The following is a 72089-nucleotide window of genomic DNA, read 5'->3' as shown; positions in this document are numbered from 1 at the left end:
AATTATTTAGGAGTCTCTGTGACAGTCAGTTTATCAGCAGAGTATTGGCACCCTGGCAGTGAAGCACCACGCAATCTGAAATTTGGCTGGGGTATTTGATATTGTTCTTTTCAAGACCTTACACTCTTTCTTCTGCTTTTTACCTTATGCAATAGTTTTGTCCAAATGCTCCCATTTATTTTTCCTTTATGTAATTTGTCAGTGGTTTTGAAAATACTCATTATTTGCTGTGTGTAATGATTAAGAAATAGATCAAGTTACATTATTGTCCTTATTTCACAGATAAATAAATAAAATTCAGACTCAAAGATCACCAAAGACATTATGTGCATTTTCATATATTTCATATTTTCATGCGTATTTTCATATAAAGCAAAATCTAGAACTGAAGAATAGTGGACTGGATGAAAAAATGCCACGGAAGACCAGTATAGCTGCACAAACAGGCCAACTGCATACTTGGAGTAGTCTGAGATGACTAGTTCTATGTAAAATTCCTTTTTTTTCTTTATAATACCTACATTTATACATTTGCAATGGCGTTCCTCTCAGCACAGTTAGTTTACTAGTTTCAATCATGCCTGCTGAGGTGATTTTTTCCAGGTTTTTCTGTTCTTTGTCATGTTAAAAATACTTTTGAGATTCACTTCTGGGATAAATTGTGATAGATATATATATAGAGAAAGAGAGATTTATTTATTTATTCACAAACTCCTTTTCCATATGTGAGACATGAGAATATCAAAGGTAATTTTAAAAGTTACTTACAGATTATGCCATGGACAAACAGAAAAACTGTTTGGTTCTTCCCATACCCAAGAACTTTTCATACCTTTGGGGCATGGTTGTGAAAAGAGAATGTTTATGGATGTAATGTTGCAGACTTGAGCTTTAAATCTTTAATTGTGAACTGCTAAGTCAAACTGAGAAGTTGCCTCTAGGTCCTTGCCTGGTTTTAATTGCAGAGTTTTTTTCTGTGGTTGTCCTATTCTAACCATGTCTGCTTTTCCACTCTGAGCATTTCTACTGGTTGTTTGAGTGGGGTGAGAAACTAGATATGCTTTGTTCCGAGTCTAATTTAATGTGGTTATGTTTCTGGAGTTTCATGAAATTCAAAAACAAAATATGCAAACTCCTGAACCTGGGATGAGCTAACTCACTGCAGTGGTGTAGTCTGGAGGCTGAAAAGCCTTAATAGCAGCTCTGATGAAAAAGACTGGGGTCTTGGTTGACAATATGCTCTACATGAGCCAGCAGAGTGCCCTGGCATGAAAAAAGGCCAACAGCATCCTGTACTGAATTAATAAGAATCCTGCTACTGATTATTCCCCTCTACATGGCATTTATTACACTTGTAATAAATGTAAACCTGTATCCAGTTTTGTACCACCAACTACATGAAAGATGAAGATAAACCTTGTCAAGTGTATGTGGAAAGATGCTGCTGAGAGTCAGGAGCTGGAGCAACTGACCCATAAGGAACACCAAGAGGATTTGGGCTTGATTAGCTTGGAGAAGAAATGCGTTAGGAAGGACCTAACAGAAATTATTGAGGGGTTGGAAGAAGGAGACAAGATTTTAATTGGGGGGAAAAAATGTAAACTGGAACAGGGAAGGTCCTATCTGGATTCAAGGACAAAAGAAAAAGAATCTCTGAAGATAATTAAACATTTAATTAGGTTACCAGGAAAAGTCATTGAAACCATTTCCTGGAAGGTTTTCAAGACCCAGCTGGACAAAGCCCTGAACAATGTGGTCTGAATTCAGTGTTAAATCTGCCCTGAGCAGCAGATTGGGCTAAAGACCTCCCAAGGCCATTTCCATCTTGGATGTTTCTCTATTTAAACACCACTAACAAATTTGGAGTAAGTTAGGGAACAGGAAACACATTTCTCTTTAAATAATTGAAGAAAACATTGATTTCTCCATTTTAAAAAGCCTGCTTTGGTAAAAGTCAAAATAGCATGACCTGAGAGCCAAGAAAGAGAGTTTTATAAAGATGAGAGGAAGATAAACTAGCAAGAAATTGCTAGGTTTTAGAGCATCATCCTGATACCCAAGTGCAGTCTCAGAACTGTAGCTAATGTGGTCCCTCTGAAACGTGTTCAGTGTAGTAGAAGCACTAGCTGATTTTTTGCTGTTGCTTTCATGATTTGTGCCTTTGCTGCTTTTTTAATTTGGTGGGTATTGTCAATCTAAGAGACCTCCTTTCAGTAAGAGCCCACAGTCAGCTTTCTGTCCTTGAGGATAGGTTCATTCTGGTAGTTGGCTGCTTCAGAGGTTCCTCCACCCTGCTCTCCCTCTGTCATCCACAACAGAAACATATGGGGTAGATTTCCCTGCACAGCTTTAGTACAGATGTCCACAGTGCACACTTCCATGTCTGAGCTGGTCAACCTCCATGAATGTGCCTCATAATCAGTGGAAATACAAAATCTTGAGATCTATACACACCTGTTTTAGACTTCTATGTTAGAAGGCACCTAATCACAGTGCATTTGCCAGAGGGAAAATCCCCATGATATTTGAATTGTGCTCATATTGGAACAGGGGTTTTCAACCCACCTGGAATATAAAAGCATGGTCAGTTGTGCTGTGGCATCCACATAGTACTCTTACGCAATTCATGGCTACTGGCAACCTAAGTTAGAATTAAATCTACATGCAAGAGAAGGGGAAAGTATTTGTGAGCCACCAGCATTCCCTCACAGTTTCCAGGTCCCACTGATGATGGGCCCTGCCCACTACCTCTGCAGCAACACTACACTGCAGACCTCGCTCAGCCTTTGTTCTAGTTCATGCTCTTATGACAAACAATAGACATTCTTTTCAGCAAGTTTCCATTGATCTTTGCTATATAATTTGTGTTGGATTTTCGTGACATAATTAAATATTGTAATTATATTCTTTCCATTTTTATTAATTTATTTGAATTTGTCTTCCTTGCAACATGAGCAACTTAACTCAGCCATTGGCAGACACTCCTTTTCATTCCAGTCTCACCACTGAAATCTTAAAAATACAAGTGAAAGCTGGGTAATTCTCCTTTTGTCTTCACCCTCCAAGAAACTCCGCACTGTGTAATTTGTATGCACCTCTCAAATGACAAGCTATGAAAACATTTCTCAGTTTAAAAGTAAGAATGTCCCTCCATGTTTCTCCTATGGTCCACCCTGTAAACTTTTTTGGAAAAGATTTTCACTCTTGTCCCTCGTGTGTTCTTCCCCTAAAAAAAATAGCCATTATAAAAAAAAAATTCTGTTTTACAGAGCATCAATAATACTCTTAGGCCAGCATTAGTATTATTCTTATATATTATTTTGAGTAACTGCAGATAAAAAAAGGATTTTCCATCAAATAGGAAAATCATAACAGAAAAGGAATTTTAATTGGTTTTTTTAACCATTAGGAAACTTTAAAAACCTTTAAAAAACTTTTAAACTTTTAAAAACCATTAGGAGACTTTCTGGATTAAAGTACATGCATTCAAAAAATGGGCTTTCAGAAGATATACGATCGCATTTCCAAAAGAAAAAGACTGCTGAAGGTGACAGCATGGCAAAAAGGAGAAAGTTACATTTCCTTGCAGTGAAACCTAGATTTTGCTCTTTTTTGTTGGAATGAAAGAAAAGGAGTGAAAGTAGTCCCAAATACTTGGGTAAAGAAGACAAATACAAGACCTCCATGCTTTCTAATGCTCTACATTTCCCCATATATTTAGGGATCACATGTTTTTCCCAAACATATTTGTTGTGTTTGGGCAACGCTCCTTGCAGAATACAGAGGAATTTGCAGTCAGACAGTCAAAGACATCTCACTTTCCAGAAGAAGCCATACTCCTCAGTATCTGCTATTGGTCTCAGAACAACAGGATCTCCCAAGAGGGTGGCTGAGAACAAGAGTCTGGCCTAGTCTAGCTTAGCCTAGACAGAGTGTCTTCCTCCCTAGCCATATAAAGTTAAGAAATGTGACTACCACTTAACCTGAACATGTCGGTCTCTCTGTGAGTTGGCTCCAGTTTGTAGGGTGCAAGCTGAGAGAGAAAGTTCATTAATTTCCTTTTCATCATGGAAATGCAACATGGTAGAAGCTGAGCAGAACCACAGGGTTGTTGCAACCCACACCCCACCACAAACCACGCTTCCTGACACATTGCACCAAAATCTTTCAGACAAATACCAGTTACAAGATTTTACATATATATGCAACAATAACATGTTTCTCATTCAATCAAGGAAAAAAATAAGTCACTGGAACCTCTAACGTCATTCTCTGTGCAGTGTCACCATCATAAATAACAAAGAACTGTCAGGTTACACATGTCTACTGAGACACCTCACTAACTCAAGCAAAAGGCTATCCTTTATTCTGAAAAAAAACCCCATATGTGGGAATGTACCACAGCTGGAAGCTATTATGTAGACCTTGGAAATGATTGTCAGGAGGCTGTAAGTTAAACAGGTGTATGGTGATGGCTAGGGCATATAATAGATTCATTAAGGTCAGCTTCAGTATCAGAAAGAGTTTAGTGTTTCAGGTATCTACTAGATCTTTGGGCTTCAAATCTGTTAAGTTGGGTTTGGGGCTTTTTTTGAGATCTAATATTATCTGTTTTGATGTACATGTTAAAGAAGAATGCAGATATAATGAGATCTTCTAAAGATGTGACTGGAAAGATATCTAAAGAGACTAACATCAGCTGATGGGAGCCAATCTCCTAGGGTGTCTTTATCTGGTACCTCCCATCCGGATCCCATCTGGCTTCTCTAGATGGTGATTTAGAGTAGACTTAATCCATATGTTTGCAGTCATTGCTGTTCCTCTCCAGTGCCTAAAGCAGTGGCTTTAGGAAGACCAACTGCTTTAGGCTAGGCATCGCCTGAGTGAATACTCCTACAGAGGAAAATTTTTGAGTTTTCCCCACTGGCCTCAAGGCCAGCTCATCCACATCTTATAAAGATTGTACAAGATGGAAAAGGAACTCTTATAGGAAATTCTTTCCACCAAGTCACTAGCAGATACTTCTGCTTGAAGTTTGAGCCTTAGCAATTGGAAAAAGATTCTGGAAGAAAAAAAGATGTGGGTGTAATCATCATCAGTCATAGGATAGATCATATTAAGATTGATCATTAGTAACTAGTATATAAAAAAAGAGAGGCAAATTTGACTCAAGGAGAAGTAAGACAACATATTTTTAGAGAGACTAGTTGTACAGGCCCATGTGTAGGACCACATCTGTAACATAATGGTACATCTCTGTTCAGGAATTCTGAACTCCTGCTAGAATAGATGCAGAAAAGGGCAACTAGATCTGGCAAATGAAGAAACTCAAAATAATTTCTTTGTTCCTTCCAAAAGAAAAAAGACCAAGCTGAGATATGATTTCCCTGCAGGCATACTTGAGAGCGAGAGAGACAGAAAGAGAGAGAGAGAGAGAGAAGCAGCATTTGGGGCAATGCTGACAAAAGAACACTTGATCAGAAGTTGCCAACTTTAAGTTCAGGCTAGTTAAATCAGAGTTTCTCCAAAGGAGTGAGTTTCAAAGGCAGGCTTGAGAAAGAAAAATGGCAAAATTCCTTAGTAATTTTAATGCATATATAAGCAGGATATTATGATGTGGCTGCCTTCAGGAGAGGAGGACAGCACTTGATGACTCAGTCCTTTGTTTCTGTCTGTCTCCTATTAATCCTTGGCTTTAAAAAAGCAACAGCAAGAAAACACTGTAGCTAGAAGCTAATCTGAAGCTAATTTTTTTTTTTTTTTTGCATCAATTATGTGGGCTATAAATGTAACAACAAAATAGAAAAAGGTTATGCTTGGTCAGGCTAAAAATATATTCCACACTAAAAGCTAACTGTTACTCACTGTGAGCCATACTGTGATAATTTACCGTTTTTAGTGGCCATGGAGATAAAGAAAAGCAAGACCTGGGATACCTGTCAGCATTTCAAGTTATTCCCATGTATTTTTACGTGTTTTCCATCTCCACCTTCGCAACTCAAAGTGAAATTGTTTTCAGTTACGTAATGCTAAATTCATCCTGCTTCTCAGATGTGAATTGTAGAAACAGGAGATCATAGCAAGCCATAAAGTTTTTGTTTGCTTTGGGTTTGATAAATACTATTATTCAAGTTTTCCGAATATAATAAATATATGAATTGACACATAATACTGAATATAATAAATATCTGGAGGGACTGCAGTGAATGAGCTCAGCTTTAGGGGAATGGCTGAACACCACCAAAGGGGTTAGTGCAGGCACCTCAGGCTGCAGCTCTATGAAACACTAAATTGGTGTTTCCGCCCGGTTACAAACCCAACCCGCTACAGCTGCTCAGGTGAGCAGTTCTGCATTGTGATGGCCAAAGCTGAAGCCTTTCTGTTGCTAAAGCAGCATGGTCTGCTCAGTGGATGAGGAATTATCTGAGCCCCTTTCTAGCAACTGGCTGCTGGAGATAAACATTACTGCACCATGAAAGAAGTCCACATCAGAAGAGAGGCTTGTCCAGCTTCTTCAGGAGAAGCCTGCCTGGACACTTGCCAGAGACCTCAATCCCATATTCTCTGATCCAGTAGAGACACTCGAGAACATGCCTAACTTTAAGCATATGTGTGGCCCTATGGACATCAATGGGGTTGCTAATGTGCCTAAAGTTAAATATGTATCGAGTGCTGTGCTGGAATGGGACCAAGGACTCAAAAACTTGCAGGATCAAGGTTTGGCCGGAGAACAGAGAGTATAACAGGAGACAAAAGCTGAGAGATACTGAGTTGCTCTCATGCCCTCTCGCGTCAGCCCTCCAAGGAAGCAAGTCCTGGAATAAATCACTTCATATACCAAAAGTTAAAGGAATACCTGTGCAGAAAGCCAAAACTCTGAAAGATACTGTAAACACTCATTTTGCAGCACACAATGTCTTTTGCTTTTTAGATGGCATTACATTCTAAAGCAGATACAGTGATGTCGCTGCAGGAAAACATTGCAAAAACATTGCAGCAACAGGATTTCTTTCAACAGAGGCCTGGTTGACTCACTCTCACAGCTGCAGCAAAGTAGTCCAATGTGTTTCTGGAGAGCATTCTTGCTTGTGAAGTCTTTATTGGGACACTCTGACTGCAGGGAAATGCAGCCGCTTTTCATTTCTTGTGGCAGTCAGAAAGTTTCATTGAATATTTCTGAGCTCTCAGTCTCTTCCAAAACACATGCTGAATTTCCTGGCTCTCTTCCTTAAAATCTGGTCTGGGTTTCTACCCCTGTCACCTCTCAAATTACTTTATGAGCAGATATATTAAAAAAAAAGAAAAAAAAGACAACGAAAAAAATCATGCTGACTTTTTCAAAATTAATTTTCATCTGTTTTTTCAAATTTTTTGCATTTTTATGTGCACCCATTTTTATGTTTGAATTATCTGTATTCTGAACTTATCACTGGAATACAGCAAAGTTGAAACAGGAAGATTTGTCCTTTTGCTATTAGTGATGCAACACTGCCAACTAGAGGCACTGTTAATGATCAAATTTTTGTCGTGTGGACCACATGGATAAACTTAAATGGGTTGCATACCTATAAATACTAAAAGATCATATTTACACTAGAGAAATCCCACCCAAGTCCTTCAACTACAGCCTTACTTACATATAATTTCCTTTAGATTCTGATGCTTCAGTATGTCATTTATTGAATCCAAGCACCACATTGCATCATCCAGCAACTCAAATATAATCAAGTCAGATTTGAGTTCCTCAAAGAGTTAATGAGCCATTTTAACAGCTTTTGGAAATACACCTCTACAAGACACTGTGAGTATTTAAAAAAATTTAAAAATTATAGCTTTGAGGGCAAAATAAATTCTAGATCTTTCCTCAACTCATTATATCAATAAGACTTCATAATTTATTGGAATAAAGAAATCTTGGTCTATTCAGGTGGTCTATCACACAATTTCTCTATAGGTTTTCAGCTCTGTAAGGTGACATACACTTTGAGGAAGGTGTTTGTTCACAGCTGAACCAGCAAGATTGAAAAGAGAGAAAACATGTCCTTGTCCAGAAAGGCTCAGCTACTGCCTGTCCCATGTGGCTCCCTGAGGTGTCTGTGGTTGTTAATTCACTGCATGAGAGGGGCCAGTGCAGAGCTGTCGGTGTTTGTGCACCATGCACAGAGCGGGGCTGCCTGGGCCCCACGGTGCTGCCCCTGCCCTGTTCCCTGCCATGCCCATGATGGTAAGGCACAGCAGCCCACAGCTGCCCACAATGCAGCAAGAGGGAGCTGGAACGGAGAAGGGCAGGGACCTTCTGCAGGTCCTCATGCCAGCCAAGGTCCAAGGAAAGACCCACAGGTGTGGAGTGTGCTGTACCCTCCTCTGGGCTGGCAGTGTATGTGCCCTGGGGTGCAGCAGCAGCTTGGGAGGCCAGAGGGGCTTCCCAGGCTACCTCTGGCATGGCTAGAACCACACTGTGAGAGAAAGGTCCACTAGTAGAAGGGCAAGTCCTTCCTGCCAGGGCTCTCACAGCATTAAATAAACAGTCCAGAACAGTTTGTACTTTTGGACTGAAGGAAGGAGCCAACAACATCTAGTGCTGGTTTCCTTTTTTTTACCAAAACACATTTATTCTGTAAATCTCAGCAAAATTCATGAAAAATAATAAATTACATTTTTTTCCTTTACAGTCTTCAAAGCTTTGTATCTATAAAAAGTTCTGGGAAATCCAAGAAGCCTAGAGGGCAGGAAAATAATCTCGTTGGGACATGGGAGCCAATAGACAGTAGTGACTCATGGAGGCACAGAACTGCAGAGCAGCTGAGAGAGAGGTTTCAATGAAGCCTGGAACCAAGTTTTCCAGGGGTTATACCACAGGGCAATTTAAGAATGGAGGGGCCAGTTTCCAAAAAATGCAGAGAAAACCTTGGAGTGGTTGGAGGTGACAGTACTGGAATAAGTTGAAGGCTTAAAAGTGAAAGCATGGACATTGGCCTGGGAAGCAGAGAATAATGTTTGCAGCCCGTACAAACCACTGTAAAAACTAATTCAATAAATGCTTTTCCAGTTATATTATTAGGCTTATGTTCCATAACAATGTCTTTACAGGACTACAAGGCTAAAAAAGTGCAATGGTCGAGTGAAAGCAAACAACTGGCGTACAGGTAACACCGGAGTAATTTGTTCACTTGAGCAGTACCTAGAGCTCAGCTTTTAGAGAAGGGGGTGGGGGGAAAACACATCTGTTGTGTATCAGCCTGTAATATCAGAAGAACTACTTCCACAGTTATGACTATTTTGAAAGACATACACACAGAAACAAACCAACCTGTCATATCTAGATTTCTTTAAATGACTTTATTGAAATGATCCAGAAATTGATTTTTGGCTGTCAGTCAAGACCTAAGCCCAATGGACATTTGCAGGGTTTTTCCACTTATTCCTTTTACTGTTTGGCAGCAAAAGCTAATGCTCAGCAGTCTAAGCACCAAGAGTAGTTCTCTGCTCTGGTACCATGTGCTGCTTAAATGTGCGCTGAGGTCCAGACTCATTCCACACCAAATACCTTTGTTTGAGCCAGAAGTACCTCCCGTCCATGAAAATATGTGTTCTGTGAAGCTTTCTCATACTGTTTAGTGTAAAATTTTTTTGGCATTTGTGGTGGTGCATGTCCCCCCTCCAGGCCACTCTATGACCTCTCTGTGTGATCTCCTAATTAATTTTGTATTGATTTGCAGAAGGACATTGATCACATGTAAAAGTCTTTGGCAGAATTGCTATTAGAGGTTGCAGGAATGATGCTGAATTGCAGCTGTCACAGGAGCTGTGATCTCAACCCTTGCTCACACAGATGCTAAGGCAGAGTTGGACAGAGTAAGAACTTCATCAGCAACCTCATTTGTGCAGCATTCTGTAAAGTAAAATTTCAAAGTCTGTTTCACTTTTCATAAATGGGCTACACATATGAATACATACCTAAATCTGCGGCTGTATGACTCACGCAAAAGCAGCAGCTTGAGATTCCAAGTGCCAGTTATTCTGCAACATCTTTCTCTCTCTAGAAGTCTGTCCTCTTCGCATACTTTACTGCTGCCTTTTTCTGCCCTATTTTTAGGTAGAAAATTATTATATTTATTACATTTCCTAAGTTTGACTTAGATATAACTGTGTATACACAGTTAACCCATAGCTGTATCTCCAAAATTAATCTTTAGAGTGGAGGAGGAAAATGGAAAGACTTTCCACCACCATTACCCTGGAGACTAGGTTGGCCAGGTTCAATGAGTGAGAGCACACTAGTTCAATCTCTGCTCTACACTGCAGAGATTCAATATCTGGCTGGTAACTGCTGCTGCACAGGTCAGTGGTTTGACTGCCAGGCAGCACAGACTGTGCCTGAGATGGAGCTCTGGCTTCACACTTGGTTCATGTGTGGATGCTGAACACATGCAGAAGAAATAAAGGACAGGCAGCTGGTAAGATCCACTTAGAAGACAGTGACTGAGTAGGAGAAGTAGGAGAAGACTGAGTAGGAATACTGAAGACATCCAGCTTGGTTTTATAAATCACTACAGTCATTTCCTTTCAGTATTAAACCTCGACAAGGTCTTTTTGACCAGGGCTGCCAATCTCTCTTTGGCAAAACTGACAAAGGCTGAAATTCTGACCTACAAATATAGAGACAAATTGCTGAACATGATCCTGCAAAAGGGAACTCGCGGGTAGCTCAGCACTAATTTTAGTCTGTTTGATTGAATGTCTACCCCTTTACGCCTTACAATAATAAACCTGTGCCGTGAGAAACACAATACCTCAGTGTGGAAGAATAAATATCTCAAAATTACTTCAGTAATTTTGGAAAAAATCTATGTTTCTAATTGTAAGAAGTGTAACCATACCATCCATATAAACAAATACATGGGAAAAGAACCAAAAGAGGGTTAGTTCTGATTCCTCTGCAAAATCTATCCAAGGAGGAGGAAAAGGGTGATCCGTTTCATTCCTTCTTTCTGCAAAGGTGATGAATAAAAGACTTTTCTTGTATTTATCAAGTTCAGTAAAATTATATCAAGCATCATGTCCAAAAACCCAGACATTTTTAAACTACAACTCCCTGTAGCAATAATCAGGCAGTTTAAACCATATTCTTTAAATAAATAATTTTATTTCCCTCTCAAAAAAAGAGTTTGTTTTATTTTCTAATTACACTTCTCTACACAGAGTAACCCTTGTGTCTTCCTATTAGGTTCATTCCTATCTTCAAGCACCAGTGAACTCTGCCATTCTCTGGGAACAAAAGCACCTACAGTTCCAGCTTTCATTGGTGGTTTCTTTTTTCACTGGACATAAGCCAGACTCACACTGTTTGAGGGGGGAAGTAGCAGACACACATAAGCCACTATTTATTTCCAATGCTCATACAAGACACCTGATACAAGCCAAGATGAAGAGAAATGCAAGGATTCAGTGTATAAGCATGGGAACTCACAAGAGAGACAGATGGAGGCATGACAGAAAAGGAAGGGGGAGGGTGGAAACACATTAATTTGATTTGCAGCTCAAAGGTTCCTCTCATTTTTCCCCAGGTGAATGTGCTGTTGTTGCTACTCAGAGACCTGGGCAGCTCAGGTGTTCTGTGCTTAAATCACTGATTTTTAACTAAGGAGTTCCAGGAAAACGACCTTCAATCAGGAGAACTGGTCGCTGCTGGTGAGCAAGTATTTCTCATTCTTAACTCTCCTTTAGTACAGCAACAAGGTTTATTTCACAAATACTTTACAAGCCTGGTTATACAAAAAGACAAATGATAGATGCATAGAGATTAGCTAGCAAATGTTAGTTCTGGCAGGGAATTGAAAGCAATCTATGTGGCGTTGGCTGTCCTTTTTTGCTCTGAATCAATTAAATAACATTGGATCATGTAGCATCAAAAATACGGAATATTGAATTTAAACTGCCTTCAGCTGCAGTTCCAAAGCCCTCTTGATTTTCAGTAGGATGATAATCAATTATTAAGCTTCAGATGATTATACCTGATGATTTAAAGAGATTAACACTTCGATTTCTTTATGGATACATCGTGAAAGAATACTCACTACAAAATGACAACTCCTTTTTTTTCCCTAACTTTTGCATATTTTAATGTACATTATTTTTCTCCAGCCTCCTGAATAGAATGCATTTCTCTTATTGAGATTACCAGTTACTGGAAATAGAGTTTTAATTTGTTCACAAGAAATTCAACTACTAACAGTGATTCTGTGATGTTAAGATGTTCATTAAAACAGTACTTTTCAGGTGTCTTAGTCCCAAAAAGTATGAAGCATTTTCTTTGGCCAGTGCCCAGGGTTGTAATTCCATACTAATACCACTTTTAAATTCAAGTTAGGGATTTTCTTTATCAGTACAGGCATAAATGTCTTGGGGGATTTTTTTTTTTTTTTTTTTTTTGGGGGGGGGGCGTGGATAGAGGGTCATTATTGTTCATTTGGTTTGGGGTTTTTTTATTTAAGTCAAAGTAATTTCTTAGTGGAGCATCCTGGTAGCTCTTAAAACTCAACCTCTGAAAAGTGGAATCTCCAGTGAGAAGACTGAGTGATATCCTGGCCTACATGCATTACATTTTTTAACTCACTTGAAAACATCTGATATCCATCTGAATATCAGAGCTTTAATGCCTAAAGGTGATTGTACCGGCAGAAATAGACTTATCAATTAAAAACTATGTGGCTTAATAATACTTTCTCTCCACTCTTGCTTTTGTTCTCTGACTTCTATCAAAAGTTTTTATCAGAAGTTACTGAATTTCTTATAATGATCTTTGTCAGGAAGAGAATACTGAACCAGCCAGAAACACTGGTTAATTGTTTTATTCAGAAGGAGTTGAGCTGAAATTCAGTGTAAAAAATGTAATGAGGAATGCAGAAATTTTTAAAGTTCTCATCATGAGAAACAGCTGAAAATTTCTTTGGCATTTATCTCACAGTCTTTAACATCCTGGCTCACAGAGTGGAGACTTAAAAAATTACTACAATGTCAACATTTTGGATGAATTTGACAATTTAAAGATTATTGTACTTGGGGGCAAATACTTGCCAATATTCCTACTTTATTAAGAAGGATATTATGAGACATCTTTTGACAAAAAAGCTCCAAAGTAAAAAGAAAGAAAAACTCCATGCTGTTACATTTCACTGAAATTAAAAAACCTGGAGCAGAGTCTTGAAGTTGATGTGATCCAATATTACAATATTGTACTAGTTCATGAGAATCACATGGGAACAGTACCCTGCAGCCTAATTTTGACAGCTGACAGTAGCATTGCACAGAACAACTAAGCACCTCCTGTCTGCATTTCCTTACAAAGGCAAGCATTTCTAGAAATAACCAAAAGTGTCTCTGAAGTACAGATTGTTAGGATGCCACTAACATATTGATCTACACTGCACCAGGTGACAAATCCATGTGACTAAAGCTGTTTCTTTGTTTTCCAGTTTCCTTGTCGCATTGGAAGGGAAATAATGCTCCATTCTACATTGGCCTTGTCCCTCCTGCTAATTGCAGTCACTTCCAACCTTGCAATGGCAATTAAAAAGGAAAAAAGTGCACCTCAGACACTGTCAAGAGGTATTGTATATTCACTGAATGTGAATGAACCTCCTTACCTCATCATGTAGACCAGCAAATATTTTTATATTAAATGTACATTTATAGAATGTATATATATACACATATATGTATGCATATATGAAACATACATAGAATGCACATTTCTACTTACTGAGGTGTGTTTCTTTAGTGTTAAGTTACACTTTAAGTAATACATATTCTTGTTTCATGTCATTTGACTCTGTCAGTTTATTCTTAAGGATGTGACTGAGGGCCTCATATAACCTGCATAATTTATATAAGTCATAGTCACCTACCAGAAGCAAATAACCTAAACCGAGTCTCTGAAATGAAAGTCTACATGTAGGACTATCAATGGAAAAATACTCTTTTATAGACTGTTTTAAATATATTTTATTATTGTAACCTACCATAACTCCAGTTGCTATGGAAAAAATTTTCTACAGACCCATTCTTGTACACAGAACAACAGTTGGAACCACTTCTGGGGCTTTCTGCATGTCTTTTTTTTTTGCTTTTCATCAGGTATCCACTGCAAAGCATGACTGTGTGTAATTCACTTCCTTGCGGTACATAATTTTCAACCTGGATGTTAAATAAAGACCCTGTTTTAATTTATTTATATCTGATCAATCCTTAGAAATACAAGCAGAAAAATAGCTTAGTAAGGTCTTTTTCCCTTCCCCATCTGTCTTCTCCTTTTGGGACTATTCAACAAAAAAAATCTCTGTCTTCCTTCCTGACCTCTTCTGCAGGCTATGCAAAGCCTGCAGATCCCACACCTCTGTGGTTTCCCTGTCCTGGCAAAGTTGCACATGTCTCAGAGGTTCCATCTGAGCCTAATTGCTCTTAGACCACTTGACAAAATCATGCAACACCTGGACTAGCCTAAGAGAAATTTCAAAGCACCTTTTGTAAGCAGTACCCCTGGGGAAAGGTTATAATCAGTCTGGGATTGATTGCCTAGCTTGCCTCAATCAGGATTTATTTTTCCCAGCATAAATAGACAAAAAAAGATAACAGAATCTTTTATATTCTGTCAGTTTTGGGGAAAAACAAACAAACAAACAAAAACCCTACAAAGAAGTCACAGAAAATAGATGTAACTTTTCTGATTTCAAGCCTATTGGGATGCCTTGAGCACTTTACTTGTAATTTTCACAGACCAAAGGGGAATGCTTAAACATGCTGCAAAATGCCCCTTGCTCACTCCTCTGTGCAGTTATCTGCATCAGGAGCTGACAGCAGCCAGGGTTGGGAAGACCCTGGTCAGCATGCCAGAGTCCCACCATCAGCCAGACAGACCTGTGTACTGAAAGAAAACGTGATCTAGAAGCATCACAAACAATTGTCCTGTGAGAAATCCAACAGCAAATCTGGGCTGGCCCAAGCACTGTCTAGACAGTGCAGAAGAAACAGAGCTGTAACCTGGTCCAGGTCCAGACATTGTTCTACAATTCCCATGAGAGCTGTCCCGAATGGAGCCATGCTGCCTAGAATGCAGGGATCTACTATACAAGGACGGGCATCCTGGGGAGCTGAAGGCATAAAACCAACTGGACAATTTGCTCTTTGAGATCTGTGCATCCCCAGCTATGGTTAAGCTATGGAGCTGATGTTGTTAGGATTTTGTTTCAGTGGAGATTTTTATTTAACAGCCGTTCCTTTATTGAATTATTTAATTAGATGAAGGGCTTGCAACTTCAGGGATTGAAGTTGCTTTGGAGTTAAGTGTCTATTCCAAGACTGTTCTAATGTCATTCATATTAAAGTTGATCTTATTTGAGCTGTCATATTTTATTTTTCTCTCATTATATCCCAGCTTCTCTTTAAGTCCCAGGGTGGATATGAAAATCTGAGATAGAAAGGATTTGGGTGCTGATTTAGGGACCTCTGAGTATTTAGAAAGACAACTAAAAAGCCTATCAAAGGATTTGAACTGGATACGCAACCGAGATTTTTGGGGGATTTGGTTGTTTGATTGAACTTTTTTTAACCTTTCAGTGTCTATATTGGGAATGAAAAATTAGCATGTCCACAATGTTAGAGAACCTTCAAGTAAAAACCTCCAATCTTACTGGTGTATGACTGTTGATACACATTAAAAAAAAAAAACACAAGGAGAAAAAAAAGGGAATTTGTTATGAGTTACTTGGCTGGCCAGCAGCTAATCCTTTTGGTTTATTTCTAGGGTGGGGAGATGAAATTACGTGGGTACAAACTTATGAAGAAGGGCTTTATCAAGCAAAGAAAAGGTAAGAGATTAAAAAGTAGTATGAAGACAGTGTTGTTACTCCATCTTGCCAGAATATACAATAATGAGACAGAACAAAGAAACACCATGAGAGCTGATCTGCAGACCACCCAGTTAAATAAAACAGACTCTGTCTATAAATAAAAGGCCTTGTAGGTCTCTTATGACTCTGAAGTAGCATCATGGGCCAATAATATAATGCTGTCATTTCTTTGCCACAAAAGCAGTGTTGTTATTTGAATTATCAATCATAAATAGAATACCATAACTTTTAAAATTACATCTGTTGTGGTTTAATATCATGTACTTCTGATTACTTCCTTGAAATCTGTTACATTTACTCTTGCATGGTGATCTGCTGCCTCTGATATTTCCCCCAACACTTTATTAGTTGGAATGTGTTTGTGGCCCATCATATTCACAGTTTCTCACTATCTTGGTAGAAATGGAAGTTCCAAGCTCCCTCCTCTCTGAGACTCAGCTGCAAATACATTTGTGAATTCATAACAGTACTTATTTAAATATCTTTTACAGTTCATTGTAGATCACAATAGTGTAGCATGAGTTAGTGCTAAATTGAAGGCAAGTTATTTTTAAAACAAAGGACAATTAATTTCATGTACGCTGTGTGAAAATGGTTAGAAATTAACAACTCTTGACACTGAAAGCAGACCAAGCAATATAGTAACCAACCTGCTGAACAGTAAATATCTTTTTTAAAAGTACAGGAGAAAATGCACAGAATTTATGTTTTGATGTCCAAAATATAAAATTCTAATACTTTACCAAACTATTTACAGAAGATAAGTGATATACTATATATCTGTTCAAGAAAGCTTAAAACACAAGAGACTTTTCATGGGAAGTATTTGATGATAAATCCAGTCTTATAAAATCTATTTTATTCCAATTCATATGTATTTTTTTTATTTTCTTAATCCTGGAGAAATTCACACCTAAGCAACATTAAATACCTATTTAGTCAGATTATTTACTGCCTGAGAATGAAATTATGGTGGAACTGTTGTTTCTTTCTTCTAGAATCTCTTGCTATAGACGGCCTATTTAGATGTAGAAACTCCATTCCTCTATTTCTTTCTTTTATGAAGTGTTTATGCTCTCTTCCCTTACTCAGAAATTTCTGTAATATTTTACGGAATGTCTATATGGTTTTGTTGTGGGTTAACATAAGATTAAATGCAATTTTCATTTTTCAGTCTGCTAGTAAATCACCCAGTTGAATACATGTCAAATGACCTAACTACATCTTTTATTATTATTAATAAAGTAACAAGCCACTGATGGTAATTCATCATTTGGAAGACTGTCAATACTGCCAAGGTAATTTTGATTTTTTGTGTGTTAAAATTTTGTGAATATTTTTATAAGAATCTGACCCTTTCTATATATTTGCATTGCACTTACTGAAAATTATTCAGAGAAACAGGTAAATGAAAATGTATCTGAAAAGTGAAGAACTTATTACCATTATTTACAAAAACTCCACTATGAAACTACTCAAGAATAATTCTCACTGCTGCTGTACTGCTATCCTGAATGCAGCACTCATCAGTTTAAATTAAGAGGCACAGATTTGCTACTGACTCATTGAACAGATTTAATATTGTTTAGCCCTCCTGAAATGGTAACTAAAGAAGGAGGCAAGGACAGGGCTGCTGAAATTGATCTAACAAGAATTTTCTGAGAATAATGCACTTTTGTCAAGCCAAGACACGGTATCCATTGAGACAACAGGCTTCATAAATAACAGTAGAGAGCTTCCGTTTTCATAGCCAGAGGTTGTACTGCCATAGGCGAAAAAACCCCCAAAAGCAGTGATAGAGCCCTTAAGTGTCTCCTCGGGAATGTGAATCAGCAGAGAGGAACAATGTGGCCCAGTCTCTGGCCAATGTGGTGCCCAAACACAGGCAGAAAGGCAGAGTTTGAGATGGATTTCAAAGTGATCCTGTCTTTTCTAGCACTGAAGAAAGCTTTCGCAGAAAATGAAGAAATACAGGAAATGGCCCAAAATAACTTCATTATGCTGAATCTCATGGTATGAAGGGTTTGGGGTGATGTGACTAGTATCTTTTCGTGGTCTGTGTTTTCTCTTTCTTTGTCTTGCTTTTTCATGTCATTTTAGCTAACATATCTGACATTTTAGTTATGTAATAGAGGCATTTGTGCATGTATATTCACACACAAGTAGTACCTATTTGGTTTTGTCTTCTGGTACAAGGTTATTCACAGGTGGTACTACTTCAGCAAAGTTTACAGAAATATTTTAACAACTATCTTTAATTTTTACACCAGCATGAAACCACAGATAAAAACCTGTCACCTGATGGACAATACGTGCCTCGAATCATGTTTGTAGGTATGTAAAATATTTATGTATCAGCAAAGTTGTGGTATCTGCATTATACCACTGTCCTCCGTTGGGGGCATCAAAAAGATTCATTTTGCCAAAGAAAACTTCCTCAGATTACAGATATATCCTGGAGGGTACTAATCTGAGCTTGAGAGCAAGATGCTTAAAAAGTCTGTTAACATCTGGGCTTTTGTTCTCTATGCTTCTCACTAGTGTTGTTACAACACAAAGCTTACTGAAAAAGCAAATATCTGACTGAATGTAGATGTCTATAAAGTGGACATTACCACAGAATAAATCAATGGTCAGTGGCATCTAAGGAACAATTTACCCCATTGTAAAGCTGACTTCTGGAATGGATCAAATTAATTATGCCCCAGAGTGCCTGTTCCTTTTCACTCGCTGTACAGGGAGCCTGGAGTGCCTAACTCCGTGATGGCATTCAAAGTTACACCCACAAACAGACAGAGAGCAGTGTAGTTACAGACATCAGTAAATTAACAAAAAACTTGGTAGGGTAACTGAGAGAAGAGATGCCCACAACAACTTGTTCCCATTCTGGGAACATGAGGAATCAGAAGATTTTCATTCCGAAGGCTCTAGGTAAGTCATGCTATCTATTGCCGTAGATAGGCATGACCCTCACTATGAGTGCATCCAGTCAGATTAGCCTCTTCTGATGTAAAATCAGAACCTGTAAAACAGGATATTTTTCTTTAAATATGAACGAAATGCATGTGTAACCTAGCACTTAAAAGAGCTGTGCAATATAAAAATGAGCATTAGCTTTTGTTTGGGATTTCTCCAAGTAAGGAGCAGTTGGTTGGAACAGAGCGTAACGGCCTCGTAATTGCTGCATTGATGAAATCAGAAACAGGGCTGCCAGAGCAATGCCACACCGTCACCCTCAGCTGTTGTGGGAATGGAAGGCAGTGTTTAATCCAAATACTTTTTCAGACCCATCTCTCACAGTAAGAGCTGATATCACAGGAAGATACTCCAACCGGCTTTACACGTATGAACCACAGGACATGATGTTCCGTAAGTGTCCCTTTGCTGTGCTACTTTGCATTTCACATTGTAAGAAGCCAGATACCCCCCATCCTGATCACTTGTGCTTGAGAATCCATTAGGATCTCAAAGTAAAGAATAAATACTGTGTGAGAGCATTTGCAATAAATTATAATGGTCTAACCTGTTCTAGAAAAACAATCATACCCATTGTCCCATTGAATTTATTGGGCCTACTCAAGTAAGAAAAATTGAAAGATCATGGGTGAGAACCATCAGGATCAAGATCTGTGCAGTTTTATGGAGAATGGTGAAAGTCACTATGCTCAAAAGTATCCAGTTGTACAATATAAATAGCCAGTGGTGGGAGGGAAGCAGTAAAGAAATGCTGCTGGCTACGTCCATACCCCTAACAGCCATATTTCAGAAAGGAATGTGATTTTTCAGGTTGAGCCTGTTCTTACTCTATGCCATCTATTTGACACCAATGCAGTATCTCAACACAAATACACACATCATATCTGATTACCAGGCTTGCTGTTGAGAAGTGAGGAAGTTGAAAGGAGTCTTGTCAAATCCCTTAAGTTAAACATTTTGATTCATGAATTTTTTTACTTTCTGTTTAATATCAATAACAGAATTTTCAAAATAGAAATCTCTAAAATAAAATGTGTGACCATAAATCAATTTCAGTGTGAATAGTTTATTAAATCAAACTAGGTGGCTTTTTTTTAATTGTACAAATGTACTTCTAATACATTTTCACAGTTCTTATTTATTTTTCTTTCAGTAATAGAGAACATGAAGAAAGCACTACGCCTCATTCAGACAGAACTGTAACCAGCAACAGTGAAATGACCATAATCTCTACGAGGTGAAGCTGCACCTCTCTGTCTCTACTTGCAAATTGAACTTTTACCAAGCAGACTTGGTATATCAGATTTCATAAGAAATGTATATGTACAACTTGGAGAACAAAGATAGAAAAACTATAGCACCCATTTGGAAAACAAGAGGAGAAATATATTAAACACTTTGAAATTAATTCTCTAAATAACTGAAAATGATGCTTTTAAGTGCAGCAAATTCGAGCTGTATTTTAGCAATCCAGTAATGACTCTATTAGGCCAGCCAGCTATGACTTCTGAAGAGGAGTTATAAACAATCTTTTTGATGTCTATTTGCAATTTATTACATGAGTTAATAGCTGCATCTTGGCTCCCAATTTAACTTTTATTGCAAGAAGCTTATTAATTCTTAGTGTACCCCTGCTTTATACAGTTACTTCTCATTAAAGGAAACTTTGCTGTCAAATCAGACCAGAAAGTTCATGCTATAAATTTTGGAATAGCTTACATAGGAAAAAAACAAACAAACAAATGAAAAAAACAACAGTGTTCCGGGCTTAGCTTTCCTCTGTATAATCCTTTAACTTTTGTTGTTGTAGCTGAAAACAGAAGAGACTGAGCATGCAGTCTCAGTGAGGTGATAATAATCATAGGGCAGCTGCAGGTTTTGCAACAATAAAGATACAGTGAAGCAAGAGAGATGGAAGGAGATAGAACCAGAACTCCAATCCTGAGGCTAAGTGATGCTGAAGTCTGGCATGGGAAAAATGAGGAGGTTTATCCTAGCTCTTTTCATTTAAATGGCACTTGAGTTATGGGAAGCTCATCCCAGGTTGTTCCCTCCTTTTCTGTAGCATTCCACCGTGAAGGTGGCAGCTTATTGAGGGAATCTGGACAAACAAAGTCTTCGCAAAATTTCCAGAGGATCACTGTACACAAGGGTGGACACCCTGTTTTGAGTAAAAAGCTAAAGTCAGTTGAAATAGTTTATTATCCCAGCAATGTGGTTTTTTGTTAGAGCAAAATAGTCAGCCATTCACCTGCAGTAGGAGCATATATGTTGTGTTACATGTAAAACACCTGTGTCATTTTTTTGTGCAACCTGCCATCTGCTGTGATGCTGCCTGGGTACATACAATAGATGAAAGAAGGCTCTCAGCAGGAAAGCTTTGCTAATTCACAATACCTTGTATTAATATGTCATGAGTGAATTATATTGCACACATCCACATCTTCATAATTATGCAAAATTTGCATATAAACATATATTCCAACAGAGTGAACATAAATGACCTGTACAGTAAAAGAAAAAAAAATTTGTTTCAGTCATTAGCAATGTGTTGTCTTTACAATCAGTATGATGTTTTTAACCTATCGGAAAAATGCTAGAAGTAAAATTAAACTGCAAATCTCATTCCTTTGATTTGTGCTGAGCTCTATCCTTTATGTCTTTATCTGTTCCAGATTTGGCAAGATTTCCCAGTCTGTGGTCATACCTTCTTTTGAGCATGCCAGAGATATTCTGGAGAACGAAATGCAAGCTAGCTGCCAGAGATCACCCAGGGTGGCCATGACAGCCATTCATCTTCCTTTTCTCCAGGCTAAACAACCCCAATACCCCTAAGCCACTCCTCATGAAACTTGTGTTCCAGACCCTTCACCAGATTCATTGCCCTTCTCTGGACACTCATCTGCCTTGTTGGCCTTCCCCCCAGTTCTTACCCATAAACTCTCAACCCTGTCACCACCATCACCAAGCTCTAGGCAATCAAAACTCCCTAACATACGGAGTTACCCCACTGCCTCCCCTTCCTTGCCCGCCCCTTTTGAAGAGTTTGTAGCCATCCACTGCAGCACTCCAGTTGTGCCAGTCATCCCACCATGTTGGCAATCTACACCAGTTCTCCTGCTTCACAGTGGCTTCCAGTTCTTTCTGTTGGTTGCCCATGCTGCGTGCGCTGTGTAGATGCATTTCAGTTGGGCTGTTGATCCCAATATATATAGTGGCAGTTGATCCTGCCACCTTTTTGAGGGGAGAAGCCCTAATTCCTACATGACCATTCCCAGGTACTTCCATGGTTTCTAACATCAATAACTCTTGTGTCTTTGCTGCCACATGGCTCTATCCCCTACCTCCACTGAGAGGGCAGACCAAAGGGCCTCACTAGCATGCTGTCCCTCAGACATCTGTGTGCCACTACCAGACTTAACTCCAGTGAGCCTGGTTTTATCCCCTTCCCTCTTCAAAACCAGTTTAATGTTCTTTATTCCTTTAGGGGATCCATTCATAAGCAAAGAGGTGGCTGTCAAGAATGCACAGAGCTGGAATCCCAAAAGATTAGTGATAAAGTACCACAGTCCAGAGCTTGCTTGGTCTCAGGAAAGCTGAACTCCATAATCTGTCTCACCTCAGTGATGTAAAAGGAAATAAATGGTAGAATTACCACTTATTGGAATTGTGGAAGAAACAAGTAATTCAAGCCCTGGTCCTGGAAGGCTACTGTTGTTCTGCTCATTTTTGGCATTTGATAGTGAGACAGCAGACAGGAAACAAACTGTGTGAATTAAAATAAATAACCAAATTTTCAGAACAATACAATGTTCACTGACTTAATCATCAAACAAAAGTTAGCCTTTAGATTTACACTGCAGTGAAGGTTATTTTAACATTTGAAGAAAATCCAGATTCATTTCCAAAGGTATTATTAATAGTGATTGCATCTGTAACTTCGAACAGTATTTGCTACTGTGGAAGTTTGTAACAGTTTTAACAAACCACTCATTCAAGCAGAGAGTAGCCACTTTCCAGAGATCCCACAGGCATATGAGTTATGCTGTGTCAGATGAAATCTCTTTGCAAAGTAACTAAAGGGGATTTCACCCTCTTTACATTCTCAAATCCCCATAAGTACCATGCTGAAATCTGTTCCCAGCCATAGCCTTCAGAAATGGGACTAAACCTCTGAGATTCTTAAAGACTCAGATTCAGTCCTTTTGGTGGAGCTAGATATTCAGGTAAAAAAAGGCCTGTATGCACATATTTTTTATTCACAGCTTAGTTCAACAGTCATCCTTAATTTTAGAGCTGCTACTACATTTCTGCCTTCTCTTTGAAGACTGTTTCACCAGGTAATATTTCTCCTGATGGAACAGAAACTCAGATCTCAGATTAAAGTCACATTGCTCTGAGATAACATAATAAGTCTGTAAACTCTTCAATAACAGACATAACATGATTCTTTCCCCTCTTTTCCTCTGAAATGAATGGAATGATAGTCTGCTCCCTCTTTTATTCCCTGCTTTTCTGCTTGCACACCACACAAATTTATTCACAATATTAGTGGGCAGATTTTTATTTATACTCTTTACTTTCCACTTTCTTAAGGAAAGAAGTGGAAACTGTTCCTTTTGTTTCTTGATTATCTGGAACTAAAACAACTAGGTTAAAGCTGAAGGAAGACAATAAAAGACTGAAAATGTGAATGTGAGAGCAGAAGTTGTTTTACACAGAATAAATTCAGTCATAGGATAAGGACCAATAGATGAGAAAACCTACCTGTGTAGACTGTGTGCTTTTACAGAATTCATAGCCTGTATTCTCAATGATTAGACATTAATATTCACACGGGCATCATGCGGCATCACCTGTGGAAATCCATGTTTTTTACAAAAAAATTTCTCTGTTTTATCTTTGGTATGACCATAACACATTCTGGGAAGCAAACTTTACTGCCACCTGTTCACAAATCCTTGTCTACTTTACTGTCTGGACTTATCTGGTGTAATCAGACCAAGAGTAGACAAACAAACGTGGATTTAACGTCAGTGAGGTGAGGCTCAGGAATCTGAGAACTGACAGAACAGGATCCTCCCCTGTGTATCCGTCTCAGCGCAGAAAGGCGTTGCCTTTTCCAGGCAGATGGCTGATCTATTGGTCTGTAGAGCTAAAACATTTTCCCATGTGCAAATATTTGCACTTGACCTGAACAAAAGAAAAGGCACCATACCTTTGTGTACCATGGAGGTGAGAGACTGGGACACCTCAGCACTTAAAATGCAAAAGTAACTTGATCTTACAGAATAAGACTGATATAATTTGGTTTGTTTCATGTACTACACATGTTCTTGCCAAAGGCTGACACAGAAATTTCCCAATGCTGAGATGTCCTCCACACAACCAAGTCACTAATTTGCTTCCTTTTGTTTGTTCCTTTGTTCAAATGGATGTACAGATCGACAGTACAAGTCAGAAGGAAATAAATAGTCTCCATGGCTATTAAAAAGTCCAAAACCTCCAAATAGAAGGGGAGGAATATTTACTTTTCCACCAGAAAATCTACAGAATTTGCAGTCTATCTATTAATTCCTTTTCCTTGCTGCTCAAGATGCTCATGCAATTCATGACTTGCCATCTTTGGTTGCTGCTGTGTATTGTAAAGTAACTGACCCCTTAGTCACTAAAAGTGGATCTATTTCAGCAGACTGTTTTCTCTTAGGAGGTATCAGATATTTGCTGATCCCTTTCGAATCAGAGAAGACACACAAAAACAGCAGTTTCCCCTATCTTTGTGTAATTAGAAAAATCCCAAATAAGCAGAATCATCTTTTAGTTCACACTGCCATATCAAGAACTGAATTTTGAAATTTCCCAATAAGGCCAACTCCAGCAGACATTCATCAAGTCACCCTCTGTACATGTCACATGGCCTGTGAGAAAGAGGAAAAATACCATACACAATAACTTTTCAAGTTTATAAGATTCAAAAGACAACACTCCACATGGAATGTGTTGGTGCTTGGACTGTGTTACCGTTTCAGGAAAGAGCCTAACACTGCTTCAAAAAGATCTACTGTGTCTTCTGTTACCTTTCTAAGGTATCACTTCTTACTCCTTCTCACACCCTGCATGTCCCCAGATGATTGTTTGTAAAAGGCTGGCACACAGGAACCCACCCTGCTATTTAGTACCCAGCCAGCTGCAGAGAGAAAAGTTCACGGATGCACAAAAACCACCGGCTTCATTGCTTATGTTCATATACGGGGAAGAGATCAGTGACTGCCTGGAGAGGAAGCTACACCCTACGGTGAGGAATATTGCACAGGGCGGAGAGAAGAGTAGCCTTGCTCTGCTAAGGGGTTTTTTGCTTAAAGCCTACAAGCAGTTGGGGCTGTGATTTTACACAGTACTTGAGCATTTGTATCAGAGCATGAGAGCAGAAGAAGAGCTCACATCTTCCAGACCTGCACTGCTTCACTTGGAAGACAACTCCACAAACAATATTTGTTACTGTCATCAAATATTTTAATATACACATTCCCACTGAGGAGCATTCTTGCCCTAACTGAAAAAAATATCCCCTCATGGCCTCAATGGCTTAATTCTCATTAATTTATATATTCTCAACCTTGACAAAAAAACCCAAAAAACAAAAAACAAAGGAAAAAAAAGAAGAACAACAAAAATTCCTAAATCCCATAATGAATTCCCAAAAGGGAATTCAAAGATTCAGAGCAGCAATAATCATCCTGGACCTGGAGACTAAATCTTTCCTTCCTTGGAAAAACGCACTTTCTTAATTACCTACCAAACAAATTAATACACAGGGAGTCATGGTCCAGTAAAACTGTATTATGGGCTGTCCTGCATTCTTGGACTAAAGATATGAGATGTGGAACAACTCCATTAAAGAGAAATAAACCTTTAGTGTTTGTTTCACTGTTTATAAAAGCCAAGACACAGCTTTGTGGATATTTCACAGAGAATTTTAAATTAATAAACATTATTTCACATGCTATTTCTAGAAGGCAACAGTGCAAATTTGAAGTGTTTATGTGGTAGCCATTTTATTAACACTGTCAAGTATGACTACTGGGGATACCTTCAGGCTGCTTTTCCTGACCAAATGTGTTGACTGCACAGATGGTGAGCTGAGGTTGTAAAGCCCTAGGTACAGCTATAGGGCATTTCTGAGCACAAGAACCAAACATCTTAAGCACTAGGCAAAGCTGTATCCACAGGCAGGTGTGCTGCCTGAAGGTGTCCTACCATATGGAAGCAGCATTAAAGAGACTGACAGCTCCTTTGGTTATTTACCCTGAAGTGAGTTGCCGGAGCTAAGGATGTTTAGCTTTCCATATTTTTATACAGAAGGAACTAAAACACAGGCAGGCTAAGATCATGCAAAAAGCATGTGGCAGGTCAAGGAAATGAGGGTGCTTTTATCCAGCTAATATTAATGGAAAAAAGCACCAACTAATTAGTACTGCCTCTTTCTGACTGTGAAATCTGTTCTATCAGTCATTTGAATTCCTGAAGTTAAGGGAGAAAAGGCATTGCATTAAGACAAATGGAAGAGAGCATCCACAATTTTGTAACCGACACAAACCATAAGACCTTTCCTTCCTGCACTAAAACAATCCAAAGCACACACGTCCTTTGAGAGGATGACTCACCAAGAAAGCTAAAGAAAAGTCTTCCTGCTATATAGTTTCATAACATGGTCTACTGAGCCATAAGCCGAGAAGTAACAATGTCTTTGAGGAAGAGTAAATTCCCAAAATACTTTTGGTAAACATAACTCCACAGTTCTAGCTACAGTGATAGAGGTTTTTTAGTAGCTACCACAGGTCCAAGTAAAGTTGAAATTCATTTAAAGAAGAAAGTGTGGTTCCAAGTCTGACAATAGCAAGCACTGCCAGTGCCAGTAAATACTTTGGCATTATACATATTTTAGTCATGTAGGCTCAATATGTTTGTGGCAGTATGCTGATAAATGATGAAAATGTTCAAACTACATAGGGACTATAGGGGCAAGTTGCTAAAAAGATGTCAGGCTCATAGCCACACTTTGAAACAGCAAAGTTGAAAAACAATCAAAATCTCCCATGAAATTAATTATAATAATTTCAAACAGTGCAGAGAAAGTTAAAATTTTTATCTTTTTCTATGCACAATTTGTGAATGTATTGGCTACACTCACCAAATTGAGAATAACTAATGCACTTCTAAGGGTATTTTATTTATGGAAGTGTAGATTGCTTTGCATGATGATACAGGGGTGGGGGAAGAACAGGTGGCAGGATTATGGCTCCCATCCCTTTTGTGGGTAACCAGCACAATTGCGTGTCTCTCCATACTGCCCGTCCACAGACACACGTGGCATGGGGAACAACTGGGAGGAATTAGAGGTCTGTAAGTTGCTGGGCTTACTAGGACTCTAATGGAAGTGTTCAAGGCCAGCTTGGATGGGGCCCTGAGCAACCTGGTCCGGTGGAAGGTGTCCCTAACCATGGAAGGGGATTTGGAACTAGATGACCTTTAAGGTCCCTTCTGACCCAAACAGTTCTGTGATTCCATAGGGTGAGGTCAGAACTCAGCTCCAACAGCAGCATTTATTGCTGATGTGAACACACTTTCCCTTTTGAGCCATTATATTCCTCACATGGTGCTTGAGGTGAGTGATTACTGCACAAGTAAAATGCACTGGTTCTAGTCAACAATACTGGCTCTGCTCTCTTCCCTTGATGAAGGGAAGCTATGGTAGCTGTCATTATTTTTCTCCTTGGTTCATTTTGACACGATTAAACAATAATCATAATCCCTTAATTGTTATGAGCCTATCTGAAGTTTAACAAGTAGCTAAATGCTAGTTGGCCTTGTACAAATTTGGGGGCAGAAGCTTATGTTTCAAGGGCAGAGTATCCACTACAGCCTGAGGCAGGTGGCAGGAGAAATACAGGCCTGGCACTATATCTACCAAATATGAAGCTAAGTTCTTAGTTAGAGAAAACTCTCTGAACTGGAGAACAATTGCCTCAGAGCAGAGCCTTGGTCTTCAGTGTGCAACCAGTTATTGAGTCCTGAATTTTCTTTTGGGTTATTTTCTCTTATTTGGGAGTATTACCCCAAAATCAGATTAGCTGTTAGCATGAAGTGCTTTGGTTAGAACAGATGCCTGAATTCCCAATTGGTACCTGAAGGGGAGTGTGCACAAGCTCATGAGGACCTATCACTCCCTGTGATTTAGCTACACATCAAGTGCTTTCATGCAATGCAAGTACCTGTCTGGAACATGCTGTCTCTCCTGTACTGGGAGGTAGTATTTTTAATGACTGATTTTATTATCTATAAGAAGGATATAAACTTACTGTATGAAACATCAAAAATATTGCCAGTGTGTTTCTGTAGTTAAATTGTGAGTGATTATAATCTCTTGTTATAAAAAGCTTGATATAGAAAGGCTGCCTCCTCCTGGCATATGTTGGTTCTAATCACTTCTTTATGCACCTCTTCCGGCAAAAAAAACATCTCTAATTATCCTCATAGTTACCATGGCAATTACTGTGTGATGATCACAGAAAATTTTCAAACTCATCTCCAATATAAGCTAGACTTTGTGAAACCAGAGTAGAACAGCAAATAGAGATTAGCTTGTTTAATGGAGAAAGGACAGCTTTTACACACTTGAAGTCACAATGCTAGGCAAGAGTAGATCCTGAATGAAATGCAGATTTCTTCATTAATTTTAGGTGTAAATCGATGAAGTAAGTGGTAACTTATGTAAGCAACTTACATAAGTGCAGCCATTCTACACATGACACTTGAAAAATGTATTCTTTCTACAGCTGTGTTTTTTCCTTTTCATGTCGACAAAACCACTTATCTCATATAGACCTAATATTCATCTTTATGTTTCAACTAATTATTTGGATAAGACAGCAAGAGAGACTATAGCTGGGCATGATCATTTAGCAACCCATGCTACTAAATCATGAGTTAATTTATTGTAAAACATTGCATACTAAGGAACATAACAGTGATACACTTCTTTAATTTGTTTTTAAAATGTGCACGTGAATCTCAATTCACCTGGTCATTGTTACCTTGTCTGCACAAAATGTTTATCCTCCCTTTATTTGAGAGGAAAAACATGAAAGAAAGCAATGTCAAAAGTAAGACTGAATTTGGAAGACAGAAGAGAAAGGAAGGATAAGCTATTCATTGAAAATTTCCTCTGTATATCTTAAATGAGGTTTTCCTGAACTTGAGCCAGAATTAAGCCAGAAACTAAAGCCTTGAGGCTGTCATTCTCTAGGAGAAAAGCATGAGTCAGCTGTCAGTGGCTGCCTGGGGAAGGGAGGGTCATCACTGACAGGTATTTAAGACAAATATTGTAACATATAGTCTTGTCCTACTCAGTGGAAGATGGAGTGACACAGGCTGTAAAGAACAACAGTGCAAAATGTGCCTTCTTAGATTCTTTTTTCCATGCACTCTATACCTGGGGAGAGAAAAAAAAAAAGAGGTTTTTACATCAAAGAGATGCTGGTCTGAGTTACTTTAAACTGCCATTTCCCTGCACGGATTTGCTAGGGAAGGAGCTCTGGAATCTGGCCTCCACATTTACAGTGATTACACATTGTTCTCTCTCTCATATCTCCAGGCCATTCAGCTCCCTTATGTAAGCAGATTGTGCCTATGTCTTGGTCCTTCCTGGGATGAAGAAGGAAAGGAATTGTGGGCATGACCAAAGGAAGACCACCTGGATTAATTGAGCTGGTAAATGTATCAAAGAAGTCAAGAATGTAGTTTCTACAGCAAGGGGTATAAATAAGGAAATACTTCTCCAGTGAATTTCTCTCATAAGTGACTAGAAAATTATTTTATCATCAGGACACATAATCTAAGTAATACTCATAAATCAAAGGAGTTTTCACAATCAGAGAAAAACTGCTATAACTAAAACATTTATTTTTAGGTAAAACTATAGGTATGATGGGGTTTTTTTTCACTAAAACAGCACTTTGTGCTTTTCTGAATTATAAATTCAGTTGCAGAATTAAAATAACCCAGAAATGGGCATGTATCCATGACAGCAAGCTTCCAGCCCCTGCATAGAGTTTTGATAGTTGCTCAACATTTCTTTGTCATTGGTTTATTATATTACTGATTCCATTCATCTTCATTTAGAGATTCCTCTTTCTGAAACACCTGGGGGAACAGAAGTGGGCCAAGCCCTTCACAATGCAGCTATTCACTATGGACTCTGTTAAGCAGTTGCTCAGGGTTAGTCATGTCAGGAGTGGTTGCAATTGTTCCTACAGAGTTTGTGGGAGGCTTTGTGGGAGATAACAGCATCCTTTCCTACACTACAGGAAGTTCACACCATAAACATGTGTATCACTGCCCTGACTCTTTATTTCCTCCTCCAGCACAAAAGTGCATCCAGGCAGGAAGAACTGTCAGTGACCACCACACCCTCCCTTTTTGGCACAGAAAGCACAGGGCAGATTTCTTCCATTTTCACCACATGATGACTCCTGTGTTTCATTGAGGACCCTGAGCATGGCGGGCAAACCAGTCCAAGCTCCTATCTGCTTTCCCCTTGTCTCCAGCATCCACCCAGCTAAGCAAACAGGGCAAGGCAAAGCTGTGGTCAGCTGCAGCAGCAGCCAGCCTGCACAGAGATGCCACTCCCTCTGCAGAGGCACAGCTTAAGCTTAATTTCCAGAACATATCTATCCTCCCAGGTTGGTTTGCACAAAGCAGTCTGTGTCCCTTAATTCTCTTCCACAGATACAAAACCTTCACTGAATGCACAGCAGGGCCTCAGCCTGAGCTGTGAACTTAACATGACCAGCTCAGGGATCAAAGGTCTTACTGCACATTTACAACACAAAAAGAGTTGTCAAACAGTATGACAAGAATGATCAAGCATTCAAGAATCATTCCCTATCACTTTATTTGATAGGATAAGCTGTTTCGTATGCTCCCTCAAGACCAGAATATTACAGAGGGCAAGAAGGCAGAATATTAATCTTCAATAATCAGGCAAGAAGGAAACAAATATCCTGGATCAGAATTACAGCCATCCCCCAGAGTGGGTATGTTTAAGGGCTTTGTGGAACAGGCTACCATGTGAAAAACCTCCCAATAGTCCTGCCAGTGCAGAAGCTTAGTGCAGTTGTTCAGTCTCTCATTTCTGAGCTCCTCACCACAGCAGCACAATTAGAGCCAGCACTGAGGCACTCCTCAGGCCGGGCTGGCAGGGCTGACCTCCTGCCCTCCACCAGAGAAGCAGTGATCTCAGTGAGCACCAACCACATCACTGACGTCATGCTAGGCATTGTAATGAGACAGCGTGTCGTTTGTCAATGGGCAGATTCATCCAACTTGGCGGTCCCCAGTTACAGACATGACTTACTTGTTCAGAATTAATTCACACAGAGGAGAGCAGGGTTGCCTGTTGACCACAATGGAAAGACCCTCAGATGGACAGTCTTGATGTCCCTCTTCACAAAAAAACCTGAGAAGTCCATAAGGCTTTTCAATTTTGCAACAGTGAGCAGTGGTCTTAATGGCTATCAAATGTCTAAAATTATGACCACCATGAAAGAAGCTGGTTTCCTATTCCCAAATATATGGGGATATGATGCCTTCTGCATCACTGCTCTGGCAAGACCCTCCCTTTGTCCTTTCTGGAGTCTGCATGTGTATAGAGATAGATAGATAGATAGATAGATAGATAGATAGATAGATAGATAGATAGATGTTTTTAAAATGTAGATTTAACAATTTCTGGATTGGATTTTAATGATATATGGAGATTTGCATTAATTGAAACAGTAAACAGGAATAAAAGTACACAAGATTTGGGACAGGTTTGAGATTTAGGACAAATTATTTAAGACTAATCAACGTATAAATAATTGCTTAATACTAAAGGAAGTTCTTTGCAACTTAAATTAGCAGGAGCTTGACAAATTGATACTGTCATGGATAAATATAGCATGGGTATATTTATTCCCTGAAACTGTTCTTGAAAACATCAAGTCAGTCAGGAATAGGCAGGCAGCCACTCACAAGCTGACACGTTTTCTCTCCATCAGTAAAAGTGATTTGAAAGGGATTTGCATTACAAGAATACTCAATAGATTTGCTATTGCTTAGCACAACAGGCTGCAAATAGAACATTTGCAGCAGACTTATTATCTGACCTAGGTCATCTCCTGATTAAACATATATAGATTGGAAGAGATTAGTCATTAAACAAAGTAGAAGTACAAGCCAAGCTACTGCTTACATGAAGAAACTATATCCAATTAGCTTTGCAAGTGAGCTAAATGCAGGAATTAAGAGGAAGGTAGTTCCAGGACACTTCCGCCAGCACATCCTGTTCAGGATGCTTGAGCACACAGCTGTTACACCCCTGCATTATACTGAGTTATATTTCCATATTCTGTGCCACGGGGACAGTATTTCAAAGATTATTAAACATTGACACCACTGTAATTGGGAAAAATTAAGGATGAATTTAAAAACCTGAGTCAGTAACAAAATGTTGCCCAGCCACATTGTTACTGAACCAAGGGTTATAATGACACACATATGCATTGTCATGCCCCAGGTCATTCAGGGGAAGGGCTGAGATCTCACTCTAAGCTGCTGCTTCTGTTCAAAGCCAGACCCCAGGAACTGAACAGGAACCAGGACACAGCTGAGCACTAACACATGGCACAAAGTTTGTACCTCAGACAGCTTAACTTTAAAACCATGTCTGGCAGAAGTGAAACTCTTCATATAGACCTGGTGAAAGAAGGGCTACTCAGCACTACAGCAAAGCTGGCCTGAGAAGAAAGGGGAAGTTCTTCAGTGACTGAAAAAGACTGTAGGAATGAAGGCACCTAGCTAAGCAGTTAACTGATTACCCATAATGGTGAGACTGGTGCATTCCATCTGTCATTTTGACAGCATGATCGCTCCTCTGTCCCAAATAACCCCTGTGGTGCTTAGGCCAATTTTTGCACAGTATTATATCAGACAAGCTAAGATTTACCACCCAAAAGGAGAAGCTTTTCCAAACATTTGTGTGGCTGTGCTGTGACCTGCCAATTCCTTCACTGCTGTGTGTACTTACAACACTCTGCTCCAGTAGCTCTGGCATAGGAGACTCCATCATCCTCACAAGCACCCTGTGCTCTCACATCGCCATTTATATAATTTCTCTTTTTGTTATTAAAATAGTAATCGTTTGCTGACACCATTTCATTGACACAGTTTTGTAACTGAATTGATATATATGATTAATTTTAGACCTTTACAGTTGCTTATTTGATTTCATCTTTGGAGGCGTGAATGGTAGAGCCCCAGAGAAAGACTGGATTCAAAGTGTAGATGTCATATTAAGATGCCCCACAAGAACTCTGGAATGACCCAGGTTCATGTCCAAAACAAACTCCTTCAGAATGGTAAAAGCTGTAGTCATTGTGCAGTGCTAAACACCTAAACCATGTTTAAAAAAGTGTTTCTAATCAACAAGGACATGAGGGTGACTTAGTAGAAAGTAAATTTAGAAATGGTAGGCACAAAATGCAAATCCGGGTTGTAGATACAAGTGTTGAGTCCGATATTACTCAGAATTCAGTGGCATTTTGTCCTGAAGTTGCAGGTTGAATGAATAGCAATTTTTAAAAATTGAATCTTTTGTTCTAACATTTTTAAAAGTCTCACTACACTTCAAGGAGCCCTTAAATTCTCCATTTTACTCTGTAAGACAAAATTCCATTATCTGATTTTCTACCAAGAGTGGGAGACTCTATGGAAAATTACAAAATTCATGTGTCATACTACACCTTACCCCACCATCTGATTATGGTTTAACCAATTCCATCTAACCAATCTCCCACCAGACTGTTCAACTGGTTAAGTCCTTCCGAAAACATAGGCTTTGTAACTGACTCATGCTTTCACTTAGAGAATTCTTCACACTGCCAGTTCTTATTGGATCTCCACAAGCAGAAACAGCACAAGCAATCCGCTGTGACAGTCTCATTTTGTGAAGTGAAGCCAAAAAAATTACTTTTTCTAAACCAATTTTTACTTCAATGAGAAATTTTGCAAAAAATCTTATTTTTCATATCCGAACAGATTTTTCTTTTTTTTGCAAAATGACAATTTGACACAGAAAAATCCAAGTCTTTGATCAAGCATGTGTTTTTAAAATTACTTTTTTTGTTTAAAATGTTTGGTTGACAACAAATAACTCTCTGGTTCCCCAGCCTCCCCTTCTAAAAAGCTTGCCTAAATCATAGTTTTCATTCTTCTGCAGAAGTCTGAAAAAAAAATATAAAATGAATGAATGAAAAAAAAAAGTGACCTGAATCTGACTCCACTGTTATTTTGAAGTTGCATGGTGCAGAACCTACGAATAGGCCCAAAGGCAGGGATAGCTCCACTGAAAAAAGAACTAGTATTATTACTCCAGCCTCCAAATGTGCATTAATTTTTCCAAAATATCAACCCTGGCACCTGTAGCAAATGGGCAAAGAGACGCTGGTGGGTTTTTCATTAATGTCTTTGCTAAGTTTATGACTTAGTGTGAACTGGACAATAACACAATCTTTAAAATATAGAATAGGATAACAAAACCCCCAAAACTTTAGGGTGGAGCTTTTATATGCTTTTAGTTTTAAATCCAATTCATTTCCTGTTAGAAGAATTGCAGCAATATTTTTGGTACAACTTAGCTGCAAGCTACTGTTCAACCAGAAGAGTCGACCCAGCACTAACTTTCATCCATCTCAGATTTGCTGACTGAGAGCTGCGTTCCTGCCTTAGGATGCCCTCTCCAACACATTCAGAATGCAATACCATCTTGCATAGAACACACAGAGAGAAAGTAAAAGGGTATCTCCCTTCATGGATAGAATAAAGCCTTTGCCATTTATCTGCCATAATATTTAAACCTCTTTACTGTTATACGCTACAGGTAGGCTTGCTCGCTCTCTCTCGCTCTCTCCCCCTCTTTCCACTTCCCTAGTCAAACTAAAGGTAGTAAGTAGGATATTTTGATTATTAATTAAACAAAGCCACTCCCAAATTGCTATGGTGCCACAGAGCAGAGAACCAACACCCAGGGCTACTGCTATTAGAGATTCCTGTTCGCCAGGTCTGCAAGTCATCCTGGGTGAGACTCGTACACAAGGCAGATTTCAGTGAAACCAAGCAAATTAGAGAGTGGCACTCTTCTGGAACTAGTTAGAAGGCTTTACAGAATTCAGTTCCACCACAATGTACCTTCCACTTGAACCAAAGCATTTTATCAAGCAAGGTTTCTATATAACGCAGTTTGCAAGGAGAGCTGAATTTATCATACCAGCTGATGCAGTAAAAGCAGAAAAAGCAAAGGGTGTTCAGTCTGAGATTCACTTGAGGCCTGACTTGTACATTAGCATTCCTCTACAAAAACCAAAAAATGGCCTTTTGACAAGTGGCCAAGAACAGAGCTTGACTTTAAAATTTTTAGAAATAGCAGTAAGACAGATGCATATAGAATTTGGAAGCTGAGGTCTCTCTGCTTAGTGTGAACCAGATCACTAAATGAAGTCACAGAAGGTTTGTTTGCTCACCAAACAAGCAACAGGAAAGAAACATGGCAACATGGTGCACTCTCATGAAGGCAAAACTCTTAAGACTTTCCTGGAGGGGTCTTTGCTAATAGAATCAGGTGCTGCCGAGCAAAAGGAGTCATTCTTTATATGAGCAATGTTAGTGACAGGAAGAAAACCCTATGATTGTGCAGTAAAAATAATACCCCTGGAACAATTTTTCTTTTCAATTTAAATTGCCTGTAAACAAAAAGCACCAGTTTCATTTTCCCCAGACTTTTGTGAATTTAACACCTCTTCTTTTAAATTAACATCTTTATTCTTTTAACCTGACCATAGAAACATAGAATATGCTGAGTTGGAAGGGACCCACAAAGTTCATCAAAGTTCAACTTCTGGCCCTGAACAGGAGAAGAATAGGAAGAATCACACCATATGCCCTTTTAAGCATCTTTAGTCTTGCCAAGTCATGTGTCAATTATTTGAAAAAGATTTGTTAAATTAAACTCTTTTTCCTCATTTCCCAAATCCAAAGGAACTAAAAAGCCTGTGAGTAATGTAGACCCAAGCTCTACTGGACAAATGCACATGCAATGACAAATGGCCCCACTGACTTTGCTGGAATGCCTCATAATGTTAAGGTATCTCCCAGAATCTCTTACAGCCTACAACTGAAATAGTTAAAAGGTAGAGCTACTCATATCAGGACTTTTATATGCCTACATTTTCTGTACTTAACAGGAAAAAATGGGGTGTTTTTATTTCAAAACGAATCTGACTGACTCTAGGAGACAATTGGAAAATTCTTATGATGTGTTCATGCTTAAGTTTCATTGACATAGCAGTGTCAATCAACAAAAGGATGGTCTCAAAGTTCAAGATGCAGCTTGCTACTGCTTACAGTAATTCTTTGGCTTTTATGATGACTCTACTTTAATTAACAAGCTATAAGAATGTTATTTGTTTTTTGGGCTGAGCCAGGACAGTTAAGACAAAAACGTAGGACTGGTTCTGCATAGCAACTACATGAGAAACAAATTCAAGCAAGCTAGATGCTGATCTCTTGCACACATCAACCAGGAAGTTGGCAAGGAAGTACAGGTGTGACAATCTTATTGGTCAATAGAAAGAAGAAATACAAGTATAAGGAACACCCCTCAAAACTATCCTTAGTTGGACCCACTGTCTGAGAGATACCTTTTCTTCTAAAAGAGGAGGAAAAAAGGAAGATTTTATTGGAGATCATGCCAAAAGTCTCAGCTCCTAACCATAGAGAGCAGCTCTGCACAAACACAACGTGACATTTGCAATATCCAAGTGTCCACACAAAGCTCATCCAAAACTGCAAATAAGTTTTAGCTTTTTAGGATTTTCAGTTAGAAAGTACAGGGAGCTGAATAGATAGTGAAGCCTGTAAGCTGTTGACAGTTTATTATTTACTCAGGTGAAAGTAGCACCTACCATATAAACATGTAATGAAAATAATAGCAATACTTACTGGCTCCCATGCCTGTGGTCTTTTGGCATGTGGCACCCACATGAATATAGCACTGAATAATTGCTTCTCTCCAAATAACTGACATCATCTATGTGACTGCTATCCATTACCTTCAGTTTGTTTTTAAACTTTTTGATAAGATATTTGACATTTAAAACTTAGATTCACTGGAGGGATCAGCACTGTGTCCTGAATCAGCAGCTTGGATTCAGCACTGCTAACCAACCCACCGAAGCAGCAAACAGCAGAGCTCCACAATAGCCAAGCAAAGACAGGCATTTCCTCCATTCTTCCTGCGCTGCTGATTTATATCCCCTCCACTCATGCCAGAAAGGAGGTGGGTGCTACCAGCTGGTCCCCAGTTACTTCTGCCCAGCAACACCTGCAAAATGTAGGAGGCTGCTGGTTGCAGGCAGCTTTCCACCAGATGCCTGTTTGCTCTGCAGCTCCAGCAGCTGCATGATATGAAATAGGAGTGCAGGAACTGAAATCCCAGCCTGCTGGTGTTTGTAATGACTCAACGCATTCAACTCTGAAAACCTAGCTAGCTAAAGCAGTTTGTCTTTCAACAGAAAACAAGAAATTACACCTTATTTTTTCTTCTCATTAGGACATGTTAAAAGCAGAAATGACTCCTGACAAATAACTGACACAGGAACTGTAGTATGTGCATTTTTACATATGTATGGCTCCTTATGAAGTGGTCTACTTTTAAGTGGTCTGCTTTCAGATCATACTCCCATCTCCATCTTTTTCCACACAATTTTTTGGCATACAGACTACCTTTGACTTGACTATATGGGAATTCCCTGTCTCCTAGGGAATCTTCAAGTGATAGAACTAGATACAGGGAACAGCTGGATGCAAAAAGACCACACTGCTTAAGCTCGCTTCTATTTCAGTCATTGTCAGCTGCTGGAATGACCTTGTGGAGAGGGAGGGCAAATGAGAGATAGCTGCTTGTCCCAGTTCCTGTGCTATCAGCCTTTTGACCACTATTAACTAAATATTTCACAAGATTTGGGATAGCACTGTTTATGCCACCTCCAAAAGGATTTTAAAAAGAGCAATTTAAAATGAGCATTTTGCATTTGAATTCCAAGATAGAGCCACGTTATCATCAAGCCATCAGCTGGAACTGTGCCAGCAGGAGAATGGGAACACCCATCCTCTATCAGCTCCCTGTGACTGATACTGCTTGTTTAGTGTCACCACCTGCGGGAGCTTACCATTTACAGGCCATAACTTTTAAACAAAACTTTAAGTACACATTGCCTTAAGTCACTCTAATTGGCTTGAACAGCCAGGTAGCTATCCTGATAGGGACATTACAACTGTATTTGTACAGTGTATGACCCACACCATTGTGAAACATGAGCACTTCACTGGTAAAAGTTAATAACCATTCATTACTGTTGAAGCAACAATATTCTAATCTGTGACCATAGTATGGCATTTTTCCATTAATTTACCTTATATTGGGCAACGGATCAGGTGCAGCTGAGAGCAGGATATGTGTGGGTCCAATTATAAGTTCATCTTTGTACTATTTAACCTTTCTTTCATATATACTAGATGTGTAGATTCACCAAACAGAATTGTTGAATTTGGCAGGCACCTCTGGAGATTGTCTTGTCCAAGTCCCCTGCTGAAAGCAGGGTCACCTATAGCAGGTTGCTCAGGGCTATACCCAGTTGAGTTTCGAACATGTCCAAGGACGGAGACTCCACAACTTTTCTGGACAGCCTGTTCCAGTCTTCAATCATCCTCACATTACAAAAGGAAAAAAATTCTACTTTATATTTGCATGTAATTTCCTGAATTTCCATTGACTCTCATCCTGTCACTCGATGTCAGAGAAGAGTCTGGCTTTTTCTTCTTTACTTAGAATCAAAGAATTATAGAATGATTTGGGTTGGAAGGAACCTTAAAGATCATCTAGTTCCAACCCTCCTGACGTGGGCAGGGACACCTTCCACTAGACCAGGCTGTTTAAAGGCCCATCCAACCTGGCCTTGAACACTCCCAGGGATGAGGCAACTATAGCTTCTCTGGGCAACTTGTCCCACAGCTTTACCACCCTCACAGTAAAGGATTTATTTTTAATATCTAATCTGAACCTACTCTCATTCATTTTAAGGCCATTACCCCTTGTCCTATTCCTACACCCTCTTGAAAAAAGTCCCTCTCCAGCTTTTTTGTAGACCCCCTTTAGGTATTGGAAGATGCTGTAAGGTCTCCCCAGAGCTTTCTCAAGGCTAAAGCCCCAAATCAGTCTGTTGAAGATGTGATCCAGCCTTCTGATCATTTCTGTGGCCTTCCTCTGGACAAGGAGGTCCCCATGATCAGGTATTGATACACATTGATGAGATCCCCCTGAGCCATCTCTTCTGCAGCTGAACAGTCCTAGCTCTCTCAGCCCCTCCTCAAATGACAGATGTTCCATATTTTCACCACCTTTGAACCCTTTTGCTGGACTTGTTCCACTATGTTCATATCTCCTGTATGGGGGAGCTCGGAACTGGACCCAGAACTGTGAATGTGCCCTCGCTTTCTTTGTCTTGCTGGTAATGCAGTGGTCTGCAACATGTCATTAGCATACTATATAACAAAAGGAATTAAATTAGGTCAATATTTGCAGACAAGGACTGTAGTGAGAAGCTTTCAGAAGTGCGTTCAACATTCTGCATTAGGAAGCACCTCTCAGCATGAAGCAGCTGGAACAGGGCGCTGTGTTATTTCAAAGTTCATGTTACAAACAGTCGAAGGTCAGGCTGGATAAAAGTACTCTTTCCAACCCTGTCCCCCTGCATGACCACTGAATAATGGCATTAATAATCAAATATTGTTGAATAACTCCTTGAAACCTGACAGAAGAATTATCCCACCGCCTTCTCTGGGTAAGTTGTGCCAGTGGTACACTATCCTCCTCATAAAGATGAAAAAAATATTCCCCACACTCCCCCCACAAAAAAAAAGAAAAAGTAAGGGGAAAAAAAAAAGGTAAAATAAGACGGTGAAAACATCAAGGATTTTATACCTGGTCTAAATGTGGAGAGTGAGTTTTACAACTTTGTGGCTTAGACACAGATAAAAATATAATATGCAGGATCTGGAAAATCCAGCTCAGAAATGAGGCTGCTAAAACCCAGATTTAAGCTTGACAAGGCAACTAGAACTGCCCAAGCAAAGATCCCTACCTGGTTCAGACTGAAGCAGAGAGAGAAAAACGGTACCATGGCATGGACACAGTGAGGAGGTGGTGGAACATCTAAGGCATGGCATCTGTGAGACCTGCTGCAGAAAGGACTCAGCACTGGAGTCCACTAAAACTGTGAAGTCTGTGTAGCTGACTAAAGCTGCACATTCTGTGATGAATACAGAAACCAAGGCAATGTCAAGAATTTGGGAGAAGATGGAGGGTTCTGTGGAGCACATCATGCAGGCCAGAGAGTATCAACACCACCAGAGTCTTCACAGCTTGGAGAAAAAGACCAACAATACCAGGAGAGAGAGAAACTCAGCAGAATGAATGCATACGCTTCATTGCAGAGATCATGCTGATTGGGATATTGGCCCCAAAGCAAAAGAAATGTTTTCAAAAAAATTATATTAGCACACAAGCCACAGTGGGGCTAAGAAAGCAGTTGTGTCAGTGGTTTCAGCTGGAATTTCACTGAGATGTGTTTGCTGCTCATTGAAAAAAAAAATTAAAAGAACAGGATGGAATCCTTTATCTTTATCTTCGCAAACTTTCAGGTAAGTAAGCAAGAATAAAGAGAATAAAGAGAATCCCATCGCTTATTACTTAAGGACCCTTAATTCTAGAGTCAGATCTGGGACATCACGTCACTGATCCTCACTAGAAGCCAGAGGTTTCTGATCTTTGAGACAAAGCACGAGGAGAACGGAGAGGGTCTGGGTTACAGATAAACAAACATAAATTTAAAATAAGAACAAAGAACACAAAGGAGGCCTACAGAAAGACCACAGCAAGGTGGCAGCTCTGGGAGACTTGTTGAATTATGAACATTGTGGCTCAGCTACTTGCCTGTAATAGAGTTTATCATTCAAGGACCAAGCCAGGCCAGAAACAGAAGGCAGCTTAATTAACAGAAAGGGGCTAGTTAAAAATTGCCTGTGTGATACTAAGTACAAAAAGAAGCTATTCAAAACATAAATGTTTTCCCCACTGTTCTCATATATTGAGGTATAACAACATAGGAAAGTGCTGGCTTACAGATTTCAAACAATACTGAAAATTGAGTATCAGCTGCTCAGACAGGGAAGGAGTCATTTATTTTTGTAGTACAGCAAATTCTCTGGCTTTAGACACAGCTAGTTATTTTAATTTATTAAATTTATTAAAATGCATTTACTTCAGTATAAGAATTTCAAACATGAGGCATTGCTGATGATAACTGACTTGCCCAGTTAAGAAGACCAGATAAACAGTTTTCTTCACAGGCTAGGGTACACCCCCAGCTTCCCAATCCCTCTCATCACAGAATCCCTCTTCACTCATTTGCTGCCTGCCTGTGGAACTGAAAAAAATATTTCAAAGTTAAACCTAAATGCTACCAGGATCAGGCACAACTGAGCAATTAAGTTCCACATATGCTGAAATCCTTGAAACTCCTTGGTGTAATAGACCATGACAGTTTCCTTATTGTTGTGAAAAGGGCATTAAACAATACAAGAGCAAGTATATTTAATATGGGTCTTCAAATGACTTAGTGATTTTAAAACATGTCATTCATGTTTTAAATGATGCCTTCCAGACATCTCAGTGCATCACAACTCAAAATGGAGTATGGTGTAAGAACTGGCTACATGACAAACCCACATCTTTATCTAAAACTATGTAAGGGATGCTCCATGCTTTTCACGACAGCCTGTATCAAATGGTGGTGATTTGTAATATAAACATCCACGTGTAAGTGGAAAAAAATGCCTCCAGACATATCAAAATCCTCATGGATTGCTCTTTTGTTTTGCAAGCAGTAATTAAAGAATCAGATTATCGTATTTTAAATCCTTAGAATCTCTTCTGCTGGCCAATTTGAAAAATATTACCAGTAAACTGTAGGTATTGCAAGTTAATTGAGTAATTTATTCAGCTAAAAAGAGGAAAATGTTGGGATATTTTGGAAAACCATCATCCTTCAGGACAAATCATCAGATTCCTAGCAAAAATTTACCTGAGCTCCAGTTACCAGCTTTAAATATTCAGCCAAAGAAATCTGCTGAATTTTTGTCTTTCCACCCATGTATTGAAATGTGGCTTTGTAATAATGAAAATAAAGTAGACAAGGGATGGTTGAACCATGGCCTTCCAACTCTCAGGAGAATGTCTGGACCACTTATAAGATACCAGTTTCTCCTTTAGTAGTGCTTTCCATTTGCAAGTGTTAGCAAATATTTCCTGAGCCAGCGTGAGAAAAATCACTTTCTTACCTAACAGATCACAGCTGAGCAGGCCTGGGATCCAGTGCTTGCTCCAGCACAAGTGACTATTATACAAATAAACAGTCTTGGCCTGTGTGACCGGGGACATCAATCATCATGGCATTTCCCAATCCGGACAGCACCTACCTATAATACTCATGATAAAGATTTGAACTATTTCAGGGCAAGAAGGAAACAAAATGGGACCTGCATCTCTCATAGCTGTCAGGGGGTGTCTCTGTTCCTAAATTTTGGGGTATAAGGCTTTCCAGAAATTTTAGTCAAATTTCATCCGAAGAGCTTTCAGGTGATAAAAACCTGCATGTGGTTAAAGCACTGACAACAGAAATTTGACCAGTGCTCAAATAAATTTTGTCTGCTTTCAACCACAATCTCTTACAATATACTACTACTTTAAGAGCACTGGAAGATTGATGGTTTCCAGATCTGTCTGTCTCTGGCTTTGACTCAGAGCATTCCTAGTGTGGGTCTGACTACACATCTCTTTCATTACTTCTCATTCCTCCCATGTAAATTTCCAGTATTTATTCTAAGCAGTAGATCATAAGACTTGGAAACATGTGTTTATTATGAAATTAGGAGAAATGCCTGAATTCTGAAACTCGTGTATTACAAAAAACAAGGACAAACAAAGCACTTCAGAGAATGCCTTCAGAACAGATGTAACATCAGCCATTTGAAGCTGTGCAAATTTCTGTATAATACAATGAACAAAGGCATCTCAGAGCAGGGGAACCAAAATCATCTTAAAAATCTGATGACTAGTTTTGTAAAGATGTTAAATATTAACAGTAATAGGGTCTACCAGATCTTTATAGCAAAATAAGAAAACGTTCTGGAATAGTCCTATTTTGTTCAAAGCTCTCTGGAGTTCCTGCAGGATTTAGTCACTGAGGCAGAGAAAGTAACCCATTATAAAAGGCCAGAAGAAACTTAGTGGCTGGGTACAGTCTCAGCGTCCTGAGCAGGAGCTGTGGGAAAGACTGAGCTCGCCTTTCTCTTCATTAACAAGGTACAAGGCTGGTTTAGAGACAAGTCTAACTATCTGCATTGGGGTCACTGGGTTTGAGCTGACAGGAAAGCCCCTGTGAGTAGTTGTACTTGAATTATTGAGTTTCCTATAGGAAACAATTCTGTCAGAGCAGAACTAGGCTAAGTGGAAACAGGCTAAGGTAAATGCATCTCCTGAAAACAGGAGAAAGCAAAGGTGCAAATGAAATGGAGATATATCTAAGGCTGGAGCCAGGAGCAGGTAGAGGCGTAGCTTTGAGGATGCATTTTTAGACAAAATCCAATTATTTTATATGGTGTGTGAGCGAGAACCCACCTACTCATTATCTCTTCACATCACCAGAGAGCAGCTAGAACTTCTTTTACAGGCTTTAAAACTACCAAATGCTCTTAGGTGTGACCTGAGAAGAGAGTCAGCGAAGAGTGCGTTACATTACAGTTATGAATTGTAAGCTGAGACCAAAATGGGTAACCCAAGGTTTACTTCTGCATCTAGACTAAAGTGGATTAAGAATGTACCTAAATTGTCCAAAGTGAGTGGTCCCAGGTCGAAATATGGACCTTGGAAACTTTTGGTATATGTTTCGGAACAAAACCTGAGTGGATGTGGTTTGGATAGACAATATAGAAGATAACAAATTACATCTCTAAATCTTCAGGGACAAGTGCTGGAGAAGAAGAAATGTATATGCAAATTCTCTCAGGAAAACATACTTATTTCATGAAACATACAGAAAGGGCAGCTAAAATGACTGATATGCCTGGGAGCTTTGGTTTCACCCTCCTAATACATTAAGCAGCTAAACAAAGCATGGTAGAACTCAATAATTATTTTTTGCTTGAGTTCACCATCTTGCTTCTGCACTTTGTTTTCCTAATTACTATTCGTGATAAAAAAAAAAAACAGAAACCAAAGCAAATCCACACTAAGATCCAAAGCTCTTAATTCTCTCAAGTATACTTGTAACAAAAGGGTGCTTTTAGCAGCCATCAGAGAGCACTGTGAATTTCAAACAGGAAAATCCATATCTGATGGATTTCATCTACCCAGCTGAGTAATGTTAAGTATTCACTGCCCATGAACATGTGATTTTAATCTCACTGAAATATATGAGGCATGCACTAAGGAGAACACGCCGTAGTTTCAACATATATTGCTGAGGACAGGCTTGCACTGACCTCTGCGGAAGGACCGTGTGTGGTCAGTGCAGCAGTGGGAATGACCATCCAGGTTTCATTTTCCTGAGCATTGCACTGTATTAAATGTGTATCTGAAACCTAAGATGATTGGTGTTCATGTTGTAGGTAAAAATAAATGTCTCCACAACTAATTAATTGTGGAATTTGAAGAAAATGTTGGCTTAGATCTCTGCTTATGAGCACAGTTTCTTGGTTTAGCTTCCAAACACATTTTTCTGGAGACCTATACAAAATTTTTTAGGTTTGATTACAATTCTATGTGCTGTTATATGTGCAAGTGTGCACACATAGCTGTATAATGTGCATAGTTATTAATTTAATTAACATCCACAGTTCTGAGTCATCAATTTAACTTTTTCTAAGGATTAAAAGAACAGCAACCCATACTGATTTTCCAACCAATCAAAAAAAGACAAATCACTCTTCAGGCAAATCAGGAGTCTTGACTTAAGCTTACCTGGACTTGGATCCTTGCCAATCTTTTAAAATCACCTTTCAAGAAATATCCCAAAAGCCTACAGAAATGTCTCTGAACTTTAGATACAGCGTCTGACAGGAAATGGTAATGTTATTTAATTACAAAATTAACTCTGAATGTTTCGGTGGGGAAAAACTGGAAAGTTTAGCTCTCCGAAAGTAGTATTCAAATTCAAAGCTTGTGGGTGGAGTTGGGGTGTGAAGGTGCATAAATAGGCAGTAGGAACAGCAGCATTCACGCTGAAACCAGGAACACCTTCGCATCCTGGCAGGCGTCTGGGAGAGTAAACAAGGTAAGGCACTGCACACTCCCTGCTTCAGAAGGGGGAGCCGTGAGCCAGAGCTACCTGGGGATGGGGAATCTGATCAGTGGAAAGAAAAGACTGCAGCAAAGCAGGCACAGTCCAGCACAGCTTGCTATGAAGGAAAACATCTAGAGAAATACTGGCTTTGCAGGTTAAAAAAACAGGAGAAGGGGGGTTATTTTGGAAAGCTTTTCAAAAGCGCACATAGTCTTCCAGAGGCACAGTTTTTAAGGAGCAGGTTTAATGTTCCTCTGTCTTTGCTTTCTGCATGCTGCCTCCACAACAGCCTAAAATGTTCCCGATCTTCAGTTTCCTGGTTGTCCCATACCTTTTTATTTTATTTTTTTCTTTTTAAAGAAGCATTACTTCCGCCACACAGCTCTAGCCAAAACAATTCTTGAAGCAACCCTGACAATCCACAGAGTTTCATTGAACTTCATGCAATTTTCTTCCTTGCCAAGGAGACTTTTCTTAGGGCAGAAAAGCAGTCTGCTGCAAAAGTTGTATTTCATACCCTTGAAACAGGGACTCTATGGATGTTTGAGCTCTACTGGACACGCCAGTAGCAAAGAGCACTGTCTTGCTCATGGAAACTCAGCTAATGTCTCCTCCTGCAGTTCCTATCTGGAAAAACACTTCTGTTTCCCTGGAGTTTAGTTTTCATTGTGTGACCTTTAAAATCAGCCAGACTGTTGTGGTGGGGGGTTTTTTGTAGGCTTGCTTATTCTTTTTTCTTGGGTTGTTTTTGTTTTGGTTTGGTTTTGGTTCTGAATCTTTTCAATGTTCTGTACTGATTTTAGAATATCTTAAATTTGCTTTTTGTACCCATTATATTGTTTCTAGGAGGAAATGTAATGAGAAAACATGGGGTCATGTTGCTGAAGTGCTTTTCCCCTTCATAGAAACAACTCAGCTGAAATGCTGAGGAGCTTTCCATCAGACGTGTCTCGTCTCCATGCTCTAGTCTGGCTCAGGAAAAGCTCTCTGCTTTGTGCTGCTTCCACCCTCAAACTCCATTTCAGTCCTCGCTCTGTCACACAGCAACTCCTCTCCACTCTTTTTATTATAGATTCTGCTGGGTTTGACGATTAGATGATATTTTTAAGGGAAAACACAGGATTGGAAGCTTCAACAACACCATTAAGCTGTGTCTATGCTAATGATCACTGTAAAGCCTAGCTTAACATTCTAACTTCTCATTTGGGTTGCTCCCACAGCAAAATGGGGGAAGAGCTGAGACAAATTAATTTTTCAGCACCTGCTGCTGGGTTACTCTAGCACTGGGAGATCAAGGTAGAACAGTGAACTTATTAGGACTTGCAAGGACTTTTGGAACTGCCGTAACTCAGTTATTTTACTGAGCATATTCAATATATGTAAAAAGAAGAGAGAGAAACTAACAAACATGAACATCCTAAAAGGGCCACAGCACAACGGCACAAACAGGGGAGTGGGAAGCAGCCGGGTCCTTCAGGGAGGTTCGCTAGGCAAACCTCACGCTCCCGTGCCCCCAAGCCCAGGCCCCTGCCTGGAGCTGTTCCTTGCAGCCCTGACTCACCCCGCCGCATATTTGTGACTTGACCTGCTGCTTTACCTACCCTGCCCTTATCTGCTGCGTGCCTCACCGCAGCACCACAATGACGGGGAGTTTCTCTCACCTGTTCCAGGAGCAGCCATGGAGAAGAGTTACGTGTCCATGTTCTTGCTGCTCATTGTCATCTCCTGTGCTCTGGCAAAGGATGCAGGCAAGAAGGATACAAAGGACACTACTGTTAAGCCAAAACTGCCTCAGACACTCTCCAGAGGTAAAAAACAAATAACTGAACCCACCTCCCCACCAAATTTTTTTTTTTAAGTGCAATATTGTGAATATTTCAGCTACTATGCTGTTTTAAAAAAAATCATTTTCTTGCAACTCATTCTGCAAAACCTTTTCTAGTATTTCCTAGCACCTCCTTCTTCATTCCTGATTTAAAGCCCTCTGGCAGCGGGTTTGTTCCAAGCCCCTCCTGGCAGAGGTGGGCAGGGGCAGGGCTCAGACCCGGGGTCCCCGGCCCCGCCTGTAGGGCGCTGTCTGACGGTGTGTGTGTCCCCTGTCCCTCCCGCAGGCTGGGGGGACCAGCTCATCTGGACGCAGACCTACGAGGAGGCGCTTTTCCGGGCAAAGCACAGGTATCCGCCCCGCCCCACAGCGCCCACCCTGAGCCCCACAGTGTCCGCCCTGAGTCCCCCGTGCCTCCCCCGGTCCTAACGAGGGCTCTTCTTTTCCAGCCAGAAACCCCTGATGATTATCCACCACTTGGAAGACTGCCCGCACAGCCAAGGTAATCCTTTTGCACTGGGAAAAAAAAACCCCAAATATCTAAAATCAGCCACTGTTCTGATTAAACCTTAGTGAAGTACTAGCCTGCATGAGCATGGGGAGTGTTCTTCAAGTTACTGTACCACGAAGGTGTTTTCCAATGTGTAGGAATAAAATAAAAATGGTAACTCAGTATTGCATGATATAGAATAGATACAAAAATGAGCACAGGTCAGTAGGGTTTGACCTCTGACAGATCAGCAAAACCAACAGCAAGACTAGTAGTGAGAAATAATTTGTTGGAAAGGACATATTCAGCTCTCAATATTATCAGTGATTGAGACTGAATCCAGCCAGGGACTAAATCAACCCAGGCTGAAACTGAGATCTTGCAGGATTTCTGGTAACTGGGACTGCTCTTTTCCCAGGGTCTTTGAATTTATCTGAGGGCCCTCCTTCCTGCAAGTCAATCCACATGGCAAGACGTTTGCATCCATCCATAGCTCCAGTAACTCCAGAAGGGTCTTTGTACAAGCATTTAAACCCTTCCAAACATTTCAGTCTGAAGCCCTACATGCTGTATTACTGAGTGCCTTAAGAACTGGGGCCAGAAACCACAATAGGACAACAGGAGGTTTGAAGGGTCAGATGCTCAAATTCAAACCTAAGCAAACAAATTTGAGAGCCAACTGCACTGTCTGAAGGAAGATGGGACATTTTGCACTATTATAATTACTCTTTAATGCAGAATATAAATGAGTGGATCATGTTCCGGTGGAATGAACTGAAAATCTTTGTTTGCTGCAGTTGTAAACTGGAAATTCTCATTTTGTTTCATCAGCTTGTTTCAATTTATTTTTGGAAGACAATATACTTCAGGGGCATCTTTTCAATTTTCTTTCCCATTTGTTTCTACTCTAGCCCTCAAGAAGGTCTTTGCTGAACACAAAGATATACAGAAACTGGCTGAAAAGTTCATTCTCCTGAACCTTGTGGTAAGTTCCCCAGTTACACTTAATGAAATGAAAGAAACAAAGTTCTGCTTTTAGTTATGGTTTTTCTAACTTAATAGCTAGGGTTGGCTAGGAAAATGGCCACTGCTGAAGCATAAAAGATTTGATAGTAGGTCTTTTTCATTTGTAGCTATCATAAACTCAAAATGCGAGGGAATGTAAAGTTCAATAATAACATGAATGTTTGTTACCAATTTGCAATTCCAGCTGTTAAAGAACTGCATCCCAGTGAATTTCTTGAACTGCAAGAAGTATTATTTGAGCTGGATTTCATAACCCAAAGTACAGTGAAGGAAAAAACTACTTATGTAACATGCCCTCCTTGACTAGGAACCTTCTCTGTTTTCTTTAAGTATGAAACCACAGACAAGAATCTTGCACCTGATGGCCAGTATGTCCCTCGCGTTTTGTTCATAGGTGAGTACCTCAAGCATCAAAGATGATCTCAGAACAGAGCCCCTGCTGCACCATGCATCTCAAATCCTCAGGCTGATTAACAGGAATTTATTCCACAAGAAATACAAAGGGTCCAGTTGGTTTTGTGAATCAAATATTGAATCAATCCCAGCCACCTTCACAGGTCCAGCATTCCTCTCAATGGCAAGATGCCACAGTCGCTGGAATGGGTAGCTCATCCCATTCCTAATAAACCCGCAAACACAACACTTAAAACTGAAATGTCAGTAACCCTAGAACAATCTCTTAGTCAGCAGAAGCAGACATGTCTCACAGAAACACTTAGGAAGCAAGCAGGAGTACAGAAAGGTTTATTTCTTTTTATTTCCTTCCGCTTGAAGATTAACCTCTACAAATTTTCTCACCCTTTTTTCCCCAGACCCTTCCCTGACTGTGAGAGCAGATATTACTGGAAGATACTCAAACCGTCTCTATGCATATGAGCCCTCTGACATTTCACTGTGTAAGTAGAGTGTTCTGACACATTCTGAAAATATTCTGAAAGCAGTCACATTTTTCATGTGATAAGGAATAACACCAGGCATTACAGATTCTCACAATCCGTACTTGCTGAAAGACATTTAACCAGGATTAAAATTAAACAAGATGCTAGACTTAAACTCAGTGAGATGAAGAAAATTATGGCAAAGCCCTGGAGCCTTAAGCATCCATCTGTTTTAAAAGCAAGCACACATCAGTAGGAACTTGCATAATTCAGCAGTGCTCACTGCAAGCAACAGTGAGAACCCTCACACACGAGTTCTAACAGGCCAGGTCAGGAAACCTTCTGGGAGCAGGGAAAGATGCTTGCTACAGCCCTCCCTCCCTGCTGCACAGCTCCAGTCTCTGCCCATGCGTTTGCATTAATGAAAGTTTTCACCAGTCAAAATTAAACCATGACATTCACAAGTTGCTTGGAAGAGGAAGTGCATCTGAATCCCTATAGCAATAGGCATATGATTAAAAGCTTTAATAATAATGACGTTATCTCTGCAGCATTTTTGGTTGCTGGCAGAGGAAGTTGCAGCAAAAATAACATGCATGAATATTTCATTTCTAGTGTATTCAAATATGCAGAAAGCGCTGAAGCTCCTGAAGACTGAACTGTAAGGAGAAGTGAAGAAGACTGAACTGAAGAAGAAAGCCCTTAAATATTATGAAGTCTTATCTTCCATCTCTTCTCCACACCTTGATACTGGTGAAGAGACTATTTAGAGTGATATTTAGTGATGTGTAGTGATGGTTTCTATACATAAACACTACAGTTTTACATTAGCACTTTTGTACTAGGCAGCATTTTTAAAAGCTGGAGGCTTTTATTTTAAGGCGTACAGAAGAATACTGTATGATTCAACTGTAAAAATGATTTTTTTAAAAATAAATCCATTTCAAGTGTTTACATACAAAACACTGCTGTGTTTTCTGGTTTTTTCCTCATCTTCCTCTACCATTATTAGAAATAGTAAAATCACTGTGTTGCTTGAGACCACAGCTTGCATTTTACATTCCAGCACTTGGGAAGGAAAAGGGCTGTTGTGGATCAATACCAGCCAGGAGCCCAACTCCACACAGCCACTCACTCCACTCCAGTGGGATGGGAGAGAGAATCAGAAGAGTGAGAAAACTCATGGGTTCGGACAAAGACAGTTTAATAGGTAAAGCAAAAGCTGTGTGCACAAGCAGAGCGAAACACAGGATTAATTCACGTCTTCCCATAGGCAGGCAGGTGTTCAGCTGCCTCCAGAAGAGCAGGGCCCCATAACATGTAATGGTGACTTGCGAAGATAAACACCATCACTCTAAACGTGTCTCCCAGTTTGCATGGTGAATATGGCCTATCCCCTTACTCAGCTGGAGTCAGCTGTCTCAGCTCTGTCCCCTCGCGACTTCTCCTGCAGCCCAGGTCTACTTGCTGACAGGGCAGCGTAAGGCAGCAGCAACAACCTCTTCTCTGTGTGTCAGCAATCACAGAAAACCTTGTATTATCAGCACCGTTCTGGCTGTAAATCCAAAGCACAGCACCACACAAAGCTACTGTGAAGAGAATCAACTTCACCCAGCCAAATCCAGTAGAGGAAAGCAGCTTTTTATCTCCAGTTTCAGCAGCTAGCTAAGCTATTACTCACCCTACTTTATCTCCAATTATTTTCTAGTTGCACCAGCCTTTGTGGAGCTTTCATTATCAGCCCTTTCTTTACAGCTAACAAGAAGTGCAAATCTTTCACAGAAAATACTTAGACTAGAGAATGGGGCTGTTTGCATATGGGGCTTGTTTTTCTTTTGACCTGGCTGCATTCTGAAGTGATTTAAGATGTAACTGCTTCCCTTAAAGGGTCCCTGCTTACACCAGATTTCAGTAAAGCCCTGAGATGAATAAAGTGATACCACACTGACTATGTGGCTGGTTTCATGACTGTGTTACAGCTTATAATTGTTTATTTACAAACCCAAAAGGGACAATAGAAGTCAGAACTAAAATAAATGCTGCAGATGAACACCATGAGACTAGACACTACCTACAGACTTACATGAAAAGGAGACTTTCCAGCCCCAAGTATCTGCTGTCTCTGAACTCAGCAGCAGCATCAGTGAGACACACTTCGACCAGGACCATGCCTTCATTATTTTCTCAGCTTTTTGGCAATGACAGTATTCTTACCACTTCTATTACCATTACTGCCACTACCAGTCATGATGAGGACTACAAAAGAGGAAAACACTTGGGAGGGCAGGACAGGCGAGAGAAGCAAGGGTTTCAGCTCAAGGGAATCTCTCAGCAACATCAGAAGGAAGGTACTTGTTAATATGTCTTTGGCAGGCTATGTGAACCCTACCTACCAGAAGACCTCAAGAGGTACCTGGAAAGGGTCCCAGACATGCAATTCAGCATTCTTTCAGCACTTCAGTAAGATGTTATTCTCTACTGTAGCATCCAGAAGATAAGAGAAAAAAGAGATGCAGTGGGGGGCAGAAATATTCTCTAGAACCATGTATTGGTTACAAAAAGCAAACAATGTGGTCACATCACTTAGCATAGGGACAGCACAGAGGGATGCTGGAGCAGCTGGTCATCAGAATCATCTTTATCTACTCAACCCAAAGTACACTTGCTAGAGCTCTGTATGTGACATAAAACAAAGGCTGCCTGTGCCATCATGTTTTACAAAGCTGTTTTTATAACACTATTGAAGTAGCTTCGTTTTCTTAAGCGGATGTACTGATGCTATGTATAACATCCAGTAAATGGATATAAAGTGTAACTACAAGGGTCTACTAATCTACATGCCTAGATGCAAATACCCAAGTTAGTCCAGTCTGCAAGTATCAAGAAATTAGCTTCTGAAACTGAAAAAACCTAATGTTTTTTTGCACTCAAGGCTATGCTTTTCTTGTTTACTTTTCACCTTAACCAAATTTTCAAGAATCTTAATACCTAAACGGTCAACTTAATCCTGCTCTTTTAATCCTTTCCTCTAAATGAAGATTTTTTTTAGGTTTATGGAGGCACCAAGCCAAGCTGAGATACTAAGAAAGCCTCTTTCAATTTCTTTGGAAAACCTGGGAAATCATTGTGAACTACATATGATCGTTAGATAACCTGAACTACACAGGATGCATATGGGGATTTCAAGAATTCCACTAGCATTCAGTCAGTCTTCTAAACAATTAGGTCTAAAAATAATAACGCAAGTTAAGAGCACTAACACATTCCTATTCACTTGTCAGCTATAGCTTTTAAGGTACATTTTTACGGATATCACTTCAAGTCATACATACAAGCTTTCCCTAATAATTACCTTCATGTGAAAGGTGGCAGATACTGTGCAGTAGTATCAGGATCTTAGTCAATATCTGGATTCACTTTCTCACGTTGATGGAGAAAAATTGGATTTTATTGTTTTATAGCCAATTATTTTTATATGATAAAAACGCGTATGTATTTTGAAGAAAGACATCTGTCTACATTTTTGCAGAATAACCAACTTGAAGAAAGCATTTCAACACAACTAAGGCTAAAAGACATCTAATATAAGCAGCAAGAATGCTTCAAGCTAAATCACTCTGCTACTTTGACACTGTGGTGGTGTAAATAGCTTCTAGAAAATCTAGTTACAATCAAGTCCAAATCTCAAGCAGTCAGGTGAAAATTAAAATGCATCTTTAGAAAACAAGAACAAAAAAAACTTTGTGTGGTGAAAACGTTTTTTAAGGAGAAAGCAACAAAGTTCAATGACAAAACCCACCAAGAATAGGTATAACTAACTTTTTAAAGTGCTCTAGTTTGGCATGCCAGAACAGTACAGCATTTCTTGTATACTCACACGAGTCAGACTTTCTGTGAGAGGCAACATTCTTCACCTCCCAAAAACCAAGTCAGTGTTCTATTGTCCCTTTCAGAATCAGGTTCGGAAAGCAAATCCACACCTCTGACTGGGAATTTCAATGTTTGTGTGCGTGGATGGGTTTGTTTAACCACAATCCCCAGGAGACTATGTATTTTTAATATGATAGAAAAACTTTAATCATTCCATACAAGCCACTGATCTGTCTTTTGACTACTAAAACAAATTCACATTATGAGACATGAGAGTTTAGGAAGTGGTAATATTTTCAGTATTTTTGCATTAGTGCACATTTATACTCCAGTATAATCCATCATATTTATGAAACCAGATCCACCCAAAACTAAGCACTACAAAAACAATTAAGAAAAAAGTCAAAATTGAAGTAGCAATGTGGTATTATTTTAAGCTTCAGTAACCCTCTCCATATGACAGCTCCTTGGATTTTTTACTGTAATGTACAAAACACAGAGCCTGTCTAAACTAGGAAAATGAACTGTTCCTAAAGGTGGCCATGAGATCATCACTGTTCTCTTGATATGTATTGGGAATGGCTGGAGAGCAATTGAGGGAAACAGGACAGCAACTGGGAGAAAAAAAGTGCTGCGTCCATTTTATTAGACTTCAGCAGGCCTGAAGGCTCTTAAGGTGTTTCAGCACATGAGTGGGCTCTCTTACCCCGGATCTCCAGGTACGTGCTCAAGCCAGACACAGCAGCTGGGGAGGTGCAGCAGCAGCTCCCAGAGCAGCTCCAGGAGAAGGTGCTGACCACGGATGCTGAAAACTCAGCTACACCTGGAGAGAAGCAGTTCTATGGCAAGTTCTTGACATCCTGCTGCTTTCAGTTTCTGCTCTTCCCCTTCAAAACCTCAAGATAATTCCTTCTTCAGGAGCACTTTGCTGTGAAAGTCTGAAAGTGCTTTGATGGGCATGTGTTTCAACCTCTTTTTGCCTCCTCTGCAGGAGTAAGGAGGGATCTCCCTAGTAAAGAGAGACTGTACGAGAATCTTACTTCTGTCTGCCTCCAGACTTCCTTTCCACCTTGCTCAGGTGCTGTATTCCTTGGCAGAGGGCCTTAATCTCTTCCCCTTTTCTTCCTGTAGAGCTGTCTTTCAGGCTACAGCAACTACCTACCGTGCCAGCAGCAGCAACTGAGTGAAGAATGAATGAAGAAAATGTGTAGTGCAGATCTGCAATTCAGTGTGATCAGAAACAAATGGAACATTGTGCACCTTGGGTGTTCAGATGTCTGCTGTTTCAGCTGAGGCACCACTTCTGTTACAGGCAGCAAGAGGGACCATGCTTTCCTTCAGCTCAGACAGTACTTGCTACATGGGTAACTTGAATTTTAAATCGAATTCTTTGTTTTCAGAAAACAAACTACTGGCAACCATTTTATTTTGTCGCTGTTTTTCTTTCTTTTTTTTACATGTCATTCAATCTCTCATGAAATCAAGACTGTTATCTGGATGACAGAGAAATATACACTGCTGAGTTATTACAACAATGACTTTACACCATCTAAAAAAGCTGTACAACAACTTTCCAGACATCAAGTTTCTTACATCAGAGATGACAGACAATGATTGTGCAAATACCAAACTTCATTCACTTGTCAAGGAAAAAAAGTTTCAAGTTAATCAGCTGCAGATTACATTCTCCTGACTTTCTTCACTCATTGTTCTCATAATGACAATATCCATTAACATTGTTTTTATTCTCAACAAAATGCTAAAGCTACCAGAAAACCAAAACAAACAGGGAAGAGGAGGGGTGAAGAACTACAGTAGTCATTAACATACACTTAATGTGCACTATAGAAAATAACATCTTTAGCTTCTACTTTTGCCTTAACAGGAAAGTGGGAGACAAAAAAGTTTACTAGAGTATATCCTAAAACCTAAGTAAACCATACCCAACCATCCACCGTAAATTTTTATCATCTTAATGAGAATTCATGTGAATTTTTATAATCAATGAATACAGCAGAAAATACCTCTGGGGTTTTTTTTACACCAGATAACCCAGTAGTGGTATAAAACTCACTGTATAGAGTTCACCATATCAGATTAACAAAGTCTTAACCAGCAGTTCAACTCTGCCCAGCTACTGAATGCACCCATCTACTTTAAGATAGAGATTCTTAGAAGAAAAGTAGTGGAAATTAAATATGAAAACTACACATTTCTTATAGAACTTGAGTTTTATTTTGGGAACATGTAGACTACCTGTTATGGAGAAATACCAAACTATGGAGAATCAGTATTTTTAAGTAGAGGGTGCAGAGAGAAGATTCAGTCCTCTATAAACTTATCAAATAAATGCACTAGGATTTGCACGGGGATCCTTTTGGTTCCTGTATCTGTAAGTCAGCCAGACTCCCAGAATCTGAAAATAAAAACCAAAGACATTATTAAACAGAGGGTCTCCATCCCATCCTCTAGTTTTACTAAATTTGTTTTAAACATTAAATCAGGACAATGAATTTCCAGTATACAAGTTTAGGATATTTGACTGTTGCTAAAATTGTACAGCCACACTCCATCTTTCTTAATTAGAAAAAAGAATGCACCCTCTCCTCTCTCAGAGAAAAATCATACCTAGCAACAGAGAGAAAAACAAAACAAAAAAGCCAAAACTATAAACAAAAAAATCCAAACCCATATTCACAATGCAATAAAAAATTTCCCACTGTTATAATGAAAGTTAAATTATTCTTCCCCCCTTCCCAAATGATAACTACCTATAAACCTGCTTTTAGTATAATGATAAAAAAATCCTCCAAATTGTTTCAATTTACCACTTAACTATATGGCTATTCTTGTGCCTTTTCAAATATTGCCATCCCCCCAACTACCTTCCCACATCCCAGCACCTTCACATTTTTAGCAGAGATGGCTGAGGTCAGAGTGATTCTGTTTAAGTTGCCATATCTCTCTTGTTGCTGTCGTATGGACAAGCCTTCTAAAAACTGCACTAAGCAGCAGGAAGAACATTTTCACATGCCCTGTTCTGGGCTTAGAAAAGACCTGCTCTGAGGATTTTTATACTCCAATCGATAAAGCAAGTTATGTATCATCATGGTACTAAAGCAAAGAGTCAAAAGACCTTTTTAATTTTAACCTACTGTTTAAAATACAGTTTACTCCTCGTGCAAGTCTATATTTGCACTACAGGTGGCACCAAAAAAAAAAAAATCCTCAAAGACCTTATGTGTGCTAGAGTAGGGAATAGGTGGGAAGAAGAGGGACCAAGGTAAAGCAACAACACTCTTTTTATTACTGTTGGAGAATGGTACACTTGAACAGCTAACTTTCTGAAAAGCTTAAACTTTACAGCACCACATTTTAATGCTGAGGTTTGTTGTCTAAATAACAAAGTTGCAAGAAAAGCTTTCCCTCTGACAGACTTAAGCAAGCTCGTAGCTTTGAAAAATTTGGCCTAATTAATTATTTGACTCCTGAGATTGGACTAAGGTTTCCTGAAAGAAACCCCCTAAAATTGTGTTTCATAAAACAAAGCTTTAAAAGTGGGGAAAAAGCACTCAACTTTCTAACCACCCACTCACCTCTGTGAAACTGAAGAAGAGCCCAATCCCTCCGACAAATCTCAGCACCATTCCAGAATATTCTTCCATTATCGGTGCACATGGTCTACAGTGGAGAGTTCTAAGACAATCCTGTAGCAGATACAGAGAATTGCTTTCCATTTTCTGATGACACTTTGTTGTTTGAAAGCATCTAGCTTGCTCTAGAAGAGACTGCTACCCATGGACAAAACTCCAGCAGTTTTAAAAGACTCCAAGAGAGCAAGTATATAAATGACAGTGGAGCACAAGCTTTGCAGGGTGCCCTGTGATTGTCTTTCCAGTAAGAGAAGAGCTTAGTATCACCGTAAGAACTACATTACACATTTGTTAAAATGCTGCTTTCTCTAACTATGAAAACAGTTGTACATTTTTGAACAAACAGTGTGAAAAAGTAATGGTTTTTCACGCTTGAAGAACTTACAGCGGCGCAGGTTTCATTCGCATAAAAAACTCTGAATCCACAACAATTCAGATTTCTCTCAATATCTGTTCTTGCGCTGTTGGTGTTACTCCATCCCACCTCTAGAAGTTCACTCTAGAAGCCATAAGTAAATACATATTACATTAATTGAACTGTTTTACACTGCAAACCAATATACAAAATCAACTTGATAATACCCTAACTAAAGCCTTCAGATCTTGATGCTCAACGGGAGAATATAAATATATTGAAGAATGACTGGAGTGTCCAAACAGGCTGTGTAGCTAATGAAAGAACAGCACCTAACAGCAGGACATTCATGGGTATAATTCATTTTCTTCCTTTGTTTTTGCTAATCCCAACAAGATCCCTAGTAATGGGACATGCAACTAATCTAGCTGGGACTGCCCAGGCTTTACACAAAAAGCATGCTCATATGCAAAAGCTGATTGTTTAGTCACTGCACCCTTACCCACTTCTTATGCAGTAAGAATTGGTCTCCATACCACATGGAAGATTGTTTTACTTTCACATGTAAATGCCTAACGTAGTTATGACCTCTCCAGTTACACAAGAACAATTCAGTGACTTTATCAAATTTACACCCTGATTACTGTGTATGTCATCAGTTTATCTGAAATTGCTGAACACGAGATAGAGCCAAGAAATTGTGCTGCTATACCTGTGACCATAAACCTAGAAAGGAAGCTCAAAAACGTATCAATTAAAAAAAAAAAAGACATATGAAAGTCATTTTAGGACCCAAATGTATTTCTTTCTAGCTACTAAAGCCAAGCACTGACCAAGATCTAGTCTTTAATAAATAGGATAATGCTGATTTTCTTAAAATATGCTCTCCCCATTTTATGGAGGACTATATACAAATACATGTGCCCATGTATATATATATTTATAGTGTTATGCTATAGATTAACTGAGAAGTCAGGAAACTTTTCTTACCTGCTGTTCCTCATTTAGTGCCAAACACGCACATGAGACAGAAAACTGAACAATAAAGACTAGCAGAAGAATAATCATGTACTGGAAACAATAGTTAAGGATATACTCTCAAATTAATTTTGTTTTTATAACATAGCCTCCTAATGGCATTCCTTATTTCACTGGATAACAGTAAGTCCTTTAAAACAAAAGAACTATGGAAGCAAATTCTGACTGACTGTGGAAAAGATGACCTAAATAATGTTCCCAAAACCCAATCACCATGTATTATCTCTTTTTGGCTACTACTATACATAGCTGGTATTTCCAGGTTAGGTATTTCTTGCCTAGCAAGAAAACATGAGCAGAGAGGTTAATAAAAGGAGCTTTCAGAGAAAAATCTCCAGCCAATTTCTCCAGTTTTAGGGACTCATGTCATTTCAATATACTTCACTTAAATAAAGTAGTTACAAAAATATTTTTCTGGGTATTGCATATTCAGATTATCTTTTTTCAATGACATAGTCCTGTAATTAATTACAAAAAAATAACTTTAGCGTAGATTAAAAATAAAAAAAGGTAAGAGTTGCTCTTGGAACACAGCCTCACACACTTTCAGACTAATGCATCTGAAAATGGTATAAAACAAGAAGAATAAACGTTGATACTAAAGATCGTGTTTTGAAAGTTGAGGAGTACTTTCAAAATTTGTCTGCTGTGTTCAGAAGCAGACACTTCACACAATTAAGCTGTTTGTAAAGTGGAGGTCAGCTCTTATCCACAGACCAAAAAAGTTAAATATTAATAGTTCACCTACTTTAGCTTCGCGTAGGGGTGAGCACACATAAGAGGCACCTGTTACACAGTGAGCCACCATAAAAAGCTCTCAAAGAATTAAAATAGTCTTATTTTTAAAAAGAGATGTGAATACTTCTATCTTCAGAGCAATGGAGACAACAATGGAGAAAAAAAAGGAAACTAAAACAAAGTTAAATGGAAAGGAAGTCTAATTTAGACTGCACTTGACCAAAGTAAGATTGTGAATTTCAGCTCTGTTTCTGAAGTACTTCCCCCAGCAGTCTCAGCTGACAGAGCAGGTTGTTTACATGGCTTCAACAAAGCTGCAATCAATGCAATGCATCCGAAGGATACGAAGAATAGCAATACTTGATGATGTTTCACTGCACCAATCAATCCAACTAAGGCAATAAAGAAGAGGAAGACTCCTACTGCAATTACCACTCCAACGACTCTGAAACTAGAGATGAGGCCGAAGCCAATTCCCCATGCTGCAATTCCGATCAGCAGCAGGCTCACCAGCTGGAGGGAAAAGAAAACACAAAGTTAGACTGCATATCCCACACACAGATAATTTTTTTACATTAAAGCTGTTTCTAGAAAGGTGCAATTTGTCTTTCTGGTGCAAAGAGAAGAAGCACAACCCTAAACAAACCAATCATCCACATCATTGTATAGGTAATTTCAGTTCCAGATGTTTTAAGGCATACATATTCTTCCACACTGTCGATGTGGCACTGTTACAACTCCGTCTACCTGTAAGTCAAGCCATGTTGTACTATCTGTGACTGACTAGAGAAACTAAACTGTAGACCATAACGTAATTGACAAATAAGCTAAAAATCATCAGCTTTAATTCAGAGTGGAATAAGGATGAAAATTTCGGATGTTTTGTGAAACTATGGCAGTATATTTTTAAAAAATAGAATATACATCTGCACCGCTCTGAATGTGTAAAAAAGGGCACTTTGCCAAAACTTACTGGAATCAGCTGTATTAATTAATAAGAAAAGTTTCTACATACTTGATGATGTAATGCAACATTTAACACGGTCACACAAAAATACATTTCAGATCTGAATTTCAAGGACTATGCAGTAAAACAATAAAGGCATCCTTTCTCCTCTGAATATTTCTTCAAGAAAATAGCTCTACTATTAAGTCAATCCTATTTCAATACCCAAAACACTTATGGTGTTTCCTTCCTTTTAAACATGGTATTCAGGGAAGGCAGGCAGAATCTGTTCCAGTTAGTTCACAGAGATTTATTGTTTATATGGGCAGGAAGCTTCAGCCTTTCCTGTTTCCATACAAAGAAAACACGACCCCAAGAAAAAACAAATTCCAACATGAAAAGCTGCAGAGAAATCTGTAATGAAATCCAGCAGGAGGGAAGCAGCAGACAAAACCAACCCAGATGTCCAATGCACAAGATGCCCAAGACTCTGGTTTCAAACAGACCTATGTGCAACATATCACTCATTACATTCTCTGTTAAATGACACCAATTCAACATGCAATTTTTAACTTTCCAAAACTCTGATCTCACCAAAAAATACCCAGCTGTATAGCTATTTAAAAAAAACCTGAAACCAACGACATAAAACAGTAAGCACTTAGTCTAGTCCAAATACTCGGCTTCATTTAACAACAGGTGTAGAGCAAGCACTTAACTTGCTCACCAGTTTCCATTCAAACAAGGCCCATTCTCATGACATTTTACTGTTTACCCAGAGGCAGGGAGGATATATTAAAAAAAAAAAAGTAATTTCCAACTTACCACTTCAGTATACTTACCCTACAGCTGGGCATTCTTGTTGGTTTTAATGCCAAATACATCTGTATACTTTTTCCATTTAAGTACATTTTAGAGGACTAACCTACATAATGCTGCTTTTGAAACATGGAAATCTAAGGTAACATCAAGAAAGCTAGTAAAACAACTAGAGATGCTCATCAAGATCAAAACACAGCCGGTGGATTTTTTTTTGTGTTCACACAGGAATACATCTTAAAAAACTTTTTACCAAAAGCCAATAATCCACAAAAGAAATTTAAGAGCCTGCAAGAACAAAAGCAGGATATTTGTCATACCTACACGTCTCTCTTAACACACAAAGAGACAAAAAAAGATATAAAATTCAAAGGAATTGTTCAATACCAGCAGAGTTTTAGGATGATTTCACATTTGTCTTTGTTTCTCTTAAACAAAAAACCTAAATTACCACATTTATTTAAAACCAAAACAACAGGCCAAGGTGTCATGAATCAAAATTACAGAGAGGACTGAATAAAAAAATAAAGCAAAATGCCTTGGCTCTAACACAGACAAATTTTCTGAATCCATGCTTTAAAATAATTAAAGCATTGAAAATTAGCCTTGCTAATCAGATTAGACAGTTAAGTGCAAGACCTATCTTTTCTGATCTATGTCCACTCACTTTATTTCACAGTCTCATTCCACTGGAAAGATTTATTTTTCCACGTAAGTATCAGAAGCAAGTAACAAGAAACCCCACAGCCCAATTTCCAATCAAAAAGTGGTGTCTGATATCCCATGCTCTGCATCCGCTTCTAAGCACTGAACTCACACTGTCACTACATAGGTCTTTAAAAAAAAAAATCTCACAGGCAACACCAAATTTCAATTTATTTCACAAAGAAGAGCAGATGAAACTTCGCTCCTAATGATTTTTTCACCAATAGTCTTCGGTCTGAGGGCAAATCTTGACTTTCACCAATCTGCCTCCAAGATACCAATATGTGTATTTGTTCAGCTCTTTGTTCATTTCATAAGAGGTCCAAAAGCATTAGATGAAATTAGTTTTGTTCTTAAAATATTGAAATCAAAACAAGAGACAAACTCTGTGCCTCTAACACCCAGTCTGTGAGCTGCAGAGTACCAGTTGCTTCTTGCTGCCATTACTGATCTCATCTTACATTAATCTGATTATATATGCATAAAATTAGTTGCATGACACTAGAACTGTCCTGACACCCTGGCACAAAAAACCAGATGTACCTGTTTTCTGGTATAAACAGCCACATGCTGAATCTAGAACAGCTCTGGTTTTCAATCAAGTGGGGAAAAAAAAAGCTTCTCTGGATTTTAATCCCATTAGTGAATTCCAGACATTCAGGAAACAACATAAAATAGTTCAGTTTCACATTCAATCACATTCAAGTTTTAGAGCCATCAATCTCATTTTCAAGTGTTACCTCCATAATACCAAGGCTCTATTTTCTTTCACTTGACAAAGTTGTCCATTGTCCAATTCCTTAAAACATCTGGAAATTCAGTGTGACCACAGATCCATGCTACTGGGCTCTGGCTGACAAACTATGTGAAAATGCTGTATCCAGTCAGGCAGATCCATCACTTGGATCAAAATCATACTGGCTACTCCTATCTTGCCACTTGAAATTGTGGAAAATTGACACTGTTTCGAATGGAGACTACAGATTTATAAACCATTCCAGAAACTGATTTAGTATTAAGTTTCTGTCTCCTCCACATGTTTACAGAAAGAGGAAATTATGGTTATTCCTTCATATTCAGATTTGGCATAGACTATCTGAATGAGAGGAATACTCTCTCTATATAGTTTTTTAGTGCCATAATGCAAAAAATTAAAGTAAAAGCACATGAGCACAAAAGGAAAAATAAATTAAGCTGTTTTGAGAAGAGGTTTTACAAGTCTGTAAAACAATTAAATGCAAGGCTCATAGTGTTATGCACTGTTTAGCCACTAGAAATGACTGCTCAACAGTGCTTATTCCAGTGTTTTGAGATGAAAGGATTTAAATGCAGTATTTCTAAAACTGGAGCTGCTATGACTTTATAGTACAATGAAACAAAATTAGTGACCCCAACCACTTCAAATGAGTATCGTACATTCTAAACACACAAGCTTTACCTACATGCAAAAAGGCCATGTATTTCTCTTAAATAAAGGAAGAAGGACTCTCTACGCAGCTTCTGGATGTCACGTTTTATTTTACTGAGAGACCACATTTCACAGCAGCAGAAGTCTCCCAAAGTAAACAGTATCATCCTTGGAAGACGGAATTACCTGTGAAACTTCATTTTACCTATATGAATTTACTTACACAAAGCTAGCTTTGGTTAATAACACTTCAAATATTTGCTTAATGTATCTGCCAGATATATCTGAAATCACAGTCCAGTTTTTAGTGATCAGGGCTAATCCAGTTTCCCATGGGAGGGTTGGAGAAATGGCCTGTTGGACTGAATGGCCCCAGGCCGGACTGCTGAACTTGAAGGGCAGTAACTGATGGCTCAGCATCCAGCTGGTAGAAGGTAAGCACCACCACAAAGGCTGATACTGGAGCCAATATCACAGTATCTTCATTGACAACCTGAATACAACACAAAATTAATCCCTAGAAAATTTGTGGATGATACCAAACAAGGAAGAGTGGTTGACTCTGCAAATAGAGATTTAACTCAGATATACCTTCATAAACTTGAGGCCTAAGCCAACCTTAGGAACCTTGCAAAGTGAAAAATTGTGCTCCTGGGTGTTTGTGGAGCCTGGGATCGGACCAGCTGAACAACAGCCTTACTGAGATAGACAGGGAGATCAAACTGTTCATCAGGTTGAATACAAGCCAGGAGTCAGCTCTCATTGCAAACAGGGAAAGCCAAGTGGAGTGCAATCAGAGGAAACACAATGCTGGTGAGACTGAAGCTCAAATACTGTGTTCTATTTCAAGTGGAAAAGGAATTTGAGAACCTGGTAATGAGTCGGTAAAACAGCCTGGAGCCTTGAGGATGAGAGGTTTGAGAAGAGGTGATGGATCTGGGTTTGTTTAGTATGACAAAGAGGCTGCCTAGGGATAATCACACAGTAACTAAAGCTGAAGGCGTATTACTTGAACATGGAGGCGAACTCTTCTGGGTATCACAAGCAACAGCTTGGAAGGTTCAGACCGGACATTAGAAAACACATCTGTAAGGTGGTTTGGTGCCTTACTCAGAGAGGTGATGATCTTTGTTCTCAGGAGTTTACAAGACTCCACAGACTAAGCCACAGATGGCAAGCCACTGATATTCATAATCCTGCTCTGAGCAGGCTCCTGGACTGATGAGCCCCAAAAATGCCTTCCAACCAACACTGCTACACACCACAGCCAGCACTTTCACCATGCCACTCTCTCCACACCAAAAATCAAAGTTTTACCAGGCAGAAAGGAGATGGATTTAGCACTGACCAAGGACTTTTCTGCACCATCTAGCTCACTACACAGTTTCTAAACTATCAACAAAGCACCTTCTTATAAGCAGTAAGAAAGTCTCACAATAAAAGAGCAATAAATGATTCTTCAGAAGTACTTACACGGCTTCAAAAAAACACGAGTACAAGTCTTGTTCTCAGAAGTGATTTAAAAGGTCACATTCACTTAAGGCGTGTTCACATAAAAGCCAACAAGCATTAAGAGCAAAGAATCTATAATAACCTCAAACTGGAGTTATTTGTGTACAGAATGACGCTACAAGCACACACTGTCCAAATACCAGAAAAACAATACAAAGCCATGGAAGGTGTATACATGTGGAGGGGTGACAGTATTTTGTATTTAATATCTTCATTTACTATATATTATCTTCTCCATCAATTCAAACCCTAGCCACCTTACTTAGAAGGCACATGCACAAATACAGGCTTAGCATAATTCAATAGATAAACTCGTAACTTTGAAATTAAGTAAATACTTCACCAGAACAAACATTTAGGTAGCACAAACCCTAAATGAAGATCAGTGGTTATCCCTATGAGATAAGGGTATTTCTACTTTGGAGTAAAAGAAATGGAAAAAAAAAAATCAAGCATATGGTCAGTAGACGAAACATTACTCCAATGTCAGTATCTGTGTAGGGACAATTTTAGGTAAGATTTAAATTCAAGATCAGTGGAACAGATCAGACACCAGTTTAGGCACCTTCTCTTTTTTTTATACACACATAAACACATCTGAATTTCAGAGATGTTCCAAAAATAACAGTTTCTCTAACAAATCTCTTAATTTGCTCTCTTCTTTAAATCCAAGTTCTCTTGTGCACGTAGCTGCTCATTTCCCTCATTCCTGTACTGGAAAAAACATATTTCTCTCCACAAGTACCCCTTCTGTACTTATGTGCAAGCTTATAGTCTACATTACAAAAAAGAAACAAATACTGACAAACTATTTCTCTATACAATGCCACTGAGAAACAGTTCAAATGCTAAAACCACTTCCTCCTTCCTATAACAGCAGGCCACCAGCAAATCGGCTGTCTTGATTAACTGGCAACTTTTTGGTATTTCAACTAGCTTGGACTGCTTACTAGGAAGGAAGTCATATGCAGAAGTTGGTATTCCCACTGCTTCCTTACCATCTCCGTACAAACAGGAATTGGTAAAAACTACATTTCAGAATTTAAATTTCAAGAACTACCGATTCACCATTCCCAGGTAAAGAGATTATATAGCATTTATACTTGTATCAGCATAGGAAATATTTACAGAAGAGCTGTCAGGGTAGATATGGAACAGGAACTAAAACCAGAGAGATTACACAAATGATGAAATACATCCTCCCTAACCTCTCTCTCTGCATTTAAGTTCATATTCTACTACTTTTAAGGGTGCTTTAAAATTTAAATGTCAAATGGCATATATACTGAAGGTAGAGGTTTCCACCACTCTCCCCTTCAACTTGGCCAACCATTTCTGTACAGCCATAGAGAGTCTAGAAGACAATTCTGATTCCTGGTAATTCATTTAAAAGCACTACATTAAAACAACAGTACATAGCGGTGCACCTTTAGCAAGTTGAAATGAAACTAAATTGGTTTCTATCACAGGTGGAAGCTACTCAACCTGTAAGCAACTTTATTCCCTTACAGTACTACTTCAGCTTTATGGAGAGCAAAGGAAAGCTCTGGGTACCTCCAAAGCAAAATCTTCCACTCTTACATGACTTACTTAAATGAAGAGTGATCAGTAGTCTGATTATCGAACAGCCTTGAATGTGGAACAAGCGATTTAGTGAAAGGCAGCATTCCTGCCTCTTATCACAAAAGCCTGTTCTTTCTGTTTCAGGCCTTGTAAAGAGTTATTCATGTTATTGGCCATGTAACAAACTACTTACACACTACAATGTCAGTGAGATTTAACCCCCTACTACTCTCTGGTCTTTGCAAATGGAAGCTTTCTGCTGTGCAGCAGGAACAATTATGTTCTAATATGTTTACTTTTACTTGTGTGTTTGTTCATTGTTTTTTAAGAGGTTGTGAAATGTTTTCACAAAACCTGGTGAGCCCACAGATCCTTCTTCCACACATTGCATCTCCTTCAACACAAAAACAAGAGTACAATAACCCACAACTAATGATGTAAGCTACAAGGCTTCTACAGGGCATTCAAAGGGGTTCTCAGTAATTGTGCTGGTTTTAAAGTGCCCATCTGCACCACCAGGATGGCTGAAAAGATCAGCAGTATCAAAACACACCATGTTCCATACACCCTCCTCCTCCGTGCCGTGTTGTTCTCCCGCTCTTTCCCTAAGGACAGGCTGCCTTCTTAGCTCCAAATGCCACTGTGCACTCTGCACAAGACAGTGAAGAACCAAAACCCACTCCCGGCTGGTCTACGGACCCACCACCACAAACTGCTGTCACTTTGGCTATAAACTGACACACAGTACAGCTGAGGGCCTTCCCAAGCCCTGGCAAAACATCTTCAAATACCTATCTGTACTTTTGCTGTTCTCTTCTGTGTTCTCAAGCGTGAGCATAGAAACCTTCCCAAAATGCCAACGAAAACAAAAAAGCCACAAGACTGACATGACCAACATTACCTTCCTTGACTAATACCTGGGAGCTTCTGTTTTACCAGTTTTATTTACATATAAAGACTAGATAGCCCAGCTTATACTGCCATCTTCAAAATGTCCTTGAGAACAACAGAAATGGCTCCAAGGCAACCCGCCCCATTTGCTGAGCATCCAGGTGTGACAAATGAGGTAGACCAGCACAGCACAGGCAGGTGCTGGGGCAAACTCTTTATGCTGCACAGCTTAATGCTAACCAGAGCCTGTCAGACAGGGCAAACAGCAGGTTATTTATATCTTACAGCTGAAACCAAACTTAGGACATACCAAAATTAAGTTGCACTCAGAGATCACGGGCTCACTCATCAATGTGAAAGAAATTGCCACTTGAGGCAAGAACTGTGCTTCTCTAACTCCTGTCTGCTTGTACCTGGCTCTGGGTAGCCACTATGCCAGTCAGGAAATATCACAGAACACAGAAGATGCATTCCCTTTCCCTAGGAAAATCCAGATATTCACCCTGCCCCTAACACCAATCTTCCCCCGTGCAGCAAAAAGGTGAAGCAGACAGATTTGCATGGAAGATGCAACATGGTCACTCCTCTTCATCAGGAACTCTGAAACTAGACAAACATTATTACAAAATAACTTATGAATTAAAGACCCTCTTAAAACCTTCAAGGCTAGGTTGGAGGAGGCTTTAAACAAACTGGTCTAGTGGTAGGTATCCCTGTCCATGCCAGAGGGATTGGACCTACATGATTTTTAAGGTCCCTTCCAAACCAAACCACTCTATGACACCTAGCACACATTGTCCAAATCTGAGAATTTCTGTACTTATCTTTGCATATTTCCATAGTACAGGGAAAGCAAGTTTGAAAAAAAGGGCATAAAGCACAAATGCACTTTCAGTAACTACAGCACCCAGAGAACAAGAAACAGTGATAGGAAAAATAAAATAAAAGAAGCCCAAAAAACTCTTTTGAACACAATGCTTTGAAAATGGATGCAAAAACCAGGGCACTTAATAGGCAACCAAAAAAAAGAGGTTCAGAGAACAAAGTAATATGAAAAGCAAATTATTTTGATAAGGTACTTTCTAGTGTTACAAGTTAATGTGGATGCTTTTATATGGAATAAACTTTGTGCTATTAAAAAATACACACTTCTAATGGAAAAGGTACTTTATGTTTTACTTGAAATCAAATGGCTGCTCTAGGTGTAAGAAAAACAAAGCCTGCTCATCAAAACAAACGTGAGCTATTTACATGCTGCCAATAAACGTTACATGTTTCCTGCTGCAGCAATAATTAAGTAGCTGCTTGGGTGACAAAAACAGCACACACCACCCAAATGAACGGTCAGTATTTTTTATAATTTGAATATTTAATCTTGTGGCTCACCTACCACTTCAGCCTTTCACCGCTAGTTAGGAACTTCCCTTTCCTCTCTGAAAATCACATTTGAACCAAGATACTGACTGTCTGCACCTCAACACAATTACTGAACAATTCCTTGGAAGGAACGCTTAAGTTACAAACACATCCCTGAATTTTGATTAATTCTGAGGACAGGCACTTTAAACAGTTTGTATGGGTTTGCCATTTGATGGGAAATGTAAATATGACTGACTAAATAAAAACTAAATAGGCCAGATACCCAAAATTAGTATTTTAAAGGTTCTTGTATTCAGTTCTTCCATGTAAGACTTTATTCTGATAATATACGTCATTACATACCCAGAGTCAATAGTCTCAATTTTTTTTTTCTACTCTTCCTCTACCCATAATGAACAATACTGAAGTCAGCAAGACTCAGCATAGATGCCAGAATTACTCATATAAAATAGATTTTAAAACAGAATCACAGCCTAAGGACATTAGTCCAGAAAAGAACCAGAAGTCATCAGCAAAGTAACATCTGAAAAGAACATTAAGTGAGCAATTAGGTTACTGGATATCTGGTTTCTTGCCTTAAACCAGTAACTGATTTATTACTACCAGGAGATATATTTTTCTTAGTGTACTACTAAAAAGCTAAAAGAAGGCAGTACTAAAAAAAAAAAAAAAATTAAGCTCCAAGATAATATTCTATCTTTGAGTGTTTTAAAGAAAGGCAGAATATAAACTGAAACCTCCAATATGGAGTTCTCAGGGTTAATTAATTCCAAGTATGTCACATAGACACATCAATGCTGGTTACAAAAACATCCAAGAAGCGTTACCTATCTCTTACCTCTACTACTCCCTTCTCACCACTTATTAGTGAATCAACACTATTTTGAAAATATAATTATTAGGTTATTGCTCTGATTGTATTCTGTATTTTTTTTTCCAGCTGGGAGAAAATAAGTCCATCATTCACTGTGCTGCTACAACCCTTGTATTTCAGGTTTCTGTCTAACCAAGGAACAGAGAAGCCCACACATTTTACTAGATCAACTCTACCAGGCCAACTAAGCACCTTAAGTGTTATTTTTCCAACTATGAATTTAAAAGCGTTAATTCTTGTAACTTGTCTATAATTAATAAACAATACTAGCAATGACAATTGGATATTCTTGTAACTATCATTTAAAGAAGTTATTCCTTCCCTTCAGCAAAAACATATGTTCTGTATAGGTCAAATGACAGAACACCAAGTGACACCCATAAAATAAATTCTACTCAAGGAGACATCAGAGCAGAAATTAAGGTCATAAGTACACTGTACAGGTACCACAGACAGAACTACAAAAGTCCAAAAGTTCAGCCCGCCCTTGCTGAGGCCAGATATGCCGAAAAGACCTACCAGACTCATTTCACCTGGTTAATATATGGCTATTTGGCTGTAGAAATAAATGATGGAGTCTTCAGAAAAAAAACCACCTGCTGTCCACGTGACATTACAATAAGATCTGTGCACGTATTATCTGAGAAAGATCCAGATTTCTCTCACTCTTCTCTCACTCAAGGAATAATAGCAAAAATAACAAAAGAAGTATTGCATTAACTGAAAAGTGAAATTGGGATGGGATAACGCACCCAAAACCCACCTTTCGGGACAGGAAAATCCCGTGAAAAGTTGGCCATGATGATCTTTTGGGGTCCCTTTCAGCCTGAGCTATTTTATGATTCTAACTTAGCTGCATCATGACATTCTACATACACTAAACTTACCTTCAACTACAGACACCAAAGGAGGCAACGCCTATCTGCTCCCCTCTGTTCTGGCTCGGTGCAGCCCAACACCACCAGACATCACAGAGATCCAGGCTGACTAGGACAGTGGGTAGGCTGGGCTGCCTAGGCATGCTCCAGACTTTTTCAGGGACATATTTCACTCCTCAAGCTCCTCCAGGGAAGGAGACCAAGTAATAGTACAGCTTCTCCTGCAAAAAGGTTTCTCTTCTGCTCTGAGGAAAGTGGGGGGAGGAGGGGGGCGGGTCACCTCGTACACCAAAGAATTAACAACAATCAACTTTGGCTTCAGCACAGGCACTTCCACATCCCTTCGTGCTTCATCCTGGTGAGCACCAGCAGGTCCAGGAACTGCCAGCTACGGGAACTGTTTGTTCTGACGAACAGCGTTAGACCTGCTCATTCTCCTGTCTTGCCTTCAGCCGAGATCGGGCAGTGCTTTCGGAAAAGCACGGATACAACTGCCCACAAGCACTGGCTGACCCCAATTTCAGTCTGCTGAAAGTCATTCCCAAGCACAGTTGTTAACTTGAAACATTAGAGGACATTCTACCTCTCCAGATGTGCTGTGAAATGAAGCCATTACACTTACTCCCGCTTCTTGCTATTTCTATGCCCTTTAAAAATAGATAGCAAGGAAAAACCCCCATAGCTGCACCACAATTGGAGATTTTATTGTTCTCTGTTGAAAACAAGCCCTCCAACATGCCGGAACAAAATCAAGCACCTGCCTGGAGCTCCCCAGCAAAGTCATCTATTTCAGCTTAACATCCTACGTTTTTTCCCCTCTCATGTATGTTCCCAGCACCCGAGGCAGCCCTCCTTTGTAACGCCCTGGTCCACCCCAGGGAACACCGGCGGCTGCTGGGGGCCTCGTTACTGACTGAACTGCACTTATTTGGGTGCTGATCCCTGGCTGAGAAATAACAAAACAAACCCTTCCCCGCTTCACGCCTGGGTTGGTGCAGCGCCCTTTCCAGACGGAGAGAAAGGGCACCAGCGGGCCAGGCCCTGGGGCCGCTCCTTCCAGATGAGACACTCGCCGCCGCCGCGGGCGGGCAGCGCTCCCGGGCCGCCCTGGATTTTGATCCCGAGGAGCCACGTCCGCGCGGTGACAAAGCTCGGCCTAAGCGCTGTCACCTCCTCACCGCTCCCACCCCATCCTCCCAAGCCGGAAGCCGCGACCGCCCGGCGGCCGCAGCGCGGAGCCCCCCCCCCACGCCCGCAGCCACAGCCCGCCGGGAGAAGCGCAGCGAAGCGCGGCGAAGCACGCCACCTCCCCTCCCCACCCCACCCGGCGGCGGGACCAGCGGGGCGAGGAAGCGGCCGTGGCCGGGCCGAGCGCGGCGGGCACGCACCGTGTAGAGCAGGTTGAGGGCGCACAGGCAGTTCTTGGAGCAGGCGAAGCCCCCGCACGCCATCGCTCCGCCACCGCCGCCCCGCGCGGCAGCCGCTCCGCCAGGAGGCCGCGGCCCCGCCCCCGGCCGCGCGCGGGTGCGGCCGCAGCAGGTGAGCGGCGCCCGCTGATTGGCCGCCGCGGGGCGCAAAGGTAAATGTATGCAAATGAGGGCGGTGACGTCGGCGCCGGCAGCCGCTATCCGGCGGTTGGCGCCGGGCCGGGCCGCGTTCGGCGGCTCGCGCTGCGCGGGCGGGTCCCGCTCCCCGGCCCCAGTTCCCCATTCCCCGTTCCCCGCTCTTGTGACAAACGAGCTCCCTTCCCCGCTCCCCGTTCCCTGCTGCTGTGACGACACGAACCCGGGCCTCGCCCCCG

At 39.7% G+C, this 72089-nt stretch overlaps 3 protein-coding genes across 4 annotated transcripts; 2 read left to right on the top strand and 1 right to left on the bottom strand.

Annotated features, from left to right (window-relative positions):
• Positions 1-13502: 13502 nt before the first annotated feature.
• Positions 13503-20087, top strand: AGR3 (anterior gradient 3, protein disulphide isomerase family member; the record flags this gene model as incomplete). The annotated part of the gene is made up of 7 exons (XM_082280678.1): positions 13503-13608; positions 15803-15866; positions 17154-17206; positions 17845-17921; positions 18179-18242; positions 19194-19277; positions 20038-20087. 7 exons carry the CDS (start codon positions 13503-13505, stop codon positions 20085-20087), a joined length of 498 nt encoding a protein of 165 aa, XP_082136804.1.
• Positions 20088-47117: 27030 nt separating this feature from the next.
• Positions 47118-50323, top strand: AGR2 (anterior gradient 2, protein disulphide isomerase family member; the record flags this gene model as incomplete). Its single annotated transcript, XM_082280666.1, has 7 exons — positions 47118-47247; positions 47551-47614; positions 47714-47766; positions 48666-48739; positions 49111-49174; positions 49593-49676; positions 50274-50323. The coding sequence occupies 7 exons, from the start codon at positions 47118-47120 to the stop codon at positions 50321-50323; spliced, it is 519 nt and encodes a 172-aa protein (XP_082136792.1).
• A 4481-nt stretch (positions 50324-54804) lies between these two features.
• TSPAN13 (tetraspanin 13) lies at positions 54805-71779 on the bottom strand. 2 transcript variants are annotated; one of them, XM_082280398.1, is made up of 6 exons: positions 71677-71779; positions 59658-59825; positions 58527-58607; positions 57567-57680; positions 57125-57235; positions 54805-55944 (listed from the first exon to the last, which is right to left on the bottom strand). In XM_082280398.1, the coding sequence occupies exons 1-6, from the start codon at positions 71737-71739 to the stop codon at positions 55870-55872; spliced, it is 612 nt and encodes a 203-aa protein (XP_082136524.1). In that variant the 5' UTR covers positions 71740-71779; the 3' UTR covers positions 54805-55869. The 2 variants fall into 2 exon arrangements, with proteins under 2 accessions (XP_082136524.1, XP_082136523.1); XM_082280397.1 differs by lacking the exon at positions 71677-71779 and adding an exon at positions 61101-61224.
• Positions 71780-72089: the final 310 nt, after the last annotated feature.

The sequence above is a fragment of the Coloeus monedula genome (assembly GCF_965178545.1).
Source record: "Coloeus monedula genome assembly, chromosome: 1".
NCBI lineage: Eukaryota > Metazoa > Chordata > Aves > Passeriformes > Corvidae > Coloeus > Coloeus monedula.
The sequence above is the reverse complement of the archived record's forward strand: the minus strand, read 5'-3'. Positions and strand labels throughout refer to the sequence as shown.

Coding starts and splice junctions, on each gene's coding strand:
- TSPAN13 (XM_082280397.1), bottom strand. CDS start 61,169: ATGTACTTAAATGGAAAAAGTATACAGATGTATTTGGCATTAAAACCA. Junction 57,681..58,526: donor CACTAAATGAGGAACAGCAG/GTAAGAAAAGTT, acceptor TATGGCTTCTAG/AGTGAACTTCTAGAGGTGGG. Junction 55,945..57,124: donor TCTTCTTCAGTTTCACAGAG/GTGAGTGGGTGG, acceptor TTTTATTTTCAG/ATTCTGGGAGTCTGGCTGAC.